The 72,089-nt window shown below is 37.4% G+C and overlaps 2 protein-coding genes, 1 long non-coding RNA gene and 1 pseudogene across 5 annotated transcripts; 3 read left to right on the top strand and 1 right to left on the bottom strand.

Moving 5' to 3' along the window:
- The first annotated feature begins 2,314 nt into the window (after positions 1-2,314).
- On the top strand, positions 2,315-4,029 carry LOC143444269 (uncharacterized). Of its 3 annotated transcripts, XR_013113699.1 has the most exons (3): positions 2,315-2,467; positions 2,688-2,831; positions 3,711-4,029. It is a non-coding gene; the product is annotated as an uncharacterized LOC143444269 (long non-coding RNA). The 3 variants fall into 3 exon arrangements; XR_013113698.1 differs by lacking the exon at positions 2,315-2,467 and having other exon boundaries at positions 2,567-2,831; XR_013113697.1 differs by lacking the exons at positions 2,315-2,467; positions 2,688-2,831 and adding an exon at positions 3,184-3,384.
- A 28,192-nt stretch (positions 4,030-32,221) lies between these two features.
- Positions 32,222-33,355, top strand: LOC143444268 (AP-2 complex subunit mu-like). Its single transcript, XM_076943454.1, has 4 exons — positions 32,222-32,279; positions 32,531-32,679; positions 32,824-32,935; positions 33,097-33,355. The coding sequence occupies exons 1-4, from the start codon at positions 32,268-32,270 to the stop codon at positions 33,229-33,231; spliced, it is 408 nt and encodes a 135-aa protein (XP_076799569.1). The 5' UTR covers positions 32,222-32,267; the 3' UTR covers positions 33,232-33,355.
- A 664-nt stretch (positions 33,356-34,019) lies between these two features.
- Positions 34,020-36,057, bottom strand: LOC143444261 (queuine tRNA-ribosyltransferase catalytic subunit 1 pseudogene; annotated as a pseudogene).
- A 27,088-nt stretch (positions 36,058-63,145) lies between these two features.
- Positions 63,146-63,838, top strand: LOC143444265 (small nuclear ribonucleoprotein-associated protein B-like). Its single transcript, XM_076943446.1, is given in 2 exon segments — positions 63,146-63,604; positions 63,607-63,838. Coding segments are annotated over 2 exon segments (501 nt in total). The 5' UTR covers positions 63,146-63,171; the 3' UTR covers positions 63,675-63,838.
- Positions 63,839-72,089: the final 8,251 nt, after the last annotated feature.

Here is a 72,089-nt window from a genome sequence, read left to right as displayed (position 1 = left end):
AAAGAAAAGCCGCTTCTATTCTGGGTTTTAAGTAGAGTTACTGTGCAATTTCACACGTTTTATGGCAGATTTTTTCAAAGTGACTATTTAATTAGCCTCGATTTACGGAAGTTTTTGAATCACGGGGAGCAGCAGAATTTCAGATGTGGGTACTGCTCTCGTTTTAAACAGGAAGAAGAAAGCAGAGTGGTTAAGCATAGGAAAAACGCTGGAGGTTTCGAGTTTGAATCCTGCTATTGCTTAACTATTTCGGGCTAAATTCATTTAATTTAATTAGGCCTATGAAAAGGTTAGAGTTTTAGGCACATGGTCCTTATAGTTTTCGATAAATTTTAACTTTAACTTTAACAAAACGTTATCGGATGCTGTATAACAGCTTTGACTTTAATTCTTATCGTTAGTTTGGCAATTTAATCATGAGGAGAATTTGGGACAGAGTGATTAGTTTCAGAAAAACTAACACTTGGGAAAAATTGGTAGGCTACGTCACAGAAGCCGTTCACCAAATCAGGGGTTTTCCAACTAAAGCGCAGAAAGTATCACTTTTCGACGAGATCTACGGTGTGCAAGACCAATTACCAAGGTGTGCACTGTACAGCAAGGACACTTGCAGTGCACTCTTAGATTTTTTGCGCAACTTTGTCGAGGAAGGTCAAAAAAGGCTGCCACATTTTGTACCAGAAACAGTTTAAGAAACAAATCGGTTAAACTAATTCTAAACAAATTCAAAATTGAGCAGTTGAAATTCATTAACCGCAAACTTTGCCTTTAAACTGGACACAAGTACACAACAGCCAAGCAAGGGTTCTTGTAGAAATTATGTAACCGGCAAATTTACAGAAGCCGATCACCAAGTCTTTTGGGCTAACAAGGCCTGAATTCCACCCTATTAGTATTTAGAAATGCACACGTAATCTTGAAGCTGTTATATTGACCAGGTATAACGGTATAGTATATGGTAACGTGCATGTGATTTCTAAAAATACCGAACCTAGGTGGTTACTTAGCATCTGAAAGTACAGTACAAACAATAATCGTAGATACCAATAAAGTAGGTCTCAATCACATGGTTACTCAGTTCACGCATTACAACATGTACACTGACCACTACTCAAACGTACTGCATGCAACCCTCACTAAACAGGTTAGGCTAGCACAATACTGGGCCTAACAACACGGCCTCGGCTATAATTACAGCAATTTAAGACAAGAACGCGAGGCCAAACACACAATCATCAAGTTGTCCGGAATTTTGATTACCAAGCCAATTGGAATTTTAGTTCATATAAGTCCTTATCACAAATCATATAATTGGGAGGAACAACATGTTAATTTGTACGTTACACTGGGTAAAACCTGGACACGACGCAATCATAGATATCGTATATATAATAACTAGATATCTAACTCCAGCCGAAAAGTGAAGCAAGCCTGCGATTACACATGCGCCCAAAAGCGTTGGGAGAGAGTGAGAGAAAGGCTAAAAGCCAAATGTGAATTGGAGTAGTTCTGTATAGGCCTAATTCTCTGGAAGTCTTTTGAAAGGCCGAGGTGTTTGCATTGCACTATAACTGACTGTTTTTTGTAAATATTTGTATTTTAGCTGTATCAATGAATAAGCTTGCCTATAGGCTAATTGCCTACCGGTACCGTGTAGGCCTAGCATAAGTCAATGGGGTAGCCCTTCAATCGAGTAAGAGTTGCATGATTCAAAGCAAATGATTGATATACTTATATTTTTTACAAAATCAGGTGTTAACTTGAAAGAAATAAATGTGAAAGACACGAAATGAAATATGATGAAACCTAATACAAACCATATCTAATATATAGGCGTACCATACTTTTCAAACATACTCGATATGTCTAACGAAACGAAAACTAACGAAATACAACTAACGTCTAACTAACGAAATTAATCATTATGAGTAATGACTTAGACATTGCTAAATAAAACAAGTTTGTTTGATTGCTGCCGGTAACCAATTTTGTGTTTTTGTATCACAGTTTTGGTGTAATGCTGGCCATAGGTCAAAAACCTGATCGTGAAAAATTCTTTAATAATTTTCTTTATTAATTGTACAGAATGAAGATCTTCATATCCAATCTCAAAATCATCATCATAGTTTCTTAGCGATGGAAATAAATCATAGCTTATAACTTTTTCATAAATTGATTCACACAGGTTTTGACTGAGATGATCCTTGATGGAAATTTTAGGATTTAGTGAATTAAATTCACAAACAGCAGCTCGAAAGAGCTTCTCTGCCTGTCTGACCACAGTTACAACACCTGCTGATGGGGCAAGTGATTCTATCGGTCAGTTTTCTGACCAAGTAGCCTGAAATGTATCCAAGTATAGCATCTTGGTATTCTGAGAGGTTATATGATTCCAGGTTTAAGCACAACGCTTTTATCTCAGCATCATCTTCCGCTTTGTCGATCATTGGACGATGATTTATTAAAGGTGCTCTAGTTTTGCTCCACTTTAAAGAAAAAATTGGACTACATGACTCCTCAAATGTCATGCAGTTTGCATATTTAGAACTTGTTATGGCAATTTTAAGCAAAAGTTTTCTTAGAGTGGACTTAAACTGTATTACATTTGGATTATTATTAAATCCGTTTTTGCCTCTGATACATGCAAATAGAAGCTCTAGATGATCTTGAGACATTTTATATGTTAGAAGATACTGAAGTGAATTTTGTGGTCGTGCTAGGAGCTGCATGGCAATTTTACGTACAGAAGATAAAGCAAGGATGAATCCCACAACAAATGTTTTCCTTCGGTGTGCTAAGAGAGGAACTCCATTTACAGTTAACTGAGATAGGTAGGTGATTGAGTTGCTAAGCACACTTTCCCATCTCATTCTGTCAGAAAGCTTCAAAGGTTTCTTGAAACCTTTTCCATATGGGTTTCTAATATTTAAAACATCAAACAATTGGTCAATGACCCTGATAAAATGGATCGTTCCACTGGCGTCTTTAAATTCGGAATGACCATATTTCATCAAAAATTCAATAGCATCAGCAACCGAACTACTAATTGTCTGGGCTGCAAATTTCACCTTCATTTTGTGTTTTTGAAATTCAATGTGGCTGACTGATAATGAATTGCCAAATTTAAGGCCTTCTTCCTGCTGAATTTTGTGTAAATTGCTGATATGCTTCCATTTTATAGGTTGTTTTTCTCCATCATGGATGATGCCCAAGTCAGCCAAAGCATTTCGAGCCAGTTTGAGCATATGGCAAGGATCTGGCATAAAGTAAATGGGGTCTTCTTTGCTTGGATGTCTAAAAGCGCCATCAATTTCTGCCACAGATTGCCCTATCTTGCAACCAGCTTGACACATAGCTTGCAAATTTACACTGCAACCATCACAGGTAACGGAAACAATATTTAAGCCATTTGATGATGCTATTTCAATTGCTTTGAAAATGAGCAACTTTAAATCAGTTGCTGTCATCTTGTTACATAAAACATATCCAACTGGACATTTCCAGCAGCCTTGTAGTCCAACTAGCATGAAAACCAGTGCTTCACTTGCAACAGCTTCCGTATCAAAAGGAAGTATGCCTTCCCCATAGTTTACAAAACCTTCATATTTTCCAGTAAACTTGTTAAAAGGTGTATGTGACCTGATGTGCATTGCGTCGCACATTAGTGCACAGTCCGAGTATGTTTTGTCAGTATTGGCCTTTTTTTGCAGGTGACTGAAAACATCAATAAAAAAACCAGGTTCACAATTGACTGATGATGCCCAGTCTGCCAAAGAGCTTGGTGCTGGCAAAGAAAATGATCGTCTTAAGTAATCATAAGCTTTTGGAGAATAGAAGTGAAGTGTGGAAGCAAATTTTTTGATTTCATCATTGTAACGGTGACCTTTGGAATTACGTCCATTGTTAATCAATTGAGATCTAAACAGTTCTTTTGTGATGCCGGAAAAGTTGTTGGCTAGCATTGTGCTTGCTTCTTCTGATATGTAACCGCTAGATTTCAGATTGTCAATAACTGCTTTTAGTGATTGTACCTTCGTATTGTAACGTCGTATTTTTTGCCTTAAAATTTTAATTTTCTTGCGCAAGTGAGATTTTGTTGGTGTCAGTACTACCGATGCTGAGTAATTGTGTTCCTGTGCAACACAACTGGACGTAACTGCTTGCATGCTTTTTTTGTCTTCTGATGCCTTGCTTTTTTTCATTGAGCTAATAACAATGCTAGCCCTTTGTTTTCTTTTACGGGATAAATGTGGTGGGGCATAGAGATGGGATGGGAAACAAAAAACAGAAGGTACTGCATCGTTTTTTAGACATTGTCGTTCACGCTGATGATTGCGTTTATTTGCTCCTTCAAGAAAATCACTTGCCTTGAAATGATTTCCACAAAGTACACTGATTTTTGTTGGCTTAAATTTGTCTCTCTTCATTGCGACTATCCATTTTTTGCAAAGATCTTGGTTTGATAGCGGAAATGTATGGAATGATATCTTATCAATATTTGTTTTTCCAGATCGATTAGTACAGTTATATGCTGAACAAGTAACCATTATGAAACAAATATTTCTAAAATCAGATGAATAATTAGTACTTACACTACACAAATTTTTGCAAATTGCCGGTAGCCTAGAAATCTAGGTCTAGCCTAGGTTCCACTATCTAGGCTATTTCAACGTTAAACACCCTTTAAATACGCAATTGAGCTTTAGGAATATTGCTTAGCATCGTCTGCATCATAAAAAACGTCTTTCCATTTTATTACTATTTGCCAATCTCACATAATCCTTTCATATGTTCCATTCCACACATATGCGCAAGAGCGTTTCTGGTCGCATATGTTGACAAAATGGCGGACCCATACTGGCTTCACTTCTTAAAGCGCAAGCGCAAGGTAGTTAGATATCTAGTTATTATATATACGATATCTATGCGTCGAACCCAAGTTCGTGATAAGAACAGTGTTGCCAAACAAAACATTTTAAAAAAAGAAAAAAAAGTGGACATATGAAGTCAAAGGCAGTACTGTATATATAGAAATAATACATTGTATGAGTGTTTCAGGCATAGTTGACATTTACATGGAAGTTATATTGGTTTCAGTAGTGTAATTGTTGGGAAAATTTTCAATAATATGTGATGATAATATAAAATTGCTTACAAATCGAATGCTGCATAGAATACAGAAATTGAAAAAGCAAAGCATTGCATTACGTGTCGCCTATGTATGACTTCCTGTGTATCGTTATAATTCGTGACGTGAGTTATTTTTTCATTTATAGCTATTCATTGCGTCACAGTCTACTAAGTTAACCCTAGAAAGTGGTCGACTTTATTATGTACCTTTGTTATGTCTTATTTAATGTAGTCGTTTAAACAAGAAACAGTTATAATCAGTTTATACAGTTATCATAGTGTACAATTAATTCTAAGATTAAGAAAATCGAAACAACGACCTGAGACTGATTTACTTCGAGGACAAAAATTCAAAAGACAAACTTTGTAATAGAAGTGGTTGCCCTTACATGCTAAGGAACGATAAACAATCATTTCATTACATATAAAAAAAAAAGCACAAAAGTTGTTTTGAATTATATGAAGTTTGCGGAATTTTTATGATTCAGCCAGTTTTCGTATGTGGGGAATCCCAAAATCCGACAAATTATTAAAATGGTGGCAAGGCATTACATAAGAAAATTACACATACAGTAGGCCTATTATGGTTGGAAAATGGAAATGGTTACATTAATATTAGTTAAATACAGTTCAGATGTTTATTAATGATCATCATGTATATTATGTTTGGAGATATATAGGCCTAATTGTTTTTTTCAAAATATATTTTAGTAATCATTGATAATAATGCAGTAGTATCATGCAATATTGACATTTACACATATTATTATGAACAAGAATATATGCATTTATAAAACTTGTAGGCACAAATCAGTTGTGTATTAATGATAATCATATTTAATATGTCCTTTGGAGACATATAAATTTTTTTGCAGGGTACAGTTTAGTAATCATTAATAATAGTGTACAGTATAGGCGTAGTACCATGAAATATTGTCATTGCAGCAATATGCAGTCCAAGTTCGGCATTTGCAGTGGATTATATTGTTGAGTTGTGGTGGATTTGGAGATTACATCATCAAATGGTTGTCATCATGATTTATAGTTTTCAGCATATGTATTTCAGAAGTCGTTGTATTAAAGTCAATCCTGCATGTTGGTTATGCTTGACTTGGTTTTGTTATAAATCTCCGGTATCATAAATGGCAGAACTCACTTGTCCCGACCTTATGACCTTGTGTAATTCATAAGCACTGGTCCACGTCTGATAAGTGTGCCTCATACACACCGTCATAAATATGTTACATTTTAAATGACCCACCTTTAATAAGTATATACTGCCTTTCGGCAATTGCTTTTTTCCTATTACATGGCTTTATTGTTGTGAAAGACTGTAACTGTTAAACATACGAATACAGTGACACCTCGTTAATCCGGACCACTTCGTTTCGTCAAGAAATGTCGGTTTAGCGGGGTATCCGGATTATTGGAAAGTAAAAAATCAGTCAATCTTGCAAATGCAGTACCGTGTTCAAAACGCAGTATGCACCTTACTCCAATTCTAAGTACCGAGTTTCAGGTTGGACAGCAACTAAAATAAAATTATGATTTTTGTATGATCCGACCCAGTGTCGAACCCCAGAACCACCGTATTAAGCACGAATGCTCTAAGCCAGAAGTGACGATCATGCAGCCGCAAATTGGTTTGACAACCGCTCTTGCATGGCGAAGCATTCCGGCGAGACCAGCAGTCTAGAACTTTCTTAGGCCTGTTTCCAATTTTTGCGCAATGTGATATCAAAAGCTGATAGCACGATTGAGTCGCAGCAGTATGTCTTCAATAGATTGCCGCACTCAACCTACGTAATGTACGTATTTTTTTGCGACCGCGGAAGCGTTGTTTGTTAGTGTTGATAAACAATTTATTTTTTCGTTTCTCAAATACTGTACAGTATTTCATAGTATGACTAAAAAGCTGTGTGGCTTACTCAGCTGTAACTGACAAAGTGGCTTGCCACAACGAATAGGACCGTCACCGCTGCTACAACGTCATTATGCAACGCAACGCAATTATGCGTAGATAGTAATCGACTATTGTTTCGTTAACAAACTAACATACTGTATTAGGACAATCGTGAATCATTTTCGCTTAACTGTTGATAATAATCCGGTTTATCGGATTTTATTAATATTGATTTAGCACATTTGTTCCAAAACGTTTTTGTCGGAGTCGGAAAGCGGGATTTCCGGATTAAAGGGGTAAAATGCATAGGAAGAAATCCGTTCCCGGCAGTTTTGTGTCGGATAGCAGGATTCCGGTTCATTGGGGTCCGGATTAACGAGGTCCCACTGTATATCACATTTTTATTTTATAGTATTTCCACATTTTCCAAAATTGCTCTTAAATGAAGAGTTTGTCTAAAATTGACTTGGGTTAGCTTGTGGTTAATAGAAGAGTGAATAACTTACACCTAAGGTGAGCAATCTCTTGGCTATGTATATACAATTAAACATACATAAAATTCTGTTGCCTGTTCGTCTTAATACTTTTTAAGAATTGGTTTGAAGGTGGGCCCGCTCCATTTTGTTTTCACTCCAATGTGTTCAAAATGTTAACAGCAATAAACTCTATTGACATTAGAAAAGTTGATCTTCACATTCACTTCACAGAATCCGAAAAGCAACTTATACAACGTATTTCAAATGATCCGTCAAATCCATCTTATAGTGACACTATTTTAGAACATGGGTACACTGGTTTAGTGTCTGCTGATCATACTACTGACATAACTCGCACACTCATGGTCAGCATCACTAACAGGCGGTTGTGTTTTTATCTGGATTGGAATTGTTTGGAATATTTGAAGCATTACAAAGGAATCCATTGCTTTTTGAACCTCTTTTTATCACATCGTCTGAGCGTGCTGTTGATGCAAATTATGTTGCAAGTCTGTTAAGCCCAAATCACTCTGATGAAAATTCCTCGAAAAGAATTGTGGAAGAAAAAATAATGGATAACTTCGTGGATTTTTTAATGCATTTAGAGGACAATAAGGTACATGTAACTGGACATGAAATCTTGGCTAACGACGAGAATGATTGTCATTTAATTTGATGTACTACTCCTGACTTGACACCTGCAGGTGTGTTTGGTTGGCTAACAGGCCAGAAACACAGGCCTATATTTGGGAACGACCTTCATATTTCGGTGCAGTTCGATCACAACTGTTTGGAAAATAATCCAAAACACAGTATTTGCTACCCTGTAGTTGGAGCATGCGGCAGGGTTGTTACACTACCAACAAAGCACATGGAGAAAGAAAACGATTTTAGGTCTATCTTTTTAACGGCAATGTGTAATGCTCAAGCATTTGGACTGCATTAAAATTTCTCGTTGTTTAAATGAGTGTTTTTCATAACAAATGTGTTCAGTTTTCATAACATGTTGGCCCACTTGACCCTTTCAATGCAAATTGGTGGCGTCTAGTATTGTATATGTTTGAAATTATAGTCATACTTCCTGTTGAAATCTGTGTACAGTTTTCATAAATTGTATTGTTGTCCCACTTGTTGATTAGTGAACAGTTTATATCATTCAGTTGTTTTTATTTTTCAAGTTCATGTTCCTTTCTCATTCCAATTAAAAAAGTTTCCGAGTGTTGTAAAACAATTTAATTTGTCAGTTAAACGAAAATTTGCTTAATTAACCCACAGATAAAAATTTGTGATAATACTCACATTTATTTAACTTGTTGCTAATTCTGACATATTTTACATTAGTTTAGTTGTTGAACCTATTTCACTTGCCTTCAATATGTAATGACCACTGTTTAATGTTTATAAACAAAGCTTGCCAAACTGAGTTTTTCCTGTAATTAGTATTTTTTTGTGTGTTTAGCAGTATTTATGTTGCATGCTTGTTGTGGTAAAGTAGATATATTTCTGTGAGATTTTCAGTATTCTTTTCAAGTGTAATGTTTCTGTGAGCTACAGTTGTATTTCTTCAAGTGTGTCTGCTAAAATGTTGATACATAGTTTTTCAGTGTAATAAAGTCGTGCTTATGATGAATGCAATACAAAAGTAATACAAAACACGACATTTATGTTGATATGAAATGTTGATAGACTTAAAATGATAGGCAATGAACTTTACATTACTTGCTCACACAGAAATAAATAGTTCCGTTTATCGGTCTCTGGCTAGTGGCTACATTCATAAGCATTTTATACAGATCTAATGCTTCAGTGCAACAAGATGGCACTCCTTGTCCAAGTTCAGATGTAGCATAATCAAAATATTCTTGATAGTCTTCAGTTTCAGTTGGTTGTGATATTTCAGCCAATACCAAACTAATGTTGTGTGGTGCAACGTTTTTTAATAAGCCAGAAATTCCTCCATATCTTTCTGGCATGGAATATAGTAAATCTGGCCGTCCTGCAATTACATTATGTCGAGATTTTCTTATTCGGTGAGTATTCCAGTGGTCCTTGAAAAAATCTAAGTCATTTTGAATTAAACATGAAAAGCAATACCACAAGCATTCTTTGCTGAGTGTTTGGAAGAAATCCACAATACCTCAAAACTCAAGGTCACTAAAAAAGTTGCGCCACCAACAGGCACGAAACCTGGAGAATATTGACCACCAGCTTTCTATCCGCTGATTTCGGGGTGATGGTACATAACGATGCGAGTTAATTTTATCTCGAAAAAAGCACTGCGCTGCTGCCAGCAATCCATTTTCTGTACCCAAATCTGATACTACTTTAATCGGACAGCCTTGGAAGTGAGTGACAGCTTTAATATACATATTAGCGACAACATGTGGACATTTGTTTGATCGTGTAACATTAAGCCACAGCACTTTTCGACTAAATCCATCCATTGCACCATGTATAGAAAATCCGAATGGGTTCAGCTTGTCTTAACCATCTGTGTGCCCTGCATAGTTTGGGCCAGGGTTATGATACTCTCTTCGCCTTAAACGGTAAGCTCTTCGAGCCTCACACCCATTCGGATCAATATTACGTAGTACATCAGCTACATACAACCTTGGTACTCTTAAACCTTCCGTTTGTAATGTGTGCCAAACTGACCGATATCCACCAAAAGAAGACGGTCCATCTAACAACTCCTCGATGCGTTTTTCTGCCTGAAATAAAACGGCGATGTCTTTTTTCCAGCCACATTTTCTTCGCAGTCCAATTTTGTGAAATCGTTTCTTTAAAGTTCTCATACTGATTGCGTAGTTATGACGACTGTGTAGCAATTGTAAAATTTCTCCATACTCATATCCTGAATGGAAATATTCAGATATTATTTGATCTTGATCCAAAGTAGTAGCTGCAAAACATAAAAACAACAGGTGGACTTTTGAGACGTGACTTGGCACGTTGTATCATATATCTTTTACTAAATAATAATTAGTTATTAATAATAATACACAGACACATAGTCGATTTAGGTAAAACATTTCTTGTTGGTGTGAAAAAGAAAACAAAAAATATGTTAGTCTACAGCCAAATTTTCATTAAAATATTTATATCTTTACTTGAAAGGTACGCTACTCACCGTGACCACAATGTGAACATATCATAAAAATGTCAGGTATTTCATTATGCCACTCAACACAATTCATTGCAATGAAGATCAGCTTTCACACTAAGAAGGTACACTTCATTTTATAAAACAAATTTCTGAAAAAGTTAGTTGAAATTTATGCTGTTATGAACAGCTTTGGCCTGTCCTATAGTGAACAAGAAAATATTATTGTAATGTTTTCGCGACAAAAAAAAACAACATAGCCTATAGCCCCACACCTTACATTCGGTAGGCCTAACCTATACAGCCAAGCCCTAGACAATTTGTTTGCATACTGAACTTGCAAAAGACCTTACAATGTTTAACGTGTAGCCTACACCTAAGCTTGCTAAGGCTTGCAAAAGCTTACTATCTCCAGTGTTGCCACTCAAAAAAAGAAATTAACCCTACCAGCACACCTAAAAAAACCCTACATCTCCCTACGCAGTTTGAATAAAAAAAAGAAATTTTGGCAGTTTTATAGCACTTTATAACTACTTTAGTTTCAGTTCAAAAGCACCAGAACTAAAGTAGTTCAACATTTACTGACGTTTGTGTTTCCACTAATTGAATATATCAGTAATGTTGAATTTATAACAAGAGCAATAGCAGATAACATTCTTTGGTGCTTCTACTCAACAACTAAGTCAGAATATAAACCACCAGGGTTATCGTAATTCATTCCACTCGTCAGCTTTCCATTGATACGTGAACATCTCTTATGCACCCAATACTTGCACTTTCTGCATTGAACGGAATTTCTCCCTACTCTCTTCCCACAAATTGCGCATGGATCAACAGTACTGACAACTCCCTTCGACGATTTTCTACCAATTCTCATCGCTTTGGTTTTATTGATGTTCACCTTCAAACCTTTGCTTTCCAGTGCGCTTTTCCATCTAACAAACTTCACCTCCACCTCTTTCCAGCTATCTCCTACGAGAACTAAATCGTCAGCATACAAGAACTCTTCCATTGTTGTTTCCAAATCATGTGTCAGAGTATCCATAACAATTACGAAAAGCAATGGGCTTATCACTGAACCCTGGTGGACCCCCACTTCTACCTTAAACCATTCTGACATTTCGCCTTCGAGTTTCACAGATGTCTCAGCTTCCTTATACATCTCCATCACCACTCTAACTTCTGGTTCCATCACACCTTTCTTCCTCAAAGCCCACCAAATCACTTCTCTGGGAACACGGTCAAAGGCCTTCTCCAGATCAACAAACACGAAATACAGCTCCTTCTCAACCTTTTCGTATTTCTCTATCAATTGTCTCACAGCAAACATGGCATCAACTGTAACTTTTTCTGGCATAAAACCCATTTGGATTTCACTAATTTCAACTCTCTCACGAATTCGATCCTCGAAAACTCTTTCCAAAACCTTCATTGCATGTTCAAGCATTTTCAAGCTTCTATAACTGGTACATTACTTCACATCTCCCTTTCCTTTGTACAAAGGAACCAACACACTCTTTCTCCAACTTGCAGGCATTCCCTCCCCATTCATCATACCTTTACCAATCTTTGCTAGGATGCTCTCCACATTACATAGCCGAATTGCTTCTATTTGCACACAATTGTCGGTCAATCTGCTGTGCATTAACATTGAGCATAGTTGTAATGCAAGGAAGTCCACTAGCAATCCTGGCTGCAGCAGTGATTGAAGAAGTTTTGTTAACAATAGCAGATGGTTTCAAATGCGAAAGAGATTGGAGTACAGGGTCATCTAAATTGATCCTTTGATATAATTGCTTCACTGCCTCCCTATACCATTCCCTACATCTTTCCAAGAAACTTTCTTTCTGATGAGGTAGCAATTTTTTGATTGTGTCACTTGCCATCAAGCCTGGAAAAAACCTCTTGGATAGAAGGCCAGCGGGAGCTGTCGTCAACATTAAGTTGGTGGATATGACTATCTTTGATATAAGATCGCTTCATAAAGTTCAAAGCAAACATTTTGATCACACGGACCACTTCGGACCACCGCGCGCAACACAAAGTCGTAAATCTACAAAACAAGATCACTTGATTCCTGTCTGCTCAATCTGCTGATTCTGCTCATCTGCTGTCTCACTCTCCAGTCTCCACCTGCTGGGCTTCTCCAACTCTTTTTGCAATTTACAATTATTACTATAACTACAACCAAGGCTTAAAACTAGGTCAGCCCTGACGTACAGCTTCAATCTGACAATTTACTTAACTAAAGTGTCCATTGTTACTACATGTGATAGAACGCATTGTTTCATAATCTGATCAAACAACTCGTCTAGACCGGGAAAATGCATGTCTAATTCAACAATGCTAATTCATTAAAGAGCCGCAGTTTGGCCACCCCTGGTTTAGACTATGTTCTTGTCATTATTCAGTAAATTTATTATTTGAATTTATTTTTATTTTACTTTAAACAAAAGGAAATCTATGAGTAAACGTGAAAAACCCGTAGGGTCACCCTACACCCTACAAGGGGCCAAAAAACCCTACCGTAGGGTAAAATCCCTACGAGTGGCAGCCTTGACTATCTCTCACTATTTGTGGCTGTGACCGGTAACCTTATTCCTTTCACCAACACCTCATCAACTACGCCTACCATACGGTAAGCACACATTTTGAAATGTTGCGATGCGATTCTAGAATATTGTGCGATGAATTTATATTTGTTGCGGTAGTGGAAGTTTCACAGCGAAATATATTTCGACTTTGCAAAATATTTCGAAGTCGCAATATTTTTTCAACGCACAAAATAATTTTAGAGGGAGACAAAATATATATTGTGAATTTCTAAAATATTTTGCTGAGAAAAAATATATATTTTGTGGTGATCATAAATATTTTGCGCTAACGTGAAATATTTTTGTGGTGATCATAAATATTTTGCGGAACCCAAATTATAATTGTTGTGGCCTTTACAGGCTACCGTAAAATATTTTGCGCTAACGTGAAATATTTTTGTGGTGATCATAAATATTTTGCGGAACTCAAATTATAATTGTTTCGAACAGAGTCTAGAACCTTGGGTTTGAAATTATTGGTAAGTTTGATTGAATTTGATTGGGCAGAGACTTTTTGCTTGTGTTCCTTTGTTTGACCATGTTGACTAATAGCAGCGAGGTGCAACAGATTTTTGGCAAATAGCACAATACGCTTCTTCTTGTCTAGTATTAGGATTTTTTTTGATCCACGGAAATTCTTTTTCCCAAATAGGCTTGTACCTTCTACCAGATTCGTAACTATTTTTCCATTTTGGCATATTGGATTTACCAATTCAACACTTGATGTCTAATGATATGGCACTATCACAATGGTCAAGTACGGTAGCTTTCAAAACTAGAGTAGAAACACAGTCACAAATAATTAATGTATATATTCAAAATTCAATATTTATTTAAGGTCTAAAGTGTTCCGTATAAGTTCCATTGTAGCCTACCGGTAGTAGCCTACCGGTACCGGTAGCCTACTACTGTAGTACCAATACCCTAGTTAAGCTTTCTCACCGCAACCCTGCGCAACTATTGTACAGTATTTTTGATCTTGACCTCCAGGCTATCTAATCAGAAAAAAACTTTTTCCCAATTTCTATGGAATGTGGATTCTAGCATTCTATATCTACTACCGACATGCCTACCGGTTATGACACCACTGTCATTCTGGCAGAATCCTAGCAGAATCATACTATCCAAACGAACAACAGTGTTTCCGACTCCAAAATTTTCAAAAACAGAATGAAACAGCAATTTAAAACAAAGAAGACAAAGTTTAACGCTTCCAATCATCCAAGTTAAAAAAACAAAAATTTTAGACACATATTTTAAAATTAAAAATGATGGTAACACAAAACAACAACAAGGAAAAAAACAATAAAGAATACACACAAAACGAGTTTCAAGAGATATGAATGTTGTACTCCTTTGTCACAATTAAAAAACAATTTGAATACATGACAATGACATAATAATGGACATAAGAAAAAAGGCCTTGTTGCAGATCCTTAAAGAATATTTCCTCCTCTTCACGATGGTGACCTTGAAATCGATCCCCCCTGGCCGGAAAGTTCCGAAATTCACAAAAACGCGACAGGTACTAAGAAATGCGATAATACCCGCAAAACGTACAAAATGCCGTGTTTATGAAATGTTTCACGTCAATTCTGCTGAGTGTTGTCGGAAGATGTGTCACTTTTTTATTGCAGATCCTTAAAGAATATTTCCTCCTCTTCACGATGGTGACCTTGAAATCGATCCCCCCTGGCCGGAAAGTTCCGAAATTCACAAAAACGCGACAGGTACTAAGAAATGCGATAATACCCGCAAAACGTACAAAATGCCGTGTTTATGAAATGTTTCACGTCAATTCTGCTGAGTGTTGTCGGAAGATGTGTCACTTTTTTATTGCAGATCCTTAAAGAATATTTCCTCCTCTTCACGATGGTGACCTTGAAATCGATCCCCCCTGGCCGGAAAGTTCCGAAATTCACAAAAACGCGACAGGTACTAAGAAATGCGATAATACCCGCAAAACGTACAAAATGCCGTATTTATGAAATGTTTCACGTCAATTCTGCTGAGTGTTGTCGGAAGATGTGTCACTTTTTTATTGCAGATCCTTAAAGAATATTTCCTCCTCTTCACGATGGTGACCTTGAAATCGATCCTCCCTGGCCGGAAAGTTCCGAAATTTACAAAAACGCGACAGGTACTAAGAAATGCGATAATACCCGCAAAACGTACAAAATGCCGTATTTATGAAATGTTTCACGTCAATTCTGCTGAGTGTTGTCGGAGGAGGTGTCACTTTTTTATTGCAGATCCTTAAAGAATAGTTCCTCCTCTTCACGATGGTGACCTTGAAATCGATTCCCCCTGGCCGGAAAGTTCCGAAATTCACAAAATCGCGACAGGTACTAAGAAATGCGATAATACCCGCAAAACGTACAAAATGCCGTGTTTATGAAATGTTTCACGTCAATTCTGCTGAGTGTTGTCGGAAGATGTGTCACTTTTTTATTGCAGATCCTTAAAGAATATTTCCTCCTCTTCACGATGGTGACCTTGAAATCGATCCCCCCTGGCCGGAAAGTTCCGAAATTCACAAAAACGCGACAGGTACTAAGAAATGCGATAATACCCGCAAAACGTACAAAATGCCGTGTTTATGAAATGTTTCACGTCAATTCTGCTGAGTGTTGTCGGAAGATGTGTCACTTTTTTATTGCAGATCCTTAAAGAATATTTCCTCCTCTTCACGATGGTGACCTTGAAATCGATCCCCCCTGGCCGGAAAGTTCCGAAATTCACAAAAACGCGACAGGTACTAAGAAATGCGATAATACCCGCAAAACGTACAAAATGCCGTATTTATGAAATGTTTCACGTCAATTCTGCTGAGTGTTGTCGGAAGATGTGTCACTTTTTTATTGCAGATCCTTAAAGAATATTTCCTCCTCTTCACGATGGTGACCTTGAAATCGATCCTCCCTGGCCGGAAAATTCCGAAATTCACAAAAACGCGACAGGTACTAAGAAATGCGATAATACCCGCAAAACGTACAAAATGCCGTATTTATGAAATGTTTCACGTCAATTCTGCTGAGTGTTGTCGGAAGATGTGTCACTTTTTTATTGCAGATCCTAAAAGAATATTTCCTCCTCTTCACGATGGTGACCTTGAAATCGATTCCCCCTGGCCGGAAAGTTCCGAAATTCACAAAATCGCGACAGGTACTAAGAAATGCGATAATACCCGCAAAACGTACAAAATGCCGTGTTTATGAAATGTTTCACGTCAATTCTGCTGAGTGTTGTCGGAAGATGTGTCACTTTTTTATTGCAGATCCTTAAAGAATATTTCCTCCTCTTCACGATGGTGACCTTGAAATCGATCCCCCCTGGCCGGAAAGTTCCGAAATTCACAAAAACGCGACAGGTACTAAGAAATGCGATAATACCCGCAAAACGTACAAAATGCCGTATTTATGAAATGTTTCACGTCAATTCTGCTGAGTGTTGTCGGAAGATGTGTCACTTTTTTATTGCAGATCCTTAAAGAATATTTCCTCCTCTTCACGATGGTGACCTTGAAATCGATCCCCCCTGGCCGGAAAGTTCCGAAATTCACAAAAATGCGACAGGTATTGGAAGGACATCATTGGAAGCACCGGAACCATTTTTTGATCCAAGGTTATCAATTGTGTTGTGGTTGTCAAACCGAGAATGAGTCCCAAGTCCATTTGTGGCCCGAAACCCTAAAGAATAAAGTTTCATTCAGGAAAAGCACCAGATGCACATAAATGTTTTTGCTTTTGCAGATTTAGAATTCACCTGATGAAGACGATGAACAGCCAAGTCGGCCTCTTCCAAGTCCTGCATTTGGTTTTCCACCACCTACATGGCAAGCACGGCAGAAAGTAAGCAAAACAAAGCAACTGGTGCAGGAAAGATAATTTCTTAACATCCTATGAGAACTAACATGTTTTGGACATGAACATATGTCCTTCATCAGACAAAAAACATATGTTCCCTTGTGTTATCGTTTACTGTATCGCCTTATCTATAACCTCAAAATTTCGCTTCCTTTTTCCTTGCAACTACTTAAGTATGGAATCGTTATAAATATTTACACAGCTTTGATTTTAACGTTATAAACAATTTGTTAATTTAAACAATGCCCCAATAATATAAAATTAGTATGTTTTGTAGATATATTGTGTAATAAAGGCATTGATTTAAACGTATGAATAGACTAGCTGTCAATTGGCATCTTATTAATCGGGCTTTTAAAAGTTTGTGATGTACGGTGGATATTATACCACACAGATGGAAAATAATATATACTTCCTGGTTTGGGAAATCTACTTTGCGAAGCGTTGCGTCGCCTATGCATGATTTCCTGTGTATCGTTATAAATCGTGACGTGAGTTATTCTTTCATTCATAACTATTCATTGAGTTACAGTCTACGAAGTTAACCCTAGAAAGTGGTCGACTTTATTATGTAGCTGTACCAGTTAACACTGTGATAAATTGATAATGTTAACAGTTAACACTGATGATGACCTATTGATGTAACGATTCGGTAATTCTCTTCTATAGCCATCTATATGTCGGAAACTGTGTAAAGATTTTCACAAGAAACACTTTTCTTACACTCTCTTAGTCTCTTTGTAACGGGGTTTATGTGTATAGTATTTCGTGTATGCTGAGCATAACTTTCTTGATTTAGGAGTAACATCTGGAAATGCGTTTAAACGAGGAAGCAGGCAGTTCGACATTCACATTCAACCGAAGCCAAAGATGGCTTTCCCTTTCGATTCAAGCCATCCACAAATCGAAACTACGTACACTTATGACAAAGAAGCCTCATATGAAATAGCTGGTAGAGCCAATCAAGTGGTACCGGATTTGTATCATTAGTTATTGTCTGTGAAACGTTTTATACAGTTTGCCTAGATTTCAAAGTATAAGCCTAAGCTCCGTTGGAATTAAAAACGCGTTAATGGTGGGGATGTAGATTATAATGACTCGTGAAAACGATCTAGTAAGAACAATGGAACAGCATAGAAATATGCTTATACCAGAAGTTTCAGTGGTGAAATTTAAGTACAGGAAAATATACTCATGCGAGCAAGAGAAAAAGCAAAACAGTCCTCCAAGCATGATTAACTGGCAAAGGCTTACAACGCTGGCAAGAATTGGCTGGGATATACCGCATACTAAAACGTACAGCTAATAGAGAGATTTTAACATCACAAACAAATAATACGGAAAAAGCAAAACTACGTTTACAGATCAGATAGATCCTCTTAAATCAGATGGAAACCCTTTTTGGAAGTTGCGGCAAGACGGCGATCCTTGAGAATCTCTTCCGATGAGTAATCAGGAAGTTTTAGGTAATGAACGCAGGTAATTACGGATGGATAACTTCCATCACCGGAGCCCACCTGAAGAGAAGTGAACTTTGTCATATAATGGGATTCAAACATTTGCTTAGTTTTTTTTATCATTTTAAGTTAATAACGCAAGTCTGCGAAATGTCAAAGCAACGCTAAAAACTTGGTAAAAATCTTATTTACAAATTCAAGAAATAAAAACAACATTATTTCTGTTTTCTGCCAAACGAATTTACATTGATTGCAAAAATTATGAGAAAACTATGAACAAAAAAATAATAAGATACTTTTCTGACCACGGTCAGCCTTGGTGTAAGATTTTCCAGACCGCCAGGTGGCAAAGAAGAGCAGCCGGTTGTGAACTGCAGAAAAGATTTTCTTTCGTCACCGGTCAATTGACAAAGCACGTTGACAAATGGCAAGAAACCAGGACTGAAACCAGAATAGAAACAGGAATTTATAAGCAACAAAATAATAACGAATAAGAAAAGATTGCTTAAGTATGAATAAGATACGCATTTAACTTCCGATTCTAGCCAAGCAGTAGCCAAGCAGTAGCCAAGCAAATACATTATTGACTAGTGGCTCGGCGAACCTGTCTTTGCTGAATCCTAGCTTTGGCTCGATATAAGCAAATATGTCATCGCGAGTCCATCTTGGATGTTGATCCCGCACAGCACCGATTTCAACTCTTGAGGATCAAATGGAAGCAGGTTCTTCATCGGAAAAAACGCGACTAAATCCCTCTATTTTGAAGCAGATAAGAAATCGAAAATTTGTTTTGTCGGATTGAGCAGTACAACATTGTCGGAAAATTTTGGAATCCACTTTGCGTAATATGCCAGCATTCCCAAGACTCGTTGTAATCTTTTTTTGTTTTGAGGAGGAGGAAACTCTTGAAGGGGTTGTAACTGTTCTGGGTCTGGCTGAATAAGTTTATGCTGGACTCTGTACCCTAAAACGTTGATGTGAGGACTGAGGAGCAGACTTGACGGTTTTGGCTTCATTAAACGATAAGTTTCGACGCTTGAAGACCTTTAGAAACTTTTTTACGTTGAGATCGTGTTCATCTTGATTTCGGCCACAAACTGTTACGTCATCTTGATAAGCATAAACGTCTTTTAAGTTTTCCTCTTCAATGATGCGGTTAATAGCACGTTGAAAATTCATGCCACCGTTCGTGACTCCGAATGGGATGCGTTTGTACTGCCACAATTTACCGTTTGCTTCAAATGCAGTGTATTTACGGTCTGAAGAGAGAATAGGAATTTGATGGTAAGCAGATTTCAAGTCATATCGAAAGTAAGTGCTATACTCTGCAAGTTGATTTACCATCGCATCTATTCTGGGAAAAGGATATGCGTCTAATTCTGTATACAAATTGATCGTCTGCGAGTAATCAATGCACATACGTGTTTTCTCTCCAGTTCGTACAACAACAATTTGGGCACGCCAGGGTGAACGGCTGGTTTCGATAATGTCATCTTCGAGCAGTTTCTTGATTTCGCCGGCAATGAAGTTTCTGTCTGCTTCGTTGTATTGCCGAGGTTTCACAGCGATTGGCTTACAATTCCGAGGTAAGTTTGGAAATAGTGTTTCGGTTGGCACTAATGCAGCAGGGAGTGCACAAGAAGAAGATTTAGATATAACAAAATCTTCAAGACAGCCGTCATACTCAATTACAAGCCGTTTTTGTTGCTTTTGAAAAGTTTGGCCAAGTATAATATCCGCGCAGAGATGATCCATGACACCAAAGGTTACAGCAGTGTACGTTTGATTGTTAATTGCAACATCAGCAACGCAGAAGCCGCTTATCGTACAGGATAACTTCGATTGCGCCATTGATACTGTTTGCTGCGTTGGCGAAACGTCAAGGCATAGCGACTGTATAGTTTTGTTACTTATGTAATTGTCAGAGCTCCCAGAGTCCACCAGTGCACATAATTTTCTTCCGTTTATGCAAACTGATAACGTTGCAGCGGATAAGCTGTAAGGAGACAATGCACATACCCGTAGATCTGGCGTTAAAGTTGCAGAAACTTGATGGCCTGTTTTAGATTTACAAACTTTCATAAAGTGTCCAAGCTTACCACACTTGTTGCATGATGAATTCCGGGCGGGACAATATTTTCTCTCGTGGTAGTTGTAACCGCAGAAGTAGCACTTTTTCCGATTCGACGTTGCAACAAAATTCTGAGAGTGCACCATGTTAGTGGCCGAAGTCTCTGAATTTTCTTTGGGGATCGTCACCAGGGGTTCGCACGTTTCCGCAGCAGTAATCGTTGTAGGTAGATTATAAGCCAGCGAGTTCCGATGAGCCGTATCCAGGGCATTTGCTTGGTCGAATGCTGTTTTGAGGTCAAGAGTACTGTTTTCCAGTAAACGTTGTCGTATAATGGGTGATAAAATTCCATTTATGAAGGCGTCTCTACTTGTCTTGAAGAATTTCGACAGCTGCTTCATACGTAGTGCAGTCTTCTATGAACTCAAAAATTTCTGCAGAAACGAAATTGGTCAATAAACGTAGTTTGTTAAATGCCGTGCTGTTCACTTGCGCTTCGTGTTCTATGGTATAGTTCTCAAATGTCTTTTTCCAATGTTTCCAAGATTTTGCAGCAGTGTCCGAGTTCACATCGATTTCTAGTCGAGAAGGCTTGAAAGCATTTATTGTAGACGACATTGATCTTTGTCTCTTAAATTGAACTGAACAGACAGTTGTAAATGTTCGTATTCTTTAATTGCACAGCTTTAAGAGACAAAAAACTAAACTAAGCTGCAACACAAAAAGGTAAAGTTAAACAAAAGCATAAAAGGAAAACTGGTAATCTTAAAATGGTGAATCGTAATCACGCAACTGAAAAGAACTGAGGGACTGAACTGAGAACATAAATGGCGTGATTACGAGATATGCGACGAAGCTACAAGGGGCGTTGATTGATGACTGCGCGGGGCGTTGCATTAATCATTACAAATGTTAAATATATATTGTAGAAAAATTACTTTCAATTATCTTATTTCAAGAATACCTAAAATGTTCGCCTTAGACATGTTTCTGTTGAACTATCCAGGCTAAACTGTCCATGAATAGATTTTAATTCAGTCACACAAAAACATACTGTGTGTTTCAGTTGTTTAAGTGAGAAAATATGCAATATTTTGAGTGATTTTGTGGTATTTTTGTGTGATTTGACCTTTAAATGACCTTCAGATGACCTTGTAGAAGAGGGGTCGGCAACCTTTTGCTAGTCACGGGCCAAATGTCGAGTGTACAACTCTTTGGCGGGCCGGAATTTTCATTAATACTATAATTCACACTCACTTGAGTATACAGTATTACACTACATTGCTGCAATCTCAATCATACCAATCACAAAAAGAGCAAAATTTATGTATTCACATTTCAACAACACAGCATTAATGTGACACTTGATGCTGTTTGCTTTGTGAAAGTTTTGGTGACAAGTCAGATGAAGCAAGAACCAGAACATTTTCAAAATGGGCGTCGGAAATTCGGGATCTTAGCTTGTTCTTCGTGAATTTAATTGTTGAAAACATTTGTTCACATGTGTACGTGCTACCAAACATCAATACTATTTCTTTTGCATTGTTGGTCAAGCTGGGATAAAGAGCCACTTTCAAGAAGGTACTTTTTGTAAAAGTCAAACAGCGATATGCCCTTTGTATGAAATTTTGCTTTCAATTCGTCATTGCATTGCATTTCAATTGAAATTTTTGGATGAAAAGTCCATTTGAAAATTTTCGGGAATGGTATTTGGATCCACACAAAAGGGATTACTGATAAGTGATGAGCCTGAATTTATTTTGTAGAGAACGAATGTCGGCAAAGCGTGAGTATAAATTAACTATTTCTACAAAACTTCTTGTTACCCCGCGCCCCCGCTGTGCGGGAAACCAGCTGACTGCGAGAAGGGAACGAAAGAGGTTAGTTAGGATGCGCGAATCGCCAAATGTACTTGAGTCGATAAATGTATGGATGGTTCGTTGTTAGAGTGCGCCGCGCCAAATGTGCAAAAATGTTTCTCTTGGGGAAACCAAGAAGCAAAGGGATTTTGACAGAAGACAAAGTTTTCTGAATATCCTATGTTTCGAACAGGCCGAAAGTTACCGTGTACCGTCAGTGCAAAATACTTTGCGATCAGGAATAAACGTAAGCTTAGTTTTGAATGAAGAATGGGATGTTTCTTTAGAAGTTATTTCAACACTACACGCGTTAGGTTATGTTCTATTTGAAATGTGATTATTAAGCCGGGCCAGTACTGCAGTGCTGTGGTAGGCTGGTATATCCTATTCAGGCTAGTCTTTCAAGAGCGCCTTTTAGCGTTTTGTTAAGCAGCACATGAGGTTGGTTGAGTTTATTTCATTTTGCAGTCAGAATTGCAGACCTGAATGGAAAGGAATTAACAATTGCAAGAGTGCAGGGTTGTAGTATAGGAAATTCTGACTGCAAAATGAAATAAACCCAACCAACCTCATGTGCATGATGTGATGTAACATGATGTAACAAAAGCTTTGTTTGACTTGAATAGTGGATGATGTAATTATCCCTGCTATCTAGTTTTGATGGCTGGAGCTAGGCTTGTAAACGTTCAATTTATTTGCTTATCGATGTAGGTAAAGAAAAGCGATTACACAGTTCGAAAGAGGAATGTCCTGCCGTGTCAGAAATGTTTTAGTTGTCAAAATTAACCCATCGTACGTCAAGTAATTGCAAAAATTTCAGGCTAGTTTTAGTGCTGGTTTTGCAAGCGTGCATGTGCTTTTTCCTTGCTTCTCGAATGGATAGTAAATTTTTTGTTACTTTTTTGTTAAATGGGCGTTTGATAGTCAGTAAATTGTCCAGGGGCATTATCGAAAAAAGGTTTGGGAAACACTAATCTATCGTAACAAAAATTGTTACCGACGTTGCCCGCGCAACAGCCCCGATTTTTGTTAACTTTAGAAATAAAGATTTCGTGACAAGTTTAACTTTCCGGGTCAGGGTTGGGACATTTTTGTTGCCAATTGTCAATTGCAATGTATTTTAAATTTGCTTCAGAGTTTTTTATAAATATTAATATACCTGTCGGATACAAGCTGCGTTACAACGTTGTATGTTCTCGGAAGTGCATTTTTCAATTAACTTTGCCGGAAAAGCATTTTAGTCAGGCTGTATATTTTAATCAATAAGGTATTATAGCTATAGCATCTGTTTGCGTTTTTAAATTTCCTATGCAATCGAATTAAAAATGAAAAGACCATTCGTTTTATGGTGAGAAATATTTAGTACAAAATCTTCACCTTCACTTAGGAAAGCAAAATTTTCTTACAACAAATGCGTATTTTCCTTCCGCACATCTAATAGCGATAAATAAAGGACTTGATCAGAAGTATGGCGAAAAGTATTGCTCCAAATCCGACCGTTTGATGAATTGTTGATTTTATTTTGTGTTTGGCTGCTTCCTGTGCTATTGCACAAATGCTAGTATAACATCTTGCGCATGTGATTAATTTTGTCATCACAAAGGCCATTAGTACAACCATCAGCTGTATTGTATGAATTGGAAAATATTGATGTTGATGACGTCAGTCGTGTTAATATGTTGTACCAAAATACTAGTTCATAAGATTATTAACTGTGGCACGCGGCATTACTTTGTGTGCAGAAGCTTTGAAACAGAACCTGTCCTTCACCGTGGTTTAGCGATCTCTCTATTGCAAATTAATTCGCTCAAATCGATAAAAGATGAAATTGGTTGATCCAGGTTCGTCCAACCGAAGCGCGTCATCGGGCAAAAGATGACGTCATTTTTAAAAAGCGGCCTCACATTGAATAACTTAAAACAGTTTATTGAGTTTAATTATATATTGCTCTCTTAATTCAAGCGGTGTTATATAACTTGGGCAATATTTAAGCATTATTGTAGTAACCTGACACCGAATAAATGTGCATTATTCGACGGTAGTTAAACCTTCAGTGATATAAGTGTTAAATATTTTTGGCTGTTATTATTAAGCGGCAGGCGAGGTCAGTCGCTACATTGTCTTTCTAGAACAGGGCTTGCGAACCTATTCGCTGTCGCGGGCCACTTTGTCAGTTACATCTGAGTAAGCGGGCCGCACAACTTTAGCAACCAGTAAAAATTTGCGTAACAATTAACATTCAAGCGCAAGTGCTTCATTGGGCAGGTTTTTAGGCAACAAAAAATACCTCGGTTGAGTCGGGCAGTCTATTGAAGACAAACTGCTCCTCTTATAACTCCTCTTATAACTCATAGTTTTTATAGAATTCCTTTTAATCTCTGTGACATTACAAGTCGCTATTATAGCGGTATCGAACACGATTTTACCATAATAAAGTTTTCTGACTCGCAAGTCTTGTTTTTTTGAAAGGATATTCTTCATTACTATAGTTATATAATTTATAATTATGACCCATGCGATGATGCTTAATGTGTAATTGCAGAGGTCATAATTAATTTCATTATTGCTTGAAGTATAAAAGATAGCCTTAACCTTAGCATTTCATATCAAGCGTAGGTTACGGCTTGAGCGTCATCACTTGTCAGCAATTAGAAAAGGTTTCTTAAGAAGTTTCTTTTCTTCATATGTAAGAAGCGTTTCTTTTCTTCATATGACGCCGATTGCTGCGCGGTTTTTTAATGACGTAATACTTTTGATATGGTCACTTGGACGATGTGGTATCCTGCAAGTTCGTGACCAATTTGTCATCACTATCCTAAGGCGCTCGTAATTATTCCACGAATTTCATTCGTTTTTTAGAGATAACACAATTGTTGTTTCTTCAAAGTAATTAAATCATTATTGACGTCACATCGACATTTTAGGAATATTGTAACGTGTATACATGTCCAGGTTGAAAAAGTGTTTGTTCCAATTTCAATTTCTGGAATGTAGATTTTTGCAGAATAAATGGTCAATGTATTTGTCGATGCCGCAATGCATTAAGTTTAATTCAATTTCGTTGCAATTACATTTACTTTTTTGTCATTTTGCTAAAACTATTTGACAATAGTTGCAAAAATGACCGCCCAAACCTGGCTTGGGGCGCTTTTTATCGACGTCATTTTAACAAAAAAGGATCATTCGTCGATCATCCAATAATGGTAACTAGATGCAAGTTTTACGTCACAAAGCGATTTATTCTCACTTTCAACGCTGTCCAGGCTCAGTAAAATCAGTAAGGTCGTGCTGCAAATCAAGCTAAAGCAAGCTTTTAATGGCGCTGCAGGGAGATGAGCTGTCAGAGGGAAAGTCCTTGCTGTTTCGAACAGGGCTGCAGCTGGTTGAAAGACCGAGGTTTGAATAAATAGTGGAAGCTTTTCATAGAGAGCATAATCTTTAGATTAAAGGTTTAATTTCCTTTAATATTTTCCAAGTTATTTCTTTGATAACCGGATGCCGCGCTCCTGTGGATTGTTACAGATAAAAGGCCGCTTATTAACCGATACCACAGCGAGAACCTTCCCCGCTCCGTCGTAACAATAGACTGAATAGAACAAGAGAGAAACGATTCTTGATCTTTGCTTTGTTTTACAGCAGAAGCCAGCGGCTTAGGTTCTCTGTGTAGCCTGACTATGAACACGAGCGGGCGGAATTATTCGGTTTATTTGTTTTATAAAAGGCCTTGGCTAAGAGATGAGCTCTTTGCAGCGATTTTGACCGTGATCGCGTTCTACCTCGTAGTTGCTCTCTCCATCTTCGAAGTTCGTTCCAGGAGGAAAGCGGATCAAGGGAAAAAGAAAGGATTCGGGCAGAAGTTGCATGATTTCTCGTCAAAAGGGTCGCTATGTCTGGTCGCCGTCATTTTCGCTTTCATAAGATGTCTATGCGAACAGATAGAGCTCCGTCTCGGAATAACATCGGACCTCGCGTGCCTCATTTACTTACATCAGCTCGTCGAAGTCTTTCATCTCGCCCTTACCTCCCTCTACCTCATTCTATGGACGCGGCAGTTGAAGATGTACCGGCACCGTGCTCTTCGACATTTGGGATCGCCTTTCTTGCGCGCGATCAGCGTCCTCGTACTCTTCGGCATCCTCGGAACGTCGATAGCATCCGCCGCCAGTTACCTGAGTACGTTCACCATGATCAGTTCCCCGGTGGGATGCGTCTATGATCTCAGCTTCCCCAACGGTGTTCCATCCAGTCTCCCCGGCTATTTGCTCTTTGCTATATCGTTCATCTTCCAATCCTGTCTCCTCGCCCTGCTCGTCTATCCGCTGGCGAAGCACTACCACCTCCAGATCTGCTGCTGCAGGTTCGAGATGCCGCCCAAGCAGAAGAACGTGAAGAAGATGATTATCCGCCTCTGCGTCTGCACCTTGGTCTGCGTCCTCTCCGATCTCGTCTCCTCCGCTTTGCTCATCTTTCTCCACGACGGGACATCCCCCATATTCTTCTGGGCGAACATCTACACGACCAACCTGCTGATCAACATAGTGGCTGTCGTGATCTCCTTCGCGGATTGGAAGAGGCGACTCTTCCCTTGCTTCTCGATCGAGTACGATGGCGTGACGGCGACCGGCATGGGTCCGAGATTTGCATGCAACCGAGATGTCTCGTGTTTTGATGACGTTTGATTTATTGGACCGAATATGCAAGCGTTTGTCTTATATTGAACATCACCTTTTTAGGCGCTCCAATATTTCCATTGCATTATGTTTAACAACTTAGTAAAAATCGCGTGAGTGTTGATTATTATTGTCTTATTAAATCGATTCTCGATGATTTTGCGTTCGTAATCCGATAGTTGCGCATGATTTTTGTGCTTGAGTTGAATGTAGGAATATTTTCATGCAACTCATTTGTACAGAATCTATTTTCTTGTCGCATTATTGAACCCAAAAGATCTCGCACTTTGTTATACTTCGTATGCTTTCGATCCCGGCTGGAGTTTGCAGTGAATGGGAATTTTTGTTGTTTTATTTGTTCGAACAGTAGCAGCAGTAGTTTTAATATTTTCTTTCGGTGATTTCTTCTCTGTTTGATTCCTTTTGAGCGCTTTTAATTCTCAAGGGAATTGCTGAGTCTAAATTTATCTGAGAAAGTCGGCAATTTTGTTACAGAACCCGAGTGAAATTGTTTGTGTTTCTTAAGATATTTCGAATAAAAGTCATTTGTCAGAAACTCAACCACGAACAAATTGTAGCAAGGAGTGAAGGTGACGAGCGGAAAAGTGCCGAGTCATTGCGCAACGTTACCAGTTTGAATGAGTCAGCTACTCTTCCACAAAATCAGAAGTCTAAAGAGTTTGACATTTTTATTGGAATTATTGAATATTCGCTCCAAAACGTGTTTGATTTTAATAAGATCCGTCAGTCACAATTTTCTTTTTAATATATCCTGTCGACCAACCTAATGCCACCACTATGGATTATAAAAAGTGCGTCGTTTTCTTTGGCGATAGATTTAGGTAGCTTGTTTTATTTTGTCCTTGTAAAAAGGGCACTTTGACTCGAATTTCTAGGAATGAAAAGTTCTAATAAACAGCAAATTAAACAGGGAATGCTTGATGTTACTCCAAACCAGCTTGTTGGTGTTTACTTTTCCTGTGGCCTTCAACAAAATATTTTTTATTGCACTTCAATATAACCTCGCAAAAATTGCACCTTAAATCACCCCCGAGAGTTGCATTAAATTCATCAGAAAAATCTCGACAAATCTGTCTAACTTTTGCTGAAGACGATTTAGCTTGCTTAGACATTTTTTTATTACAGAATGTCAGTAGGCTATTCCTAAAATCCAAGCTGTTGATCTTCGAAAAGACCACGTTTATGAAAAGGAAGTGTTTTGTATTTAATTACGTAACAATGAATAAACAATGCACAATTTGCGATGGGGAGTGTAACGAAATTATGTCACGCGTTATTCACAGTATTTTGTATTTTACCGTTTTTGTGAGTTTGTTATCTAGTGCGTTGATTGGTTGCAATTACCGTTGTTTATCTCACGTTTTGTGCACTTTTATCTTATCACTAGTAGGTCGGTTTTGGTTTTGGGTCGTAGAGGCTGTTGAATAAAATGAGTTGATTTCTTGGGTTTTACTGGTGGTGTCGCGGTTCACCGTGAATTTGGAAATTGAGCCTGGCTACACGAAAGAAAAAGTTCTGTTACAGATGCAAAGAAATTTGTTAGCGAGTTACCGCTCGCACCTCCTGAAAGACTTGAATTTTCTTCGTCGACTGTAAACAAAAACATTTGTTTTATGAATCTTCAGATTGATTGTGGTTTACACTTTTCAGTTGAAAAGAATATTGCTTTTCTCTGAATGTTAATATCTTCACTCTTCCATGTTTTGTGGAAACGTCAAACATCAAACGTGGAAATAATGTTTGTTAATCAAACGTGGAAACACAAAATGAAATTAAAAATCTCTGTTTAACCATTTTAACTCTGTCTTCATTTGCGTCGACGAGAGCTTCAGCATCGAAAACAGCTTCAGCATCGTCTCTGGAAAAGAAAAAGCAAAATTTTCACACTTTTTATTTAGAATAATGATATTTATGATATAATTGTTATCATATTGACACAATTGTTACATAATTTAAATAAAAGTTTAATAATGTTTTGCAATATGATGTTTTGGCTGTCGTTTTAGCTCCAAGTCTAGCCCAATATTTTCTATTGTATATCTGAAAATGTATTTGAGCATTTTTTGCCAGTTAAGCAGTTTCTTTTTCCATTGCTGGCGAAATAGTGTTTGTTTTCGCAAGTTTAAAAACGTGGTTTGTGGAAGTATATAAACATTCGAAAAAGTGTTTTAAGTTAACGTCATATTTTTACCTTTACAACTCCAAATTTTTGAATAATTAAAAATATTTCATTTACCCATCTGCTTCATCTGCTTTGCCTTAAACAAAACAAAAATACTGTAAATACATTTTTAATGTAGGCCTAATTGCTTAAAAAAGTTTTAAACCTATGTTAATCAAACGTGGAAATAAGGTTTTTCAAAATTATTTGACGACAAAATGAAATTAAAAATCTCTGTTTAACCATGTCTGTCTTCATTTGCATCGAAGACCGCTTCAGCATCGTCTCTGGAAAAGACAAAGTTAAACTTTCACACTTTTTATTTAGAATAATGATATTTATTACATAATTGTTAAAAATTCACGCATGTTCTGGGATCACTCAGCAGAATGACGCGAAACATTTGATAAATACGGCTTTTTGTAAGTGTTCGCGGTATTATCGTGTTTTTAGTACCTGTCGCGTTTTTATAAATTTCAAAACTTTTCGGCCTATAAGAAACGATTTCAAGGTCACCATCGTGAAGAGGAGTAAATCTTCTTTAAGAATCTGCAATAAAAAATTCACGCATGTTCCGGGATCACTCAGCAGAATGACGCGAAACATTTGATAAATACGGCTTTTTGTAGTGTTGGCGCCTTGTCGGTATTAACGGGTCACATTATCACATACCCAAATTGTATTTTAATTGTGACTTGTGACGAAGGTGTACAACATTCATATATCTTGAAACTCATTCTGTGAGTATGTTTTGTTGTTTTTCTGTTGTCTTGTTGTTTTGTTACTTTCATTTTTTAAGTAAAAATATGCATTTAAATAATTTTTTTAATAGGTTGACTGACAGCTTTGAACTTTGTTTCCTTTTTTTTATTCTTCTTTATGTTGTTTTTTAAAAATAAGATTCGGAAACACTTTTGTTCGTTTGGAAACTATGATTCTGCCAGAATGACAGTGGTGAATTACGGTACAGACAGGCTGACAGATTTTAGTCTGTTTTTTATTGCCCAAGTTACAGTGTCAGTGGTTAGGTAGCGTAAGCTAATTTGTACTAGCCTAGTACCAGTACAAAATTGCGTTACAGTTACCCCAAAATTAGTTTAGCTAACCGCAATCAGCTTTGACTTTGGCATTTAGTAGTAGAAAGATAGCCAAAGTTGTTGGTATTAGTTATAATGTGTCTGTCGCTGAGCACACTTAAAGTATTTATTGCTATTGTGTAACTGTCTGCTTTTAACTCTCATAAAATGTTGAACTCCACATCGGCATCCAAAGCTGTGCAATTGAAAGTAGTTGTGTTAAGACACCGGTTGAGGTGAGTTCATGCTTTTGCTATTTTATTATGTTACTTTGTAATTTTGACGGCAACTGCTGGATGGAAGCAACTGTAAATTATCTGCTATCACTTGTATAATTTAGGTATGGGTATCACAGGGAAAAAAAGTGACTGAATGCGTTCCCAAAAAAGTGGTTATGAATATCCCGGTATTTAGCCACTACCAGCTGGATAAATACAGTCCTTCTTGCGGCTAAATGCTAGTCTGAAACGACAAAATCCTTTCCAATCGTGCTTGGTTATGAATACTTCTTAGAATAAAAGACAGGACAACGTGACACGTACCAAAGAACTAACGCTGGAGATGTCGCCGCTGAATGGTCGCCGACTCTTTAATGTTACAGTGATACTAATTTAACTCATTAAAACGTGGACTGTAATCGCTTATGTCCAAGTGAACAAAACAACAAATAACTTTAACATCAAAACCGGTCTATGTTCATTGAGAAGACAAAAAAATTAGGGACACACCCGCTTATAGGAAACTGAATAAAAAGACAAATGATCCGTTTTTAGTGCAGTAAGAAAGTAAAGTTTCTGAGTGATAACTGATAACATTTTAACAAATTCCTAAAATAGAACTTAAATTTGAGATTTTTACTTCATTTTCATTTTCCTCAATTAGCAGTTTTTGGACACAGCCCAGTCTGGTTGAAAGATATACAATAAAAGTTGTCAAAATTATGCTTGAAATATTTTAAAGTTTCCGAAAAAAAGTATGAGACATATACTTACAACAATCATAACTATGCCAGATGGAGACAAGGTTACAATAAAGACGACCATTATGACAATCAAAGTGCGTATCAAACGCTTGTCACGGTGTCGCATTTTCTGTCGAATCGCTTCCCCAAATCAAATCCGTCGAATCCCCAAATCAAAGCAAGAACAATCTTGTTTGACCTAATTCACTCTCTGCTGTTCTTATGTTTCACCAAAGTCTAGATAGTTATGACATTGCCTGGTTGTTGCAAGTTTTCAATTTGGAAATCTGGGAAAGTCAAAACCCAGCCATGTATCATAATAACTTAATTATAAATGAATTTAATAATAATATCAAATAGCGTTTGGTTGTCTGAAACCCAAGCAATCTTGCCATGTATACTTGACGCGTCACTTAATGTTTAACAAGAACCCCAGTCTCGGAGCAGGTATAGAACATATGTTTGCGACGATATTTCTCATAGATGAAGTAACAACGAAAATGTTTTCCAGGCCAGGTGTTGAGCGCTCACGTGGCCGGTCGGGTTGTGATGAAGAGCTTCTTGAGCGGGATGCCCGAGTGCAAGTTTGGGATAAACGATAAGCTTGTGTTGGATAAAACCTCAAGATCTGGCGACGACCTTGCAAAGAGGTGAGTATCGCGTCAGAGGCCTAACGCTGAAGCTTCTTATTTTTACAAAACAAAAGATTTGAGAAATTTATTCTCCATTGATTAATTATTATTCTTGTTTTGTCTGATGCTCCTTGTCATTAAGTGAGAGATGTAATTTGAAATGGTGATTGCACGCGCGAGTGTTTCCCTCTTCAACTTATGCTCTGTTCATAGTATATACAATATTGGCAATGTACAGTCTTCCATTTCGAGTGATTCCTCTAGTTCGTGACATCGGGCGTTCTAAGATGGAAGTGAAGGTTAGGAACGTTTTCTTGTTTTTGCTTATTATGGCCGCAGTGCAAATCCTTCTGACCAAAGCAGCCATCAGTTAAACTGGTGTATAGCTGGTGATTACGCCATCATTGTGTTTGCACATTGATGTCTGTAAATTTGCAGCCGTGTTGTAACCAAATATGTAAAGTCAGAAGTTTCCTGGTAAACGCTGAAAATCTCGTGTGACTTTTATTGTTGGAGACATCATCGGTAAAAATTTCCCGAATCATTTCAGGTTGTCCTCAAGTCGAGCTTCAAACCGACGCTCCTGGCTCAGAAGATCGAAGTCCGCATCCCGACTCCTCTCAACACCAGCGGGGTGCAGGTTCTCTGCATGAAGGGGAAGGCAAAATACAAAGCGAGTGAGAACGCCATCGTGTGGAAGTAAGTTCCTTGTTTACACTCGCTGCGTCATTTATGAGGGCTTTTTCGGTACATTCAGCCCTCGCAGGAAAACCTTCATATGTTTGTAAATTCACTGATGATCATTATGAGTCAGGACTTTTATAGACTTTCTGTCTTCCACAGAATGAAGCGCATGGCAGGGATGAAAGAGTCTCAGATCAGCGCCGAGATCGAGTTGCTTCCAACTGCCGAGAAGAAGAAATGGTCCTGTCCCCCAATTTCAATGAACTTCGAAGTTAGTTTGCTAACTTTACATTGCATTTGTTTGTCGTGATGGAATAGTTAAACTTGCCGTCTCTCTTGCAACATTTGTACGATATATTTCAAAACGGAGTTATTCTAATTTCCGAGATAACAAGTATCTTTAGTTCAGCTTTAACTTACTCTTATGCTTAGGTTCCATTCGCTCCATCTGGGCTCAAGGTTCGATACTTGAAGGTTTTTGAACCAAAGCTCAACTACAACGACCATGATGTTATAAAGTGGGTGAGATACATCGGAAAAAGTGGCTTGTACGAAATCAGATGTTGACAGAACATTAGCATTTTACTTGGACCAAACAGCGATGGTTCTATGCCTATCTGATAACACTTCACCATCGACGAATATGCCAAATAGTGTAACAGCAAGATATATTCGTATTATCATAAACATAAATTATACTGAAGATTTCCTGTCTCTGCCAATTTTGAAAGCTTGCTTAAAAAATTTCACTTTGTTCCTTTGACTAACTGCAATTGATCTAGCCTAGTAAGTCCCATATTTCTATAATCCATTTATTGTGATACAGTATATTGTCCTGCTAGGTTGGGTATTTTTAGTTTAATTTTATTGAAATTAGTTGACAAAGGATTGTTAACTTGTGGGTTCCACATCATTACCTATATCATTAAACTGTATAGTACGTATCCAATCTACTGTAATCTCATTGTGTTGAACGTAACCAAATCACCAGAAACCAGACCATGCCCTTGCAATGCTTCCTTAAAGTTTATTATTGTCTTACTAATTCCAAATATTCTGCAAATTTAGTTGATTTTGCTTTCAACTGTAGTTCAAGAGTTGCAAGTTTGTGCAATGTCTTATTTTGAAAGTAGGTTAGCATTGGTGTTCTCTTCGCTGGGTGCGGCGTCTAAAATTATGCCCTACAAAAATTATTGCGTTGTATGCACCGATCGATCATTATTGTTATATCTATGCGTGTATGATGTATAAAATAAATAACACAAATCATAATGTTTTGTGTACAGTATACTCTTGACCCTGTAAATGTAATGTCATATTTCAAAAAACCTGAAAGTAACAGTAGAAAGGATACATACAATTTGGTGCACGTTTATTTCAAGCGAACACCGACAGAATTTAAAGAATCAACCGCCCATGAGGGATAACTCAAAAGAGTTTTAAACAATTTCAGAAAATAGTGTTTGATGAACTGGGGGTAGCTATCATTTTTAATTGCTTCTCGAATTGATCTCATTAAGTTAAACTGATACATGACATTATGGATGGAAACCATGTGGCAGGCGCTAGGATGATTTGCTCGAAACAACATGTACAAGTATGCCTTGGTATATGATTTACATGTAGTACAATGGCAGTCCTCTTGTATGGGGGTGAAGTCTTTGGAGCAGGAGACGTTCTTCAAAGATATTTGACCAGTTGGTACTAGAGCACCTCCGAACCTTGCGGCTCGTGTGGGAAAAACGCAATCGAACATATCGCAACCCAAAGCAACACAAACTATAAGATCTGCTGCATAACCAACGCCCATGAGATTTCGTGGTTTATCTTCTGGTAACCCATCGGTGCTGGTGGTCACCATTTTCCAAAAATCATCTTTGCATTCGCCACCGCTTAAACCACCAATAGCAAAACCAGGCACTACCCTGGATGTCATTTCATGGAGGCATTCTTTTCGAAGACTTTCATCCAAACCTCCCTGGATTATAGGAAACAAACATTGGTCTCCGTTCCTCTTGTGAGCTGAAATGCATCTATCAAGCCAGCGGACCGAGCGACGAGTTGCTTCTTTGAATCTTTTGGCATCAGTTTCAGTGCTACTCACCACATCGTCCAGCTGCATGATGATATCAGCTCCAATGGCATTTTGTATTGCAATCGACTTCTCCGGTGAAAGCATCATGATTGATTTGTCTCGTGGGTGTTCAAATTGGACACCTTCTTCCAAAAGTTCCAATAATTTCAAAAGCGAGACCATTTGAAAACCACCACTGTCCGTAAGCAGCGCTCTCAGCCAACCCATAAATTGATGTAGACCGCCTGCTTCTTCTAAAATGTCTTCACCAGGTTGGTTTCCGAGGTGGTACGTATTTCCCAGCATTATCTGGATTCCTATCTTTTCCAGTTGCTTCGTTGTTAAACCTTAAGGTACCTTGTGTTCCAACTGGCATGAAAACTGGAGTATCAACAACATGATGTGGCAAAGACAATTTCCCAACACGCGCTTTTGTTGTACTACATCTTGCTACAACATCCATCGACATGACACCGTACTTCATCTGCGTTAAACTAATAAAAGGTGACTGAAAAAGAGAAAAATGTTAAGTAAAGCTTGTAACTTTTAAACTCGGTAGCAGATTAAGCTATTAATTCTCTCAGGTCTCTTGTATTTTTGCACTCTGACTTGAACGTCTGAATGGAAAGGAGTTAAGTGGTAATAAAATAATGTACGATGTAGTAACTTCTCAATATGGTACATGAGGCTGAGATGGGTGTAGAAACGTAAGAGACTACATTTCTCAAAAGCTAATGGTGATGAGTAGAAATGGGTCCATAACGTTATGTACAGAAAGGGGTTATATGTTGTAGGTGTACAAATTGAGCGGGACTTTCAGAAAGAGGAATCCTCTTTAATAGGCCAGTCCCTGTATTAATTATGTATTAGTGAGTTTATGGTTATTTATGATGACGACACATTTACAACATGCAGTGAGCTACAAACGATTCGCTTGTCAGCTGGAAATTTCACGCAAATGTAAATGAAACGTCTGCGTGAGCATTCATAGCCTGTGACTTCACATTCGCTCACTTGTTGTGAGAAGTCACCACTCATCGTATTGTAGTTGTAACGCTGCTGATGGCAAACGTTACCAGTGAGTAAAGTCAATAAAAGGTCTACGCCAGAGTTGAGGTTGGCAATTTCTAAACGCTCGACCCCCAGTTACTGAACTAGCGTTAAAACATAGCTTTTGGCCAAGTTCCGATTGTCAAACATTTATCGATATTTTCTTATTTCTTGTATAGCATTGCCATAATTTAGAATTGTCCACCAGATCCGCTGAAAACAAGTAGTTATATCAACTCCATTGCACTGATGCAATTTCATTTTCGGGTTCAACCCATAGATATCATATATAAAATAACTAGATATCCAACTTTCGCTGAAAAGTGAAGCAAGCCTGCGATGACACATGCGCCCAAAAGCGTTGGTAGAGAGTGAGACAAAATATAAAAGTCAATTGTAAATTAGTTCTGTATAAGCCAAATTCTATTGAAGTTTTTCGAAAAGCCGAGGTGTTTGCACTGCGCTATCACCGACTGTTTTTGTAAATATTTGTATTTTAGCTATATTATGACGCTTTAGGTTTCGTCACAATGGATAGCTATATTTGACTTAGCTATCGTCTTGATTGGCATACGAGTCCCTCTCACTTCTGACCGTGAAGTTTGATTTTTTGGTTTACATCAATACGTAAATGTTATTTAACGTACACTTACCTATTGATAAATCGCCTGCAAAAATAATGAATACCCCGGCAGCAACAGAATACACTTTTTATTATAGCTTTCAGTCGCCCAACAAATGTAATTCAGGTAATCACGTTTTTAATGCACTCGTTTTTACTGTCTCATCATCAACTCTCTTAGACTCGCAACCCAAACCATCCCCTTTTTTAGCATCAATCTTTTTTTTTGTCCGTTCGTTGTTTTTTTCTTCAAAAGTTGCATCGTCCTGGCCAAGTTTGACCTCTGACGTATTTGTTTTTCAATTTCCGAACCAGTTCAATCAAGGTCTTCACATTATCATTTCTGATGCAGATGTTTTTCTGCACGTAGGCTATGACGTGACACATAGTCACATGGTTTGGTTGTCACATAACTCTCCACCCGAGACCGGAACGTGACGTAGGAACGTTTTTGCAGAGGGAGCGGGCGACCGAAGCAAAAGGTCGAAAGAAACAATGAATGGCACAAGAGAAGAAACATCGCTCTGGAATCAGGGTTCCTTCACGATGTAGATGAACATTTAGGATACAATGTCTGAAACTCAAAAGCATATCGATTAATAATATCACAAACACAAGCAGATAATTACAGGTATAATACATAATTAAGTGGAATATGTTTAAAGTAATAAGACACGACATGATACATATTTGTGGAGTAACGTGAGCTGAGATCACAGCAATATACAAGCATAAGCAAAAGTTTGTACATTACATTAAATTGCTGGACAAGTTCTGGTGAATACTTTCAGCACGATCATTATCAGTAATCTCTTGATGTAGAGGGATTTGCTCCTCTTCAGAAACAATATTATAGCTAGATTGGGGAGTTCGTTTAAAACGAGAAAACTTAGTACAGTATATGTCAATGTCACCAAAAATGGAAAGGCAATTGTGAAAAGCCAGACAGTCCAAATAAAGGTCCAAACAAGTGATAAATAAACAAGATTGACAAAATACCACTGATGACTGGGGATGTAATACTAGAGATCATTTGTAGAAAGGTGTTTTTAAAGGTATTAGAGACAGTATTCTGAATATAGCATAAATCGGCTTGGGAATTAGCTTGGGGTGTGCCGCCAAGAAAAGTGTAAAGCTTATCCCGTATGAGGCGAGGTTAACTGACTGCTTCCAGGATTCCACTGAGATCATCAGGTCCATCAATGTTGCCAGGAAACAAGTTAATGAGCGAAGAGAAATCATGGGTGAACATTGGAGCTTCGACATGCACCAAGGACGGAGTAATGGAATGAGAGTTATTATGACGTATGGTCAGCGTGTAGTTATCGTATACATAGAAATTTCCATCAATAACAAAAGTAACTGTTTTTCCTGGAATGTAATTTTCAACAAAACGCACATCTTTGTGTACAAATGCAAATTGCGCATGCTGGACGTCTAAGTAGATGGCTGAGGACTTCACTAGGGAACAAAGGGCCTATGACGTAGAAAATGTCAGCCAGAAATGATTGGATCTGGCATTCTAAGTAATGGATATCACTCGTCAGGTGATGAATTGTTTCTTTAGTGAGATCTGTTGCTTCATTCAACAAATAAGCTTCTGCAGCGTACATAGAAAAACTATGTAAAGGAATTGCAGTTGTTAAAGAATCCCAAGCAACTTGCAATGTGTTGATGCGATTGCAATTGAAAAGGGACAAGTGTAAGACCACCAGGTGTGCATTTTGCTGTGTCATGGAGGCATATCCTTACCGGTAGAGGACATGTCACCCGTTTGTGGATTGACACACCTAGTGACTTAATTTCAAGACAAAAAAGTTCATTGCGCTTATTGAAATGCATTAAAAGTGTCTCATTGTCGTGCCCTATGCGTTTGTATCGGCAATTTATTTTGCTACTTATGTAGTCCCATATGTAGCAACTTGTGCCCGAAACACAGGAGCCTTGAGTGATTTTTGCAAGAGGACATCGATCCGATTGGACTGCTCATTTTACCTCTCGCATGATCATATACAGCTAAGGATTTAATAAGAATGACGTTGTATATAGTATTAGAAGATTCGGTAGGCCATTTGTAAGTTATAACGTTTCTGGTAGAAGTCGTCCAAGTAATGCCATCGGTCGTCGCTAGTGGTCCGCAGCCAGCTGCGTGTTTTGTTCTTGCCCATTCTGCACATGCAGCGGGACTGGGCGCTTGTTCTATACGCGTTTGCGCATGATGGGTTTTCGCTCCAAAAAAGAAAAATGCAGACTTAACCGTGCTGCTGACAAGGTAACATTTGTGTATCGGGATGTGTACAGTATGGGGTGTGGGAAGGTTTCTTCATAAAATACTCATTGATAATAACATTGCGGTGACAGAGGTTCAGAGAAAGGGATAATATTGCTCCTGGTAATGTCATGAGAATCACATATGAAATAAAATGCATGACTAACGATATCGGTGTGGTTTGCGGATTATTCTGCCTCGTCTAGTAGTGTAGGTATCTGCCGGTAATTCATCAATGTCTTGAGGAATATCACTACTGGGAATATCCTCTTCTGTGTCTGACTCTGAGATATCGATAAAGTCAGTGAGCTGAAACGGAAGATTGGAGTGTAAGTTGTCATTGAGAGTGGAAGGCATTTGCTCCTCTTGTTCAGTATTATGATCATCGAAATCTAGGCCTGGTAAATAAGCTTGCTTTAAACGATCCAAAGAAACATTTTCAGGTTTGTTCTTAATTAATAGAGTGAAATATTTGTCTGTTCGATCTAAGACAAGGAATGGACCATCATAAAAGCGTGAAAGGGGCTTCCTATGCGCATCGTGTCTCACAAAAACGTGAGAACAAGTCCAAAGGTCTTTGTGAACGTACGTTTTAATGGGGTAGGGCTCACGCGGAGGAATGTATCTAAGTTTTTCCATGTCTTTGCTGAGGGTAGTGACATACCTAGACAGGGGAAGGTAATCTTCCGCAGGTGGTTCAAAGAATTCTCCTGGGAGACGAATAGTGGTTCCAAAAGTTAATTCGGCAGGAGAAGTTTGTATATCAGCTTTCATCGTTGCATGTAAGCCGAGTACAACCCAACCAAGGTTGTTTATCCAATCAGAATCTTGTGTGTGAGCTCTAAGAGCTCTCTTCAGTGTTTGTATTTTTCTTTCAACAGCGCCGTCACTACTCGCATGATAAGCTGTGGTATGAATCAGATGAGTGCCCATAAAAGCCGCTAGATCGCGAAAAAGTACGGAGGTAAATTGGGAACCGCGATCAGTTGTTAATTTCATAGGAACACCAAAGTACGAGACCCAATTTAAAATCAATGCATTGGCAACCTCTTTAGCAGTGATATCTCGTAATGGAGCTGCAACCATAAACCTGGTAAATCTATCAGTGATCATCAGAATATAAGAGTAACCGTTACTGGGCGGTAAAGGGCCAAGTATGTCAGCATGAATATGGGAAAACCTTCCATCCGGCTTCTTGAATTGCTGCAAAGGGGTTACGGCATGTCTTTGTATTTTAGATTGTTGACAAGGTATGCATCTTCGAACCCAATCTCTACAATCCAGAAGAAGTTGAGGCCACACATATCGTTGTGAAATTAATTTTTGCGTTGCTTTTATACCACCATGAGAAAGTCCGTGGATTTTATCAAATACCTGTCGACGAAACGACTGCGGCAGAAGGGGCCTAGGCTGACCTGTACTGACATCACATAAGATTGAAATATTCTGATTAGTCATTGGTATCGGACAAAGTTGTAATGACGTATCACCTGAAATCAAATCCTGTAGTGTGGGGTCTGTGAATTGTTCAGCCGCCATTCGCTTAAAATCAAGCGTCGGAGAATCTTCGACAATCCCAGCAATAGTTTGGTATTGTTCTTCAGATTGTTCGTTCTGTTTGTCGTCTGAAACAGGAGAGGCATCTTGAGCTGGATCAGTCACGGGCGAACGCGATAAGAGATCTGCAGTTAGGTTCTGATCTCCAGGTATGTATTGAAAGTCCGCTGTGAATTCTAAAACAAATGACAAGTATCTATACAAACGTGGGGATACTGAGGACAAGTCACGTTTAACCATAGCCACTAAGGGCTTGTGGTCAGTGAAAAGAGCAAAGTCTCTTCCCTCTAAATAATATCGGAAATGACGTACAGCCATCGAAGCTGCCAAAGCTTCTCTCTCAATAGTGCTGTATTTCGATTGGCATTGGTTAAAATTCTTTGAGAAAAATGCAAGTGGCCGCTCAGTGTCGTCAACGATCTGTGTCAGTAAACCACCTGCTGCATGAAGTGAGGCGTCAGTATACAGGCGTGTTGTTGCATTCCTGGCAGGAAAATCTAAAGTCACCGTATGTGCAAGCACGTTTTTAGTCTGGTCAAAGGCTTCATTGGCTTCCGTTGTCCAATTGATGGGCTTCTTTCCTCTTTGACTGGGTTTGATCATCTTGTTTAGTGGTGCTAAAAGGGTTGAGCATTTAGGAATAAACTTGCGATAAAAATTAATCATTCCCAAGAATCTGCGAAGATCTCTCATATTAGTTGGTTTTGTAAAATCAACAATAGCCTTTACCTTCGATTCCAAAGGCTGAACTCCATGTTTAGAAAGTCTATGACCAAGAAATGTTAAAGAATCAGCACCCAATACGCACTTATCTTTATTCACGATCATATCAAACTGCAAAAGCCTATCAAAAACTGCTGTGAGATGGGCTTTGTGATCTTTAGCTGAACTGGAAAAGATAATGATGTCATCACAATATACAAAACAGTTAGATAAACCTTGTAACACATGGTCTATTGCTCGTTGGAAAGTGGCCATAGAATTTCGAAGTCCAAATGGCATTCGTTGGAAGCAATAAGTAGCTCCCTTAAAACTAAAAGCAGTCTTAGGGATATCTTCTGGAGCCACTTTAATTAGCCAATAAGCACTCTTCAAATCAAGGCGAGAATAAATGCAACTCCCAGCCATGTGGTTAACAAAATCAGACAAAAATGGGGTAGAGTAAGTATCCGGTGATGTGATAGCGTTCAAAAAACGATAATCAATACAAAGTCGGAATTCCCCTGGGGTTGACTTCTGTACTAAGACAATATTTGAACGAAATGGGCTTGAGCTGGGAATTATTACACCCAAATCTAACATCCGGTCTAATTCCTTACGAATAATGGCTTCTTTTTCTGGCGAGAAACGAAACATTTTCTGCTTGATTGGTGCAGCTTGGGGATCGGTAACAATATGGTGAGTTACGCCCGGTATTGCACGTTGATAAAATTTAGTGACGTCAAATACTTGAGAATATTTCTGATAAACAAAATCGAACTCAGTACTCGGTGGGCTCTGTTCAGCATCCGTAGAAAAATGCGAAATTTGTGACAAAGAGCTGTCTGGTGTACAATAAGCCGTATTTGAAGCTTTCGTCAAACGCTTAAGAAATATATCCACAAGCAAACGATTGGACGCCAAGAAATCACAGCCAATGAGATTGGACGTAATGTTTTCGGCTACTAAAAATTCCCAATTGAAATCATCCTCTAAACCCAAAGAAATAGTTAAGCATTTCTTTCCAACAACTCTAATAGTAGAGCCATTTATTGCTTGAAGATTGTAATAACTTCCTTTTGTAAAATCAGAGCAATGTCTTGCACACACAAAAGATTTAGGCGATCCGGTATCAATCATGAAATCAAGCTTAGTGTTATTATCATATATGTACGTCAAAGAATTTGATTTTACGCCGCCGATAACTTGTGATGGACCAGTCGGCGGCGCTAGGCGTTTTTTGCCAATGAATCATGCCTCCAACCACAAGGTGATTGACATTTGAAAGCATTTCGGCCATATCTGCTATGATAAAAGCATAAATTGGGAGCATTTAATTTGCGGTTAGGCGGATTAAAATTGCGCCTAGTTCTTTGAGCCGAATCTATGGAACCAGGAAAGAAGCGTGGTCTTTCATTGTTAAAAGCTCTGCCTGAATATTCAGCACCTCGGCTATTAAGAGAAAAATTCGGCCGAAATTGATTGCTGTAAAAGCGGTCACGCTGGGGTGATCGACTCGACCGGCTGGGTCGGGCGAACGGGCGTTGGTTTGTATCAGGCTTATTATTGCTAACATGACGTTGCATTCGCAGCCTTGCGAGTTCGGTTTCTAACATGTCCACACGTTTGGTAAGAACTGCATTCATGGAAGAAAGATTTGAACTGACATTTTGGACGCTGACTTCTGTTGGGTGAGTTTTGTCAGAATGCGACATAATTTCGTCCGCGCGCCAAGCAAGGACATCTAAATCAGCCTCTAAAGAGCCAGCAAGAATTTGACGGCAATGTAATGGCAATTTGTCAAGAAATAACTTTTTCAACAAAGACGTAACAACTGGATTGTCATCAGAAAAGTTTCCAAGTAACTTTTTCATTTGAAATAAAAGTTCGGTAGGTTTTAAGTCACCCAATTGGACATTATACAATAACTGATTTAACCTCTGAGATTCATCAAGTTCGAATTCCTTTAATAACGCTTCCTTCAACGCAGTATATGGCTTATCTTGTGGTTTATGACAAATAATATATTCAACACGAGTCATATGTCTTGAATCTAGCGCACAAAGCACAAGATCATATTTTTCATACTCAGAAATTATTCCGTTCTGTCTAAAGACTCCATCTGCTGATTGAAACCATACGCGCGGGGCGTCTGACCAAAATGGCGGTAAAGAAACTTTAATTCCAACGCGAGGAGGATAATCTAGAGTCGATTGGAAGAAATTGAAATCAGGATTTCGACTGCTAGTAGGATAATCAGTGCCAAATTTTACTCGAGACGTTCGAGACGGTCCAATGCCATTCATAAAAGAGTCAGCTTTAACACTTTCCGAGACTGGCGATGCGCTCGAGGAAGGGGTTAAAGTTACTGAGGTTACTAGGTTAGTATCAGTGGCAATATCGCTCATGTTTAGTGGAACACTTGTTGACATAACGCTCGATTGCGGTAATGTGTTAGGGGAAAAATGACTATCAATAACGTTTTCCAATGGCTTCAGAAAATTCAATTTAGAAAACATAAGACAGGTTTAACAAAGAGCCATTAACCATCAATTATAATGTACAATAAAAAACACAGTACCAGTTAGAAGTAGCAAGGGTGAAGTTCCGTAAAAATTAACAGCAGTAGAAATCTTGATAAATGTATGACGAAAGTCCGCTGAAGTCCCACGTTGTTAAAGTATTGCATACAAACTCTCACGGTGAAGGTCTTGAGTTCGGTTTGTCGGGGCACCACTTATGACGCTTTAGGTTTCGTCACAATGGATAGCTATATTTGACTTAGCTATCGTCTTGATTGGCATACGAGTCCCTCTCACTTCTGACCGTGAAGTTTGATTTTTTGGTTTACATCAATACGTAAATGTTATTTAACGTACACTTACCTATTGATAAATCGCCTGCAAAAATAATGAATACCCCGGCAGCAACAGAATACACTTTTTATTATAGCTTTCAGTCGCCCAACAAATGTAATTCAGGTAATCACGTTTTTAATGCACTCGTTTTTACTGTCTCATCATCAACTCTCTTAGACTCGCAACCCAAACCATCCCCTTTTTTAGCATCAATCTTTTTTTTGTCCGTTCGTTGTTTTTTTTCTTCAAAAGTTGCATCGTCCTGGCCAAGTTTGACCTCTGACGTATTTGTTTTTCAATTTCCGAACCAGTTCAATCAAGGTCTTCACATTATCATTTCTGATGCAGATGTTTTTCTGCACGTAGGCTATGACGTGACACATAGTCACATGGTTTGGTTGTCACAATATCAATGAGTAAGCTTTCCTAGGCTAATTGCCTTCCGGTACCGTATTGGCCTAGCATAAGGCAATGTTGTAGCCCTTCATTTGAGTAAGAGTTGCATGATCCAAAGCAAAGGATTGATACATAAAAAATTACTTTCAAGAATTTATTGCCAGAAACATCCTACCATTCGCACAAACTGTTCGCTAATGATACCGGTACAGTACCGACCGTTCCAGTATCTGGGCCCATATTTAAACGCCAAACACCCTTTAACTATGCAATTGAGGTTTAGCAATATTGCTTAGCATCGTCTGCATCAAAAAACGGCTTTCCATTTCATAACTATTTGCCAATGTCACATAATCCTTTCATAAGTTGCATTCAACACATATGCGCCAGAGCATTTCTGGTCGCATATGTTGACAAAATGGCGAACCCACACTGGCTTCACTTCTTAAAGCGCAAGCGCAAGGTAGTTGGATATCTAGTTATTATATATAAGATATCTATGGTTCAGCCTAAGGAAATTCCTTTCATCTCTGTGACGTGACAAATTTGGCGTGACAGGAACGCGATTATTTTGGAAGATGAGGTTTGTAGCAGAAAAACAATAATTAAATAATTGTTTAGACTTTAGAACCTAGAAGAAACGAAATTTAAAGTTAGCAACAGAAAGATGAAAATCGCATTGATTGCTACTGGAAATTCGTTCCAACTCCCTTGCGTCTTCGATTTCCGCGCCGCAACGTAATTGTGGGATCGTAACTGTAAGTAAATTACACCCATAAAATAAAACCCGTCCTAGTGACTTTCATTAAAACTCCCTTAGTCATATATTAATATTTTCTCCTCCCCTTCTCTGTGTGAAAAATTTGAATTATGGCCAATTATTTGTATTGGCCGATAATTTACATTGTTCCAATATGCGTTTGTGGCATATTAGCCTGTGACTGTGTTGACTGACGTTTTACAAAATGCTTTTTGTAAAATTGGCTGAAAAAAAAGCTTTCGAGTTGTGTCAGTTGTATAAGGCTTTGCATCATTCGCTTTCTAGGGCTCCTTTCTTAGTTTCTTTAGTTCTAAACTCACCATGGTATGATTGATAACGTTTTTGATCGTTAGGTCTATACCCCACGGTGAATTAACTTTACGACCTATTTTTCTCATTTCTTTTGTAAAATTTATGGTTTTATCAAACCTAGTAACCTATTTCTAGACATTGGTTCATTGGTCGTCATTTTTTCCCCGCAGTTTATTGTCAAATGGGAACTGGCATCTATTTTTACCACAAGACGCGCGAAAACGATCGCTCGTCTGTTTAGTGGGAAAATTCGACAGAAATCTGGAAAGGCGCGACCGCGCGAAGGGGAAACCTTCGCGGACCCATTATGCAGCCGTTGCCGATTCGGATGTTTCCATTGATTCTGTAGCTTCGCGTCCATTTTGGAAACGGTATGAAGGTAACTATTGACTTGTTACTTTCCAACTGCGTTGAGGTCGTCACACGTCGCCAACTCCATTGTGCGGCATCAGCATTACAGACCACAATGAAGTCACAAAGAACACGCGAAATTTGCAGTTATATTGACCGGGAAAGGCTTGATTGGCCACGGTCGTATTATGTGGAACATTTCCACTTTCAAACGGAGAAACTCGTATTTGACTCTTAGGTAATATCGCGCATAGCACTGTATTTGAACTCTTACGTAATAACGCGCATCCTGGTACTCGTGCCTCAATTAAGCTCATTGAGGAACGTTTTCTTGACAATACAGCAACGACATAATAGAAAAAATATAGCAAATTTTACGAACAGAACCGGACCAGGACGCTGGTGACATTTTAAGCACTAGATGCATCTGAGACGTTGTTTCATCAAAGTTTAGGACCGTTACCTTTCACTTGAGTGAGTGAGCAAAATATATCATATTGTAGGGCAGGTGTTGGATAGCCAGCTGACCAGGTTTTCATCCATTGTTGTCAGACTACGGTTCCCACAATTATGGTGGTTTGTCGGACAAGATGTTATGACGTGGTCTGCAGTCTGGTCTGCATTCCAAAGCGACGCGTTGCGGCATCGGCTTCACCAACCCCTGTTTACATTCGCGATAAGTTGTGCCGGCAATAAAAGGATTAACATTTGGCTACCAATTGTTAAATTGTAATCTTTTGCTAATTAGGGTTTACATTTGCCTTGCCATACTTCCAGTTACCATTTGCTAAATGGAGTTAACAGATGGCTACTGAGTGTAACGTTTTGCTAAATAGAATTATTATTTTGCTACCCATGGTAACCTTTTGCTATTTCCAATTACCAATTGCCACACAGAGTTAAGAAATGGCTACTGCGTGTAACAATATTTGCTAAATAGAATTAGTATTTGGATACCCAAGGTAACATTTTGCTATTTATAGATTACATTTGGCTACTTCCAGATTAAATTTTAAATCCAGTTTAATCCAGGTTAAACTTACTCATAAAATGTGTAATTTATATATATACTGCCTTTGACTTCAGAAGATCACTTTAGCTGGATTTTGGGATTCCCCAAATCTGAAAAAAGGTTAAATCCTAAACTTTACGTAATCATCATATAATTAAAAATAAATATTTGTGTATTTTTGTCTATTACGAATAATTTAACAATGCCTAAACCACTGAAACAAACATCGCTTACGTAAAACTACCGAATTTTACTTATTTTCTGTGTATAACCCCTAAAATGTATTTTTTCTCTTATGTTCGACTTTTAATATCGTTTAAAAAAATAAAACTGTTACTCAACACAGGCTACAATGTCACAAACGCATGTTGCCTTATAGAAACAATGTAATGAAATTTTTATGCTTGTCAAGGGTAAAGCACACATTGAAAAGCCAACACGTCTTATCGAAATTAACAAACTTTCGCAAAATTATACGCCAATACAAAGAATTGGCCCTTATTCAAATTTTCTTCACACAACTAGATGGGACAAAATTTTAATATTTGACTAAGGGAGTTTTCAGAAAAGTCACAAACACTGGACTTATGGGTGTAATTTAGTTACAGTTACGTTTGCACAATTACGTTGCACCGCGGAAATCGAACCCTGTGGTAGATAAAAACTAGATTAAACTAATGAACTTTGCTACATTGTGGGCTCTTTAGTCAAACGGAAAGGTTTCCCAAAGAGATTCAGAGTCTTTGAAATGAGTTTGACTAATTAAATTGAATCAAAATGTCCAAGTTTTATAAGGAAAAAAAAGCTGGGTATGACCTCACTCAGTCAAAAGCATTAAATCAGACCATCGTTCTCATTATTCTCATTTCTCACAAATATTGATCATGAAATAAAAGTCATGAGAAATGTAATTTTATACAATGACTTAACTGGAGCATAAGCGAACCCATTATGTACATGTCTCCACTTTTCAAAGATTTCTGTTTAACTTGCCTCACGACGACCCAATTAATACCTATGGTTTGAATTCACTAACCACTGGCCAGTTGAATGGCCAGTTGTTGTTTATGCAAGTTGTTATTTTGCATCCTTAAAGTTCTTCGGAATTTTCTTTTTTTTTTCTTTTAATAACATGCAAAATAAAAAACAACAATTTATAACTTGTAAATCAACAGAATTTACAAAACGCATAGCTACGCACCGTTTTTATCAGCTTTGTAGGACTGATGATCGTGTTCACGTCGTAATCAAACGATGACCTGTGTGACAGATTGCTTTCAGTTTGAGGCAAAAAAAGGCCAAATATGACAAAATGTTTCCAACGTTTCAAAGTTTCTCAAACTTGAAACAGCAAACACAATATTTTACTACAATATAACGCTTTCACCACTTGACGCAGATGAATCGAAATTCAAAAAATAGATTTGTCTGGCTTCATCTTGCGGTTTTTACCTAAAATACTTTTTTAATCAAAATTATTGCAATGTGTTTCTTTACTATCCACAAAATTAAAAATAGAAAGCTAGGCCTGCAAAACTCGCACCTTTGCTTTGATAATAATTGTTCTTTTTACATGTGCGGTTCAGTTGCAATCTTTCTGGCGCACGTTTGAACTTAACAGAACCCAACCTCGAACTTAAGTCAATATGCGCGGATTGCGCGCATGTAAAACCACCTAGGGCTGGTACGGAATTGAAGAAACGCGTGGTCAGCGTTCAAAAAGGTATGTAGGGCTGTTAGGGCAAGTGGTTAGAAAACCCTTTTTAAATCGGCAATTCAAGATGTTTCATAACTACAGTAATTTTTTGGAAATAAATACAACTTCTCTCCTATAAGTTTTGTCGAAAGTATAAACAACTAACTCGAAATAACTAACTAAAAAAGGTCATTTCCTCCTAAAAAAGGACAAATGGTAGGCCTATTATAATTAATTATAATTTTAAACTAATAAACTTTGGAACATTAAGAGCTATTTAGTCAAGCGGAAAGGCTTCCCACAGAGCGTCAGGGTCTTTGAAACGAGTTCGAGAAATTAAATTGAATGGAAATTTCCAAGTGCTTTAACGAAACAAAAGCTGGGTATGACCTCACTCAGTCAAAAGCAATAAATCAAACAATCGTTCTCATTATTCTCATTTCTCACAAGTTCACAACTATTGAACTCATCAAATAAAAGTCATGATAAATGTGATTTTATACAATGACTTAACTGAAGCATAAACAAATATTTGCTGCAGCTCTATTTACATAAAAAAGAATTCAATTGGCGTGATCATAAACAGTTAACAAGGGACAGTCTCTTTTGGAAGTAGGTGCTATCGACGGGGCTAACCAGGTTAATCTAGCATAGATCGCCGAATGTTTTTTGTTGCCCGCGAATGATTTTGCGCAAGGGTAATTGCTGCGTTGATGGCCTGGTTTCTGAAAGTTGGGTGATGAATATGATAAATTATTACTGTGTCATAAATTACCACTTGCTGTATTATTTGTGAAACTGGCCAATGTTTGTGTGTGGTGATCGTTGTTGCCATGTTTACTTAAATTAATCGCGTTGGTTTGGTGAATTTATGATTTGTGAAATTAGTATTTGTTTGTCCGGAACTCTTTGTTCCATTGTTAGCGTTAAATCGTGTTTAATGAGGTGGTTTAGACACTTGAATTTGTTGTATTTGTGGCTGTAGTGGGTAAGAAAGTGCGACGTCTGGTGGTGAGCACTTAAGAAATTTAGCACGAATTCGTTTATTAACTGGTGGAGTAAGATTCTCTTGACCTATTGCACTCATTAATTCGCGCATTAAATCTTTGGAAGATAGAACATGAAGTGTCAGATCAGCCAACAAAAACTCTAAATAATCCTCAGTCCTCACGTTTATCAAAATGTTTCAAGATTTCATTGATTATTATGTTGTAACAGTTATGAGCATACGCAGAAGGTAAACAAAGTAGCCCGAGGTCTGTCGCTGGAATTGCCTCTACCGCTAACAAGTGACGATTAGTTTTTGAAGTGATTTGATAAAGGGGAAATTTATGTTCAAGGTGGGAAATCCACGCTTCGGGATTGAATTTACATGATTTACATGAAATACAAAATATTTACATGAATAAATCCTATTTACACATAATATCTCGATAAACATTAAAATTTATTTGCAATAAAATACACATAGTTCGTTGGCATATCTCACACAATACTGCACCACAAAGCCTATGAATATAAAGGAATACACTTCATTTCTTTTTTTTCACTAATACATAAACATTTTAACGCATCTAAAGGATGTAGGTTCTTTTAGATTTTAGAATATTAAAAAGCAGTTAACATAATTATTCATCCAATATGTTTCTAAACGGTCTGTTTGCAAAGCGTTTCGTATTCGTCATTTTGTACAAGACGTACTTTGTTGTTGTTCCATAACAGTGGTTGCGATTCACCACGGCAAACGAATGAAAACCGCCGACATAGGCTGTTATTATTTTGCAGGCAGGCTAAAACAGCTTCTGTTGCGTTTTTTAGCAGTTTTGTCATAGTTGCGTTTATTAGTAAGAAACCATCTACTCGACACGAAGAAGAAGAAAAAAGAAAGGAGCAAAGTTGAGTGAAAAGTTGATTCATAATGGGGTACAGGAAAACATACTGATCTAAAGCGTTATCAACTTTAAGGTGGTGAGTTTAGAATTGAAGAAATTCGATAAATACCCTTGCTAAATTTGCCATTTGCTAAATAGGGTTAACAAATTGCTACTGATTGTAAACATTTGCTAAATAGGGTTAACATCATGTGCATGTGGCTACTCATTGAAACCATTTGCTAAATATGGTTAACATGTTACTACTCATGGTAACCTTTTGCTATTTTACAAATGGCTACTGACTTTAATTAAACGTTTGCTAAATAGGGTTAACAAATGGCTACTTCCTTTAACCATTTGCTAAATAGAGTTACCAAATTGCTACTGAGTGAAACCATTTGCTAAATAGGGTTAACATGTGACTACTCATGGTAACCTTTTGCTATTTTACAAATGGCTACGGACTAAAACCGTTTGCTAAATATGGTTAACAAATGGCTACTGACTTTAAACATTTGCTAATTAGAGTTTACAAATTCCTACTGAGTGAAACCATTTGCTAAATAGGGTTAAAAATGGTTACTGTATGTAACCATTTACTAAATAGCGTTAACATATTGCTACTGAGTTTAACCTCTTTCTAAATAGGGTTAGCAAATGGCTGCTGATTGTAACCATTTGCTAAATAGGGTTAACAAATGCCTACTGAGTGCAACCATTTTATAAATGAGGTTAGGGTTAGTTATAATTAGCACGGGTACAAACGTAAGTTTTGTAAGTTGTCATGTATATCGCAACTTATACGAGTGAAAAATTGCACGAAGTAACTATTACCAAATGTAAATGGGATGCAATTACATTGAGGTCTTGCCTTGGTAAACTAGTTCAAGGTAAATGTTGTGAATACCTTAGCTTACCCTTATCTATTGTGGTAGTGTAGTAGTAACTTTACTAAAGGGAAGTGTTTGATGTTTATCTGAATTTTCTTGAGTTTTTCATCGGAGTCAGTATCAAAGTAGGCTACTTCTGAAAACAAAAACATTTACAAAATGTCTAGGCAAACATTTACAGATCCACAATGCGTGGATTAGAAATTTTGCAAAATCTTCTGTCAGACTGCTCTGATGGCGAGGATTCTGACATTGAAATCGACGCAACAGTAAATTCTGCAATAGCCAGTGTTCAGCAGGCAAGTGAATCTGAATCGTCAGATTCGAGCGAAGATAAGTCTGATGTACTAAAATGAGTTTTTACATGAAGTTATATAGAGCAAGTTTCCAAATATCAAACGGCATTTTAAATGTTATCCATAACCTACCTACCTATCCCGACCTTATCAATGCCAAGTTTGTCTCATGCATAACATGCGTTTGTGGCGTACTGTGACTGTATTGACTGCCGTTTTACCAAATTCCTTTTGTAAAATTGGGTGAAAAGTTAAACAAAGCTTTCCAGTTGTGTCAGTTGTATAAGACTTTGCATCATTCGCTTTCTAGGGCTCCTTTCTTAGTTTCTTTATTTCTAAACTCACCATGGTTTGATTGATAACGTTTTTGATCGTTAGGTCTATACCCCACGGTGAATTAACTTTACGACCTATTTTTCTCATTTCTTTTGTAAAATTTATGGTTTTATCAAACCTAGTAACCTATTTCTAGACATTGGTTCATTGGTCGTCATTTTATCCCCGCAGTTTATTGTCCAATGGGAACTGGCATCTATTTTTACCACAAGACGCGCTAAAACGATCGCTCGCGTGTTTGAAAATTCGACAGAAATCTGGAAAAGCGCGAAAGGGAAACCTTCGCGGACCCATTATGCAGCCGTTGCCGATTCGGATGTTTCCATTGATTCTGTAGCTTCGCGTCCATTTTGGAAACGGTATGAAGGTAACTATTGACTTGTTACTTTCCAACTGCGCTGAGGTCGTCACACGTCGCCAACTCCATTGTGCGGCATCACGCATTACAGACCACAATGAAGTCACAAAGAAGACGCGAAATTTGCAGTTATATTGACCGGGGAAGGCTTGATTGGCCACGGTCGCATTATGTGGAACATTTGCACTTTCAAACGGAGAAACTCGTATTTGACTCTTAGGTAATATCGCGCATCGCACTGTATTTGAACTCTTACGTAATAATAACGCGCATCCTGGTACTCGCGCCTAAATCAAGCTCATTGAGGAACGTTTTCTTGACAATACAGCAAGTATGCATCATTAACCTTCTAGGCCGCCGATCTTTGTTTCTTCAGTTCTAAACTCACCATGCTATAATTTATAACGATTACGATCAAAGCGTCTTCTCTGTCCCACGGTCAATTAATATCACGCTCCGTTTCGCTTATTTCTTTTGTATTTGCCAATATTAGGTCAATTTTTTCTAATTTCGTGTAGGGTATTGTCAAATGGGAACTGACTATATAACGCATCCCTTTTTGCTGGAAGAGTTGAATTAGGCTGCAGGTTTTGCAGCCTAATTTTTATAGCTAACTTATCTGCATGTAGGTTAATGGTTTTTTTGTTAAAGTTAGGATAAAATGTTTCTTGTATAATGTTTTTTACATAAATCACAGTGAAATAATCCGTTCTTAGTGTAACGTATCACTTTTTGCAGGAAGAACAATTGCATGTACTGCTGTTTAGTTTGCCAGGCAGCTCAAGGAACACAAGTGGCTTCGACCGAAAGTTTTATCGTTTTTTAACTATTTTCAAGTTAGCCATAGTCGTTGATCAGATAGAGCTCAAAAACAGTGTACAGTACAGTACAGTACGGTATAATGTTTCCAAAATCGCTAAAATGTGGCCAAAGAAAATGTATAAATTAATTTGTACAGGTGATATCAGTAAACAAAATAACGACATTGAATATGAATCGAATGACTGACATCGAGATGGCTGACTTTGTGACATCAGGTATTGTACACTAGCTTGTGTAAATGACTGCGCACTTATGTAACCAGGTACGTGAATTAAATAATTTGCTATTCGTTTCTAGGGGAAGAGAATTTTGCTGAAAAGAATCGCAAAGAAGAGGACCAAAAGCAGTCTGACCTCCGTTTGAGGAAACATCGTGTTGGTTGCATTTATCGATAAAATAATAAAGACAATGTCAATTTTACTGGCAAAAATAAAACTTACCGATTTAAAATCCTTTCTCTGCAGGAGGAACAAGAAGTTGATAAAAATAAAAAAGAAGAAAATTACGACAGTGACAACGTCGTGGGCACGGGGAATGGACATGCGTTGTCGGAAAACGCTATATTGGATTGTTCTGAAGTAAGCTGACTTTGGACATAAGTCTGCATTTTGAAATTTTTCATGTTGTTACGACTAATTATTATGAGTAGGCGAAATTTTCTTCCATAGGTTTAAACCTGGCAAATTTTCTTTCAGTGCTTTGGTGTATATATCTCAGCGGGTAAAATAACATACCTGTGCCGAACGTAAAGCTGCGTCAGCAAGGTGACCATGGTAGCCAAATAATAATCCTGTTTAGCAAATTGTTACGCTCTGTAGCCTTTTGTTAACTTTGTGTGGCAATTGGTAACTGGAAAAAGCTAAATGAGTGATTTAGTCTTTTAAGTCACGATATGATGTTGTGATACTCATCATTGATCAAATGTATTGCTGTATATAACGGAGATCCAGGTTCACTAATTACGTAATAATGCCGAGTTCGAAAAGACCGATAATTAATTTATCGATATCCTAAAAAACGAAATACGTTGACAGATTTTTTCTTGTAACTCCTTCAGGGTTTTGGAAGGCGTCTTACGTTATGGAAGGTACTCATCTGGCAAACCGGTTTTGCTAAGTCCATAGTGATTTAATTCTTTAAGTCTGTGCAACTTGAAACTTATGGAGTAATTTCACCAGCCTAATTCGCGCAATTAATTGACCGATAACGTCGGGTATGCTTTGTTTTGCGGCATTCGTGAATGTGTCTGCGACGTAGGATCTGTTGATCATAGTTTCATCAGTAGTGGTAAGACTTGTCATGACATGTCGCATTTGTTCCTTGAGAAGGTTGGCTTCAGAAAAAGAGCTGAACAGCGATTGAAGATCAGCAAACGAGTCAGAGTCAGGTAGCTCGTAGAGAATTTTCTCGCAATCGGGTGCCTTTGTAGTTGACGTGTATAAGCGACAAAGGTAAGTTGAGTTGGTGCACTTGCACATGTTCCTGCTGTTAATATCGCTACTCTTGTGATATTATGTGTTGAACTAAGTCGATAAGACGTTCGGCAGAATCTCTTGTATTTAGACAGTCTTGAACATGAACGTTATTACTCCACATACGAATCACAATGCACAACCAAGAAAGCACATGGCTGTAGCATGGCCAACATAGAAATCTTATTAATTAGTTTATACCTATCAACATCCTCCTTTCTTTAAGTAAAGACTAACAGTGAGAAGGCTTTATGAGCACGCAGAAAATACTGAAATACCATCACACAGAAAATACTGAAATAACATACTACTCGCAAGTCGCAATGTATGTGAGGCACACTTGAAGTTTAAAGCTACATGCATAATGAGTGGCAAGAAATAAAACAGTGAAGGTAAGGTGACACAAACACAGTATTTACAGTACAGAACAAGGTGACACAAACACAGTATTTACAGTACATAATCATTATATCTTACTGGCATTCTATGTGTACGATTAGGTCGTGTGTTAGCAACAGTGTAGTTGTTAGCTGTGTGTTGACTGTTTTGGTTAGGTGTCGAAAATGTAAAATTAAAATCAGTATCTTCATACACATTGTTAGACTTGCTATGGTCAACACGAATATGTAGTCGATTACGACAATAACGAAAACCATCCAATGATTCTACCAAATATGAACGAGGCCCAAGTATGCGTACAATTTTACCCTTTTGCCATCCCTTCTTTTCCGAACTTTGGAAATAAGCTCGTTGGTTGATATACAATTTTGACATTGGTTGACTTTTGCTATCATAGGTTTGCTTGACTGAGGTGCGGCGTTGATGACGACGATTGATGTCAAGATGTTTGCTTTTTGGAATGTGAATCGGTATCACTGATCGAGTTGGTCTACCAAACAATATCTTTGTAGGACTGCAGTTGACGTCTTGTCGTGGCGTATTGCGCAATTCCAGAAGTGCCAGCCACTGATCTTTCCCATCTTGTGCAGTACGTCTCAGCATGTTCTTCAGTGTTTTCACAGCAGCTTCCGCTTTTCCATTGCATTGTTGATGTCCTGGTGATGATTTGTGGTGTTGTATCGCCCATTTTTGACAGAATCTTTGAAATTCTGTACGAGATGAACTGGGGTTCAGAGTCAGATACAATGCATTTAGGAATTCCATATCAGGCAAAATGACGCTTCAACGAAATGATTACGTGCTTTGCAGTTGTTGAGGTCATGACATCAATTTCAGCAAAATTTGAAAAATAATCAACCGTGACTAAATAAGACTTTTGGTTCAACTCAAATAAATCAACACCAACTTTTTCAAATGGTGATAAACCTTCGGGATGTAGCAGTAATGGTTCTCGTTGGTTGTTTGGCTTTGCTACTCGGGTTCAGTTCGACCTATAAAACGTATGGCGCGCACAGTTACGGCAACAACAAACAGTTGTTGTACATGGGAGTTGTCACATAGGAGCCAATGCTTACGGGCCCGGGCAAAAATAAAACATTTCCAGTGTGGATAACGATTGATGGAGTTAAGGGTGACCTAAACTATACATCATATTAAATAGTGTTGTGAAACGTGGCTGTTAAATTTTTTGATTCTTTTTAGATTTTTATCCTCATTTTTATCCACAATATGCCACAGGTATATAGAAACTTAAACCATCTAAATTTAAATGAAATTGAACAACAGCAAATTTTTTTTTTATAACAGCAGGGAGGTGATAAAAGTGACCCAGCAACAGAACAAAATGACGGGTTCATGAATACGGATTATGGACAAGCGCAGTCGGAAATAACAAAATCAGGATCTTCTAATACTGCATTAAATAAGAAGAAAAAGTGTCCGTAAACGTAAGTTCTACTATAATTTCGACTAGCTTTTAAGTATGAATATAAGATAATTTAAAATGCCTTCAGCTTTTCAATGCTGTTTTTGATTTCTATGTGTAAAAGAAAACAAAAGCCAAACATGTCCGAGAATAATGACATAATGCTGTTAATAATTGTTCTAGATACTGTGGTGTCATGAATTTGAACATATCGCGCCACTGCAAAGTCGTGCACGATAAAAAAAATAATGGGAAAGGTGATTTCAAGTGCGAACTTTGCAAAAAGTTCCTGACTTCTTGGAATGGCCTCGTGAGACACCTACGTGGCAAGCTTCACGCTGATCAACCCAAGGCAATAGAAATGGCTGATTCTATGGACCGCCGCCGGAAACGTCCCAATCGTAAGTTTTGGTAAATACACACAGTACGAAATGACTGTGCAGTAGAAAACACTCATGCAATGATTAACACAATTCCTCGCTACATTTTACAGCAACAAACTAACTGCATCAACTGGAATAAAGTTTTAAACAACTTCAAAAGCTTTTTAATGGGCCACGATGGGGGGGGGCACACGAAGAACGTGTAGCCCAAGATAAAGTATTACTTTTGCAAAATATAATAAAAGACTGTGATTTCAAAACGTTGGAGTCCATTGACCTGGACACATATAAAGAGAAACATGTGCAGGTTAGGACGTTATATTAATTTTGATTAGTTACATACAAGATTTTTTGGATATACTACAGGTAGAATCTACTATGTAATATATTCATAGAATTTATATCAGCAAAGTAAAAGCGCACTGGAAAGCAAAGGTTTGAAGGTGAAAATAATTAAAACCAAAGCGATGAGAATTGGTAGAAAATCGTTGAAGGGAGTAGTCGGTACTGTTGATCCATGCGGAATTTGTGGGAAGAGAGTAGGGAGAAATTGCATTCAATGCAGAAAGTGAAAGTACTGTATTGAGTGCATAAGAGAAGTTCAGGTAGGCCTATCAATGGAAGGCTGATGAGTGGAAGGACATGTGAACTTGGGAAGTAATGAGATCGAGCATGTTAAGGAGTTTCGTTATTTAGGGGATATGATAGGGAAAAATTACAGTACTGGCAGGGCAGTGACGGCAAGAATACGCGCTAATTGGAAAACTTTTAAGGAATTGTCTGATACACTCTAGGGCAGACTACTCTATACAAACCTAAAAGAAAGGCTGTGTAAAGCATGTGTAAGAAGTGTGATGTGTTACGTAGCTGAATGTTAGGCGATGAAGAAGGCTGATGTCAGGCGAATGCAGATGACAGAAATGAGGATTATTCGAATGATGTGTGGTAAGACACTACGAGATGGCATTACCAATGATGTGATAAGAAGGTGGACATGTGTTGAAGATATTGAAGAACATCTAAGAGGACATCGTCTGAGATGGTTGTGGAACGTTGAGCGAATGAATAAGTAGAGCTTAATAAGAAGAGTACAACATAAGATGATTGCAGTAAAGGTGAAAACGGGAAGATCAAAGAAAACATGGGAAGAGACGGTGAAGGATGACAAGAGAAGGAAAGGTTTGAAGATCGAGGATGCCATCGACAGGGGAAAGTGTCGGCGTCGTTGCAGGCAACTGGTCGACCCTGAAATTGTTTCGGGATGAAGACTAGGCCTGAACAACATTCGAATGGAAGATGATTATGTATATATGCAAAGTCTTAGCAAAAATAGTTGTATTTAAAAATAAACAAAAACCATCTTTCTTTATTTTAGAAATTACAAAATGAAAATAAAACTCCTTCGACATTCATATCCCACTCGAATGCCATGACGAGCTTCCTCAGCTTTTCATTACTGAAGAAGCTTCCATTGACCTTCAACGTGGGGGAAGCCCTTATTAACCTCAAGAATCGAAGGGCATCCTACAGAAAATTTCTAAAAAGAAGGTGATTACAAGCGCTGCCTACATGTAGCCTTTCCACTCTTGGATGATTTACTCGTGTTGGTATCTAAAAACTAGTTTTGTTATTGCAATTAAAACTTCTGTGTTAAAAAATACGCGTTTGCTAACCACTCTTTATTACCTAAACTGTTGCGTTTTCTAGGAGGCAAGTTATTAAGGAGACGGATCGCAGAAATGCGTTGGACCCGGCAGAAGTGAACAAAGTTATGACAAATCCACTTTTTCGCAATACTGCGCTGAACATAAAACGTAAATGACAGTTATAGTTGTTTTATATTTTTACATTATATTAATTCTCGTTGAATGTGTAACTCACTATATAAAAAAATGCAGTATGGAGAAGAGACCCCGGAGCCGAGGTGAGAAGAGCCCATGGGGAAGTCCTCATGGCTTATCTGATAATTGAAAACTCGCAACGGACAAGTGCGGTGCGCAATATGCTCGTTGAAGAGCTAATGTTTGGCTATCCGACCGAGAAAAAACGATGGATTGATCGTGTAAGTCACCACATTTTCCTTTCATGTAGAACTCTATTAAAAAAGGATGTTTTTAATGCAGGTGCGCGGTCACAAAACGTTCTCAACATATGGGGATGCAACTATTGTAATGCCAGAATGGTTGAAGAAAGGGCTGGATAACCTTGTCAGATTCAACGGAGAAGAGTGTAAGATGGTTTTTCCCCATAAGGGAAAAAATCTTACAAGTTCCTCTGCAGCTAAAGCAATACAGTGGGTTTGGAAGTTGGCCGGAGGTCGCGGAAAATTTACAGCAACCTCAAACCGGAAGTATTCGGCCACACAAGTAATTGATCTTTACTGTAATTAGACCTAGCAATATAAATAACGATAAATCGCTAATAATGAAAATATTCTGCAGCAAAATTTATATAAAAGTCAACCAGTGACGTATTTAAAATTTAAAATTTCATATTAGGTTAGATCTAAGAGACCGGACCGCCGCCTTTTGGTGGCCAAGCATATGGCGCATAGCTCGAGCACACAAGAGAGATATTACGCGAACGACCTACAGAATGTAGAGGCTGAAGAAGCCTATGAAGTCATGAAAGAAATAAGGGTAAGTTGTTCAAATCAACTTAAATGGGATTCCTCGGAATAAGTATAAAAGTTTTAACTTTTTTGTGTGCATTACAAGTCTGATTCGCGAATAAATTCTATTCTTGGCAACGAAACAATTTCTTGTCGATGGCAAGCTTGATGTGAACACACGCTTCCTTCCGGCAAATGGTTGTCAGTAAAAAATTGAATTATATTTTTTAATCGCAGTCGTGCAGTTCGGCTGGTCGCACCGAAACAAAAGGCGCATCAGCTCAAAGAAGCCCGTCTGCTGAAAGAATCGCATCAGCTGTGGAGGTTTCATTTATAGAAAAAGGTTTGTCAGATGATAGAAGCCCATATTCTGAACGAGTAGAACCAGCTGCTGACGTTTCATCAGAAGAAAGTTTGTCAGCTGAAAGAAGCACCTTTGCTGAAGAAGACGAGTCATTACAAATTCGCCGAAACAAAGACGGTGGCCAACAAAAGGCGGTCCGGGATAAAATAGTTGAGCCTCGTGTTGTTCTGCAGCAGGTAAATTCTCTGAAAAGTCTCTTAAAATCAATCGTGGTAATTTTGCATTTTTTGGTTTATAGATCGACATCTCTAATGTGGCAGGTGCTTCGAAGCTGCCGGTAAGTTAAAATTTAATTACGACTTTACAGTGAAACTATGATTTTATTGATATTATTTCCTGTCACCCCACATGCTTTATGTATCCAATGCGTGCATCAATCAAGAAATTTATAAATTATAATTATATATGTACTAGTCACACATATTTAAATTAAAAACAGAAATTTGCTTGAATTACCAAAATTTATTTAAATGATTTAGGAAAGCCCCAACACATCTGCATCACCCTCCAGAAAGAGGAAAAAGAAAAGCAATTCCAGAGATTTTAATGTCGTGGTAAATAGCATTCTAAGCATTTTAATATATATCGGGAGATTGGAATACGGGAAGGTGTTTCCTGATATACTTGACCGATAATGTTTGTATCACTCCACAAACGTTACGTGACCAATGCATATATGATTGAACCATGCGGTTATAAAAAGTATGCATACTGTACACACATATTTAATAGCGCAAAAACACTGTACAGTTTTCTTGATATACCAAAGTTCTTTTAATAATATAGGAGAGCCCCGGCTCAGCTACAAAACCATCTAGAAAGAGGAAAGCTACTTTCGATCGTTATAGTTTCTCGGTAAGTAGTATTTTAACAATTTTCGTTTATTGTATTATATTGCATATAAGTTTACATATTTAATATCTACTTTTACATGTTTTATATAATTCCTCAAGCCGAAGCCAGGGAAAAGCTCACAAGTTTAGGTTTTATTAAGTACTTTTTATAAATTTAACTGCATTTTGATAAATTTAGCCATTAAATCCACATCGATTGTAAAACGTAAAAAATGCATGTGCCTTGTATAATTTAATTATGTATACGGTAAACTATTTTCAATGATTTTATTATTAATTTCTAAAACTTACTGTTTTTAACAGAAATCTCGGCGACAGTTTTCTGCAGATTAATCGCTTGAAGTTAAACAATTTTTCTCATGGTATATTGGTACGAAGAAGGGAATAACAACGCATTATGCTAAAACGGCTCTTGCAGATGGAAACCTCCCTAAATGCAAGGAACTTTCCAAAACGCCGAAACAGTTGCAGGACAAAGTCCGGCAACTGATTCGGCGTTCTTTGAATGATAATTAATTAAGTGTGTATGTGCAAAATAAATGTGGTATATTTGGACGCCTTATTCTGGGTTAGGGTTAAGACTTTTTGATGCCAATTGCCACTTGTAATGTATTTTAAATTTGCTTCGTATTTTTTCAAAAATGATGATATACCTGTTGCATGAAAACCACATTACAATGTTCAATTTTCTCGGAAGGGTATTTTTCAATCAATTTTGCCGGAAAAGTTAATTGGAATTATTTTCATATTTCGGCCAGTAATGGTTAAACGGAATAAATAAACTAGAGAAAAATAAAAAGTTTTAGTTGGTAAGTTTTGCGATAGCTGATTAAGGTCACATTAAGGATCTTCTAATACTGGTTTAAATAAGAAGAAAAAGTGGTCGTAAGTTCTACTATAATTTCGACCACCTTTCAAGTATGAAGGGAAGATAATTTAAAATACCTTCAGCTTTTCAATGCTGTTTTTGATTTCTATGTGTAAAAAAAACAAAAGCCAAATATGTCAGAGAATAATGACAATCAGTAAGTTATAATTCGCATTGGTACAAATGCGCACGAAGTTACTATTACCAAATGTATTTCGCAAAATATACGGGTATGAATGTGCACGAAGTAACATTTACCAAATGTATCTCGCAACAGATACGGGTATCAAATTGCACGAAGCAAAAAGTTTGTATATTGGTAATAGTATATTGGTAAAGGTATATTGGTACGAAGAATGGAATAACAACGGATGATGCTAAAACGGTTCTTGCAGATGGGAACCTCTCCAAATGCAAAGAGTATTCCAAAACGCCGAAACAGTTGCAGGACAAAGTCCAGCAAATGATTCGGCGTTCTTTGAATGATAATTAAGTGTGGAAGCCCAGTTAAACAATATGTACGTTTTATCTATGGGCCTTACATGGCTACGAAGTAGCATGTTTGGCTTATATGTGGGCTTACTGAGGAATGGCCAAATCATTTAATGCAAAAGAAGGGCCATACATGGCTTTTTTCTGTGAAAATGCAATAACATTTTCATTTCACCATATCTACTTTATCGTGATAACAATGGTAGTTTTTTTTGCATTTCATTGTCGTATAGTATAGTTCAATATTTCTGTATTAATTTTTTCAAAACCTTTGCCTATCTTTGTGTTTGAAAAATGCGGCAGTTTGTAGTTTTTAAAAGCTGAAATAGAAGCAAACAGTGTATTATTATTGTTTTAAAAGGCAATGAAAGATATCGTTTATTTCAATTTAAAACGCATACACATTTACGGTTACGAAATTGCTGTTTTGATAATAACGTTTAAGTAGTGCATGTTGCAAAACAGGATTCTCTTAGCAGTAGGCGAGATTTTTGTAGTTTTGTTCCTGCAAAGCTCCTTAAGCGCTTGATCAATGCTTTTAAGGTTTTCCAAGTAACTGGATAATGTGTGTGAGTTTTTCACTGAAATTAGGTTATGCTGGCTGTTGTTAAACATAGCCTATAGCGGTTAGGTTAGAGAATGGGTATGCAAAAAGTTGATCCTAGCTATTTTCGGTTTAACTGGAGTTAGATTTAGATTACAAGGTGTATTTAGGTTTTAAAGTTTAGGTTACTCTGTTATAACATTTAAGTTAGGTTGACAAGAAACTGTGAAAAATAGCTTTGGTAATAGCTTGAAAAATAGCACTCCAGGTCAAGTAGCCAAGTCGAAATCAATGGAATCGAATTACGCGGGCCTACTCATATATAGGCTAATAAATACACTGACATAGAAATTTACACATGGTATTAATATCAAATACCACAAAATAACTAATATATGTTTGCTAAATTCATGTTTTTTCAGCCGACAGTCAGATTTGGTCACAATATTATCTCAAAAATCGAGCAAACTTAACCACAAAATATGTAAAATATAACCTCTTGACAAGCAGCGTGCTATTATTAAAAATCAAAGCTTGCCTTTGATTGAAAATAATTAATATATTGCTTAACCTTAGTCTATTCTAGACACTGTATATTAAGCTGTAAAATAAATTGTGGTATCTACAGTATTATGTGGTGAAGAAATGAAAACATTTACACAAAATTTTATGGCCTAAAATCGGTTTTCTGAAAGTTGACGTGCTTGTATTTTACATTCTAAGAAGGGATTATTTCACTGTAATTTTTTACAGTTCATTGATTTATGTGAAAAACATTATACAACAAACATAGTATACCAAAGTTTAGCAAAAACTTTTTTTGTTTTTTGTTTTGCTGACCAGCAAGCTCTGGACATTTACAATGCCACCTCGCGGAGGTTCAAAGTTAAACAATCATATCAATTACCGTATGCGATGCATTCTGCAGGATGGTCGCACTTTCATCGGCACCTTCAAAGCTTTTGATAAACACATGAACCTAATTCTTGTTGATTGTGACGAGTTCCGTCGGATTCGACCCAAGAAAGGTTCCACTGACAGAGAGGAGAAAAGGACTCTGGGGCTTGTGCTTCTACGCGGAGAACATCTGGTGTCGATGTCGGTTGAAGGACCGCCTCCATCAGGGAAAGGACTCGGCGTGCCGGGAGGTTCAAGTCGCGGACCAGGCGCTGGACGAGCTGCTGGTCGCGGTATGGGTGGCCCCGGTGGTCCAACGGCGGGATTACAGGGACCTATGCATGGGGTTGGTGGACCAGCCCCGGGCACAATGGCACCGCAGCGGGGCGGTTTTGGACCCTGCCAGGAATGAGTGGCCCGCCCCCTGGTATGGTCCGAGGTGGCTTTGGTCGAGGCTACAACTATTAATGTTTCAAGCACATCGGCTACTCTCTTCACATCGTGTCAATCATATTCGAAGTTGCAGTGCTGCTTTGCTTGTGTTGTCATAGAGCTGCATTATTACGTGTGCTTCTAAAAATGACCTTTTTCTCGTGTCATGAGTTTTATACGCTTGGGTGACGCCAAGCGAGAATTCCTTTTTTCAATGGAATTTTGACAATTTTGACAATTTTGACAATTTTGACAATTTTCAACAAATTTGACAACTCAATGGGAGTGACATTTTTATGTTGTCGTTGTGCGAGTGAGTCGATGATGTTTTTGGAATTATGATGAATACAATAAACGAAATAACCACGAATCACAAAAAAAAAATAAAAAAAAAATGAAATGATGGAACCGGAAAGTTCCGAAATTCACAAAAAACGTGAGGTGTACTAAGAAATGCGATAATACCCCAAAAACGTAAAAAATGCTGAATTTATTAAATGTTTCACGTCAATTCTGCTGATTGTTGCCGGAAGAGGTGTGAATTTTTTATTGCAGATTCTTAAAGAAGATTTCCCCCTCTTCACTATGGTGACCTTGAAATGAAATTGTACTACAGGTTCTTAATAATTGGCTATATTTCTAAGGACTACGGTTATTTATTACTTTTTATGGTTTTTGAAAATAGGATGTTTTTGGGACTATTTTCACCATTAACTTACTTCGACCAAAACGTTTAAGTACATTTTATTAACAGTTTCATGCAAAACGTTTAATTTGTTATATAGATCTCAGCGGGTAAAATAATATACCTCAATTTCAATCAAACAAAACGGCAGAAAAAGTTTCTGCTGGATACGAACACGTGATTGTGATTAACGTGATTGTGATTAACGTAACCAAATGTATCTCGCAACTTATACGGGTGACAAATTGCACGAAGTAAAATTTACCAAATGTATCTTGCAGTTTAGCCTATACGGTCATCAAATTGCACGAAGTAAAAATTACCAAATGTATAACGAAACGTATAAGGGTAATAAATTGCACGAAGTAAAAATTAACAAATGTATCTCGCAATTTATACGAGTGAAAAGTTGCACGAAGTAACAATTACCAAATGTATCTCGCAGCGAAAACGGGTATCAAATTGCACGAAGTAAATATTACCAAAATTGGAGGTTGTGTTTGGGACAACTAAACTTAGAGGTTAACATTGCGACAAAACATTGCGCGTTATAATAAAGGTAATGCTTAGATATTCCATCTAGCAGTAAAGATTTTAGTAATTGGAATCGGAAAAATTTTCTTGGTAAAAATAAATCTAAGAAAATATGGTCATCAACCGCAGTTTACACAGCGCTTATGCATCGCATATGGATAGAGAGAGGTCGTATGCGCATACAATTCGACCAGAACTTTTAAATACGAGTCGTTTAGAAAAAAGTTTACTGTATGCTACACGTAACCATATAGAAAATGATGTTTCAGCATTTGAAAAAGATATTACAGATGAAAAAATCGTACTCGCTGTTGAAAAAAACGAAGCGTTTGAGAATAAGAAAACGGTTTAGAAACATATTCGATGAATAATTATATTAACTGCTGTTTAATATTCTAAAATCTAAAAGAACCTGTATCCTTTAGATGCGTTAAAATGTTTAATTATTAGTGTAAAAAAAAGCAACGAAGTGTATTCCTTTATATATATAGGCTTTGTGGTGCAGTATTGTTTGAGATATGGCAACGAACTATGTGTATTTTATAGCGATTAGATGACATTGTTTATCGAGGTAGTATGTGTAAATAGGATGTAATCATAACAGCGTGTATTTAACTCGATTTCGGCTTAGACATTCATCTATTGCGGTTGGAATTATACTGGTTTCTAGAGAACATACGACAATAGCCGGGCACATGACGCTAATTTCTTAAAAAGTAATAAATGATGAAAAATGTTGATCGAATAATCTCTGTCGTTCATTGTAGATGTGTATAATCTGCCATTTGCTGCGTTAAATGTTGAAAGTTGCAGCAAATTGCTCAGGTGCGGTGCCATATGCAGAAAGGATCAGGACCTTTTTCTTTGTAGTAGAAACAATAGCCATAAAAATGCAGCGTGACTCCTCCAATGATTGAATTTTTCCGAAATACTAAAACGTTGAAAATATTTTGAACGATGAAATTCTGCACTAGGACTTCCCCTGATAAAAGTTTAGCTGGGATGTAATAAGTTAAAGCCCTTCAACCTTCCCCGTTTCAAAACAAAAAGCTTTATCTACATTTACAAACACAGCAAAGGTATTTCTTAAATTGCGTTGTTAATATTTAATTTTTTTGCCAATAATATTATATTTTGTTCAGACGAATAAGAATTTTACGAGGGTTGCTTAAGGTGTCGAAAACTCTCTAAATGTGCGATTTTAAGTACCTTGTTTAAGATCCCCGTAATTAAACAACTACATGAAAGCAGCTTCTTTTTGCGAGTGAACTTTAAAAATGGCTTACACAGTCCAAAACAAGCGATTATAAGTCCAACTTACATCGATTGTCATTGTTCAATGTAAGCAGATTTCCTTCTTATCTACATCAAACTGTTTTTCCTTGACTCTCATGTTAATGTTCTTACTTATTTATCGCAATCTTATTGCTTTATCGCATCGATTTAGGTCTGTTTTCTACTTTTCTGCCAACATATACAGCAACCAGTCGTGTCACTGTGTCATTGTGTTTTTGAGGGAAGGCGAAGTAAGAAGGTTATGTCTGAAACATTTTGGTTTTAAAGTTTTTTGCAAAGAACTATAGTAGGTTATAGTACATATTGACCTTAGTTAAAAAGTTGCCAGTAGGTTTACCGGAGACTGAGTTATATTCAGCATTTGCCGCTCACATTAACTTTACTCGTGAAAGGAAATATATCACTTTGTGTAGCGAGGTCTCAGGCCATGCGCTGTGTTTGGCTATTATTGCCGTATTGCTGGCATATAATTCTTACATAATAAATGAAGTGTTATAGATTTAGTTTTGTTTCTAAAATTGAAAAAAAACGATACCCGGAAAGTTAGGCTATAGATATTAGATAGCTGTTGAATACGTTTTACCTCCATCATTGCAATGATAGTGGAAACTGATTCACATTGCAACTGTTACTCATATTGTACAATTACTCTATCGCTAGGCTTCGAACTTTGACGAGTTCGGTGCGTCAGAGCAAACTTCAGTTTAAATAGTTTTAATGGTTTATGATTTTGCAATAGTTTTTAAAGCTAACTTTTTTGTTTCTATAGATTTTTGAATAAATTTACTGATTCTCTCAACGGGACTGTTGCAATGGAAAAGCGTATTCATTGCGATTACATGAAGAACGACGTTACCAATAGAAAGCGACGAAAAATTTCCCCTTTGCCTGATCTTGAAGATGATGATTTATTCATAAACTCTATCATATTGCAACATAATCTAGGTACGAGCATATTTTGTTTAGGTTTACAATAAAAATTCTACTGCTTAACTTTAATGTTTTATGGGTTTCTTCCATAATTATCTGTATTTTATGTCACATAACACGCATGTGTATTAACCTGCTGCACATTTGAACGTATGTACATTTACAAATCAATGTACAGTTATTAAAAATAGAATAAACTTTGCTGATTTTCGTAAAAAATATATCATTATTATTGTATTTCTAGCTGGTAATATGCCATCGTCCAACTTTGAAGGGATCGAAAGTTCTTCACAAACTCTACCCGCGTCAGTGTTTGATATTGATTCTAACACTCACGAGAATAAGTTGGATAAAGATACCTCAGATGAAGAATTGGAGTCGGTAGAGGTAAGAAAAGAAATCATTTCTTGTTATTGTGTAGTATGTAATGTATCGCAATCTTTTTTTAGTAATATAACGTCATTGTGAAAAGTGCACCTTAATCATTCAAAGTGGTTGACATTTTGGAGCTTGTTTTTTTTAATTAGACCGTTTGCTTGCAGAGTATCTTAGGTTTGCCGGCAACAGAAGATAAACCGGAAGTTGTAGACCTAGCATGGATGAAACACTCAAGCAGAACATGCCTTAGGCCAGCTTATGTCAAATCGGTTTCAGACAAGAACGTCTTTTCACTAAACACTGGTCACCCCAAGTGATAACTGGTTATTTATTCATAGTAGATATTGATACGTTATGTTGTTTTCATCAATCAAACTTTATTAGCTATATTTTGTTTAAGATACTTTGCAACACACTTAAAGCTAAAATTTTTCATACATAACCTTCTTCTTCATACATAACCTACTTAATTAGACTGCCTGTAAAAACGGAAAGGAACAATATAACTATTACCAAAACGCTCTGAAAGCTTTATTGCGGTTCAAGTCAGCCCTGAAACACAGCATAAAAAAAGTATGGGGGCTGGTAACCTGATTACGAATTGCAGGGTCAAAAGGAGAAAATATTGGCTAATTTCATGGCAAGTTTAAACTCGTAAGTGGAGAAAATTGGAGGTTGTGTTTGAGAAAACTAAAATTAGAGGTTAACATTGCGACAAAACATTGCGCGTAATAATGAAGGTGATGCTTAGATATTCCATCTAGCAGTAAAGATTTTAGTAATTGGAATCGGAAAAATTTTCTAGGTAAAAATAAATGTAAGAAAATAGGGTCATACCATATTCAGACAAGTATATCCTGATTATCAGAGTGGAAAAGGTTCAAAGCGACGAGGTTTCATAACAGATCTTCCTAACTGCCTCATTTTGCCGCACATGATGACAAGACAGAAAATTCCTAAGCAAGTTAATCTGGCAAATGGCTACAAGCTTTTTGCTTCGCGCAATTTGATACCCGTATTTGTTGCGAGATACATTTGGTAAATGTTACTTCGTGCACATTCATACCCGTATATTTTGCGAAATACATTTGGTAATAGTTACTTCGTGCGCATTTGTACCAATGCGAATTATAACTTACTGATTGTCATTATTCTCGGACATATTTGGCTTTTGTTTTTTTTACACATAGAAATCAAAAACAGCATTGAAAAGCTGAAGGTATTTTAAATTATCTTCCATTCATACTTGAAAGGTGGTCGAAATTATAGTAGAACTTACGAACAGTTTTTCTTCTTATTTAAACCAGTATTAGAAGATCCTTAATGTGACCTTAATCAGCTATCGCAAAACTTACCAACTAAAACTTTTTATTTTTCTCTAGTTTATTTATTCCATTTAACCATTACTGGCCGAAATATGAAAATAATTCCGATTAAATTTTCCGGCAAAATTGATTGAAAAATACCCTTCCGTGAAAATTGAACATTGTGATGTGGTTTTCATGCAACAGGAATATCATCATTTTTGAACAAATACGAAGCAAATTTAAAATACATTACAATTGGCAATTGGCATCAAAAAGTCTTAACCCTAACCCAGAATAAGGCGTCCAAATATACCACATTTATTTTGCACATACACACTTAATTAATTACACTGGCCAACAAAAAAATTTTGGCATGGAAGGTAAGAACGATTTTAGGGTATGTCAGGGGCGCTGAGCTCGAAAATGCCATTAGTTTTTGCAAATTGGCTCTAGTTTTTAAGATATTAGCAAATTTTGATATTTTTGGTACCTTTTAATTTTGAACGTAGGTTGCATTTTATCTTAAGGAACAGCCTATATTAAATGTTGTTGTAAGTCTATCTGCACTAAAACCACAAGAATGAGCAAAAGCTAAAGACACAATGAGATTAGCTAAATGAAGAAGTGCTGCATAAGTCTATTCTTTTCCGTATATTCAACACAAAAAATGCCCCATTTATTCGTCTTTTCAACAGATTCTCTTAACAGTGTGTATGTGTGAGACTAAGCTTCCAATACCACATTAAAACTTGCTTGAAGTGAACAATAAATAGCAGTAATTTGGTAATAACAAACCAAATATGCCTAAGCCAACACAAGAAAGACGACAGTTTGCAAAAACAGACGAAATAAACAAGCAATCAATTTTTTTATTTGCCACGGAGTATTCAAAACACTATACGAAAAAATATACCCATCTCAGAATGTGCATTAGTGAAGTTCTTAGATGCACTCTAGTTAATTACTCAAATTAGCTTAAAGTTATCTGCAGGAAAGTTCTCTTGTACGACTTTCACCTGTAGTCTGCTTGTGGACAGTTTCGCGTTAGGCACCAGCAGTAATCTGCCATCATGTGAGTATCACATCTACCTTGAGATCCTCATCTATTAATTTGATATCTTGGTGAAACCTTTCACCTTGTTCCTCACTCATATTTCCAAGGTTTTCAGGGAAACGATCCAAGTAACTGAATAGATAGTGAACTTTTATGCTCATCCTTGATCCAAGAGCTTGGAAGTTTGTAAGCTTTACTTCTATGAGATCCACATAGTTGCTTGCTTTTGTGTTTTCAAGAAATCCTTTTACAACTGCAACGAAAGAGTGCCAGGCTGCCTTCTCAACTTCAGTCATACGTGATGGAAAAACTTAATATTAAATTAATTTTCGTATTTGTGGCCCATCAAAAATTCCTGCTTTCAGCGTTTCAATACTAAGACTAGGAGATACTTTGCACAGGTGATCAAAACAAGCTCCATCTTTATCTAATCTAAGGCCTTGACAAATTGTTTCATCAAACCCAGTTTGATGTGCAATGTGGGTAAAATGATGCGATCACAAATGACCAAAGGTTCATTTACAATGTTTTTATCTTCGTGCACAAGCTGTTCACGTATAGGCCATTCCTTTTTAATCCAGCGTTGATCAGTGGCCCGACTATCCCAGTAACAAATAAAGCAGGAATACTTGGTGTAGCCGCCTTGTTGCCTAAGAGAAAGTTGAACATTTCCAAATCAACGCATGTCTCCCAGTTATGCTCAGTATAAGAAAGTTTCTTCAGGACCATCTTTAAACTTTGGTAGTGTTCCTTTAAAACGCATGAGTGGCCAATGAGAACACAGGCAAACTTATTTTCGTTGTGAAGTAGCACACATTTCAAACTTTTTTGGAGCTGTCAATGAATGACCTCCATTCTTCTGGTTTATACTCAAGTAGACCCGTAGATGAAAGAAGTCCTTCGATGTCTTTACAGTACACAAAATTATCTTCTTGAGAGAAAAATTGCATTAACATTTCTTCTCTGTCCCGGTAAAACGTTATTTTTGTTGCCGAATCAAGAATGTTATGCTATGTGTTGATGTTAAGGCTTATGTTAGTGCTTGATGGGAGATGATATAAACTAATCTAAGGTCTTATTTACCTCTCAAGCGAGAAATTTGTGCCAGACAACTCAACATTTGGGCAAAACTAAATAGCTGCTTCACATGGCTTCAGTTTTTGTTAACCTACGTTACTCACTAGCATACATTTGTGACTTTTCATTACGTATTTAGGAAAAAGCAATATCTCTAAAACTAAAGCCAATTCAGCAAAAGTAATGGCATTTTCGGACTCAGCGCCCCTGATATACGCCTAAATCGATCTAACATATCATGCCTTTTGAAAAAAATTTTTTTTTGTTGGCCTGTGTATCATTCAAAGAACGCCGAATCAGTTGCCGGACTTTGTCCAGCAACTGTTTCGGCGTTTTGGAAAATTCCTTGCATTTGGGGAGGTTTCCATCTGCAAGAGCCGTTTTAGCATAATGCGTTGTTATTCCCTTCTTCGTACCAATATACCATGAGAAAAATTGTTTAACTTCAAGCGATTCATCTGCAGAAAACTGTCGCCGAGATTTCTGTTAAAAACAGTAAGTTTTAGAAATTAATAATAAAATCATTGAAAATAGTTTACCGTATACATAATTAAATTATACAAGGCACATGCATTTTTTACGTTTTCATTACAAATGAAAAATAAACTTAACTAAGACCTACCACAACATTAATTTTTTTTTCTTCCTTCTCTAATTTTGACAATCGATGTGGATTTAATGGCGAAATTTATCAAAAAGCAGTTAAATTTATAAAAAAGTACTTAATAAAACCTAAAATTGTGAGCTTTTCCCCTGGCTTCGGCTTGAGAAATTATATAAAACATGTAAAAATAGATATTAAATATGTAAACTTATATGCAATATAATACAATAAACGAAAATTGTTAAAATACTACTTACCGAGAAACTATAACGATCGAAAGTAGCTTTCCTCTTTCTAGATGGTTTTGTAGCTGAGTCGGGGCTCTCCTATATTATTAAAAGAACTTTGGTATATCAAGAAAACTGTACAGTGTTTTTGCGCTATTAAATATGTGTGTACAGTATGCATACTTTTTATAACCGCATGGTTCAGTCATATATGCATTGGTCACGTAACGTTTGTGGAGTGATACAAACATTATCGGTCAAGTATATCGGGAAACACCTTCCCGTATTCCAATCTCCCGATATATACTAAAATGCTTAGAATGCTATTTACCACGACATTAAAATCTCTGGAATTGCTT

Source organism: Clavelina lepadiformis, chromosome 1, assembly GCF_947623445.1.
Source record: "Clavelina lepadiformis chromosome 1, kaClaLepa1.1, whole genome shotgun sequence".
Lineage (NCBI taxonomy): Eukaryota > Metazoa > Chordata > Ascidiacea > Aplousobranchia > Clavelinidae > Clavelina > Clavelina lepadiformis.
The sequence above is the reverse complement of the archived record's forward strand: the minus strand, read 5'-3'. Positions and strand labels throughout refer to the sequence as shown.

What these genes read in the sequence shown, in the direction of transcription:
- LOC143444268 (XM_076943454.1), top strand. An exon ending in GAGAACGCCATCGTGTGGAA is followed by an intron (nt 32,680 to 32,823) that starts GTAAGTTCCTTG and finishes TGTCTTCCACAG; the next exon opens with AATGAAGCGCATGGCAGGGA. An exon ending in CAATTTCAATGAACTTCGAA is followed by an intron (nt 32,936 to 33,096) that starts GTTAGTTTGCTA and finishes TCTTATGCTTAG; the next exon opens with GTTCCATTCGCTCCATCTGG.